Below are 67478 nucleotides of genomic sequence, written 5' to 3'. Positions count from 1 at the left end.
TAAAGACTCGTCCATGTTTTTCTAGTTATTGCTGATACCGAGTTGGTACCACCCCCGCATAATGAATAGGGAAATTACGAAGATGATTTACTGGTTTTTTATTAACTGATATGTAAAGGTCTTGGCCTAGTATGGTATTTTGAGGAGGCGACCGACAGCTGAGGTCATTTGCGCCATGAGAGGAAAGTAGGGAGGGAAGATGGAGAGAAACCCGGCGTTGGCTTTAGCCCGCTCTTAACGAAAGCCTCCAATGGGACTACGATTTAACGTCCCATCCGACGGGCGGAGGTCATGAGGACCCCTCCACAAATCAATCAAGCAGGGTAATCTCTGCCACCGCCGGAATTTGAACCCAGACCGATTGGGGGGGGGGGGGAGGGGTGGCCAGAACTTTAACACCTAACAACTAATCACCAACAACTCGACCAGATCGCGGAAGTTTTTCCTTTTAATGTAATAACGCCGACATAAAAGGAATATTTTCGGTCATGAATCTATCTCTGCAATTATATTAAATAATTTCTCGCCATTGTATGCAGATATCGTATTCATCTTTTATTGCAAGAGTTAATGTTGAAATAATCTTATATTTGATGCATATCTTCCGAAATATGCAATTTAAGTCACGTATAAATTTCTCAAATAATCTTTTATTAATAATATTGGAAACACTTAAAGGTGTATTTAAGCTTTTTTTTTTAAATAGAAGTCTAAGCCCATAATGAAAGTCTTAAACCATTTGTATATTCCTATGTATGGTCTCATTAAGGTGATTTTTTTTGGGGTGGTGTGTTGTTGGTTCTTTCACTTGTTGCACCTTTCCGTGCGCCTTAAATGTATGCAGTGGCGGATACATATGGGGGGGCCCCCCATGCGGGGCCGCGCTCATGGCCTAACATCCTGAACCTCAATTGTAACTTTTTTTATATCATAGTAATATGGCATTGCCATGTATAGGCGTATCATCAGTTTATATAAAACCCTCTTAAACTTTGCATGTGACTTAATTATTTGTCAAAGGCAGCTCAAGATATATTTTGCGTCCCCCCTTGAGTTTTTCCTGTATCCGCTACTGAATGTGAGCGAGGAGGATTGTTGATTGAACCCCATGGTATAACAATGGCCAAACCACAGAAGACCCCACTGTACATTGAACGCATGAAATGAAAGTGTGGAAAACCGTTTTTATGGTTAACATACGTAAATTTTCTGCGGATTTTGGAGGACGGATTATTTCTGACGTCCCATCCTACTTCTCCTCTGCCTGCCGCCGTTTTTAGAACGTCTTTTGATATAAGTCTGGCTCATGTATTTTTGTTGGGGGAACGAGAGAAATACATGTTTATTTGTATCGATAAAATATGAATGTCCATAGAATTTCATATCTAAAGTTTTATGGACATCATTCGACTACGGAAAAAATTTCGGCCGATTGTGAGACGGAGTATTTGTGAAAAGCTATTTAATTCATTTTTAGTGTTGAAATCATACCCATATTAATGGCTCTTATCTATTTAGCTTGTATTCATTGTTTTAAACGAAGGTAGTGTAAAAATGAGCCAAAAGTCCTCTGTAAATTTAGGCAAAAACTTGAAAAATACATCGCGCGCTGTAAACGTAATATTTTTCTCAAAACAATGATATGATGCATAATTAGAGGCTATTATATTTCCGCAAAAAACTTTGGTGTTGGTCTGACACCCAATTGGGCTATTTTTTATTCATTCGAGATGCGAATGACCCATATATTGTCACCTTACCCAACTACCATGAAAATCGTCATGCTTGAGCAATTCACTTGTGAATTTTAAGTATCGATATTGGTCATCGTTTTTTGATAAATCGCAGGGAATTTAGTTATGTCTTTCCATGCATTGAGTGATAAAGGAGAATAGATTTGACATTGGTTTAAAAAATGTCAGCATTGAAAGTTACAAAAACGGCAACCAACAAGCTACTAGTTTTCATAAATGAATTACCTACGCAGAATGTCATCTTAAATTGGCCACAAACAATAACAAATGAAGAGCTTATGAAGCGAGAAAATGAAAATCCTAGTGGTGGGGTCATCAAGAAGAGAAAAATTGCTTGGATAGGTCACACTCTGGGAAACCAAACAACCGTATCTGTCATCAAGCTTAGACTGGAACTACCATGGAAAGGGAAGAAGAGGGAGACCAAAGATAAATTTTAGGAGCTCCCCCGTAAAATAAATCAAGAAAAAAGGCAAAATCTGGGGAGAAATAAAGCAGATGGCCTAGAATCGTGAAGATCCTTTGTTGCGGCCATACGTCCCCTAAGGGAATAAAGGAATTCAGTGAATGTTGTTATGTTGTAAGTTTGTAACAAATTCAAAACATCAGTTATGGCGGTATCTATCGCCTGCTCATTGCGTCACTCCTATAATTTCACTTTAATAGATATTATTGTCCTTTCTGCGGCTTGCGTATCGGTTCCTTTTTGCTTTTGTAATTTTTATCATATTATCTCAGGATTCCCCTTTTATCTTGGATTTGAGATGGAAATTTTGACTTTGCGGTGGTATCAGGTGTTTTTTTTTTTCCTTTTCTGCGTCTTTTCTTTTTTTGGTTCTCTTTATTCATTTGAGGGAAAAAATTATGGTCGCTTTTCCAATTTTTATCAAGTTCGCCGAGGAAAAAAATGACGAATCTCCGTTGCCTTGAGGAACGGTATTAAGTGGCAATTAAAAGATAATGTTATCGCCAAGCATCAACTCAACCTCTTGGAGCATCTTTTTTCCGTAAATAGTGTGCCATTATTTGATTCATAACGACCCGATATCAGTGTAATTTAATCAATTTTCCGAAATTACTTTAACATCAGGCAAATTGTCGCCCAAATTCAATTTTGAATATATTATGCATCAAATGAAATTGGATATTTGCATGGCAAGTTTGTTTTAAAAGTTTGAGAGAATGTGTATCTCTTTCGAAAAATAGTGATCAAGTATTCGGAGTGACGTCACTAAAACCGAAGTCCGGACATGTGTGTTCTCATTCGTTTATTTTAAGGAATTTGTGCTGACGTTTAAATTTGGAGTAGTCGTTTGAAAGATAGGAAGAATCTGGGTTTCCACCTTTGGAAATTTTCGCCGACAACCAGGCTTGCAGCCAGAAATTTTCTTCGGGGTGCTTGGGAGACATGCGGGTTGTGTTTACTAATATTTTATTGTCTACTCGTTGTCATTAGAAAACCATAAATTTCATTAGGTTGGCTCTATATTTCCTTTTCATGATGTTGATACTTAAAGTCATAATTTTTATTGGTAGACATTGACAGAAATTTAACTGTACTGAAAGATGGGGTCAGTGGGCAGCTCCCACTGGGTTGCGGTCTGCCCATTTCATGTAGCGCGGGTGGTTGGTCGCTGGGAGGAAAAAAATTCTGAGGGGGGCTGAAGCCCCCCTGACTACGTACCTTCATACGACAATGTTTTTCATGTCAATAAGAGTCTTTTGGTTTTGTGCAGTTTTCAGCATGAATCCATTGTTATTTGAGTAGCATCAAGCACTATTTATAGTTTCAAGTCTCTCATCGCCGCTGTATAAAGATATAATAAATTAATTATTTTCTTGGATCGTATCGATTTTATTAAATGTTCATGATAATACGGAATGTTATGAGGTCATTCTCAGTGAGGCTAATTAAAGTTCTACCTTCCAATCACTTATTAAAATTCAGTTATACTCCTACAAAGCGTGGATATGACAGAGTTATTTCTCAAGCATTTAGATTTATAATCATTTCTTCAGTACTGCACCCTTATAAATGAATTAATGGCATATTCGTATTGTATTTGTGAGCTGCTATCCTCTTCCGCTGGGACGGTGGGTTGACGCTATTCCTTGACCTATCATGAAGTAACGAGCCTTCGTCATCAAATGGAAATTTTGTCAGCTCACGGTCTCGTATCACTCGAGCTGTTTACGCTATCATAAAACATTGCGAACATGTGTGCTTGAGGGAATCAAAGATGCTATAAATCCGTTCGAATTTATCGTTGGGCTGGACGTGATTAATTAGCTCCACCAATGTAGAGGGGAAATCAAGTCGCCTTGGAAATGGCCTTTTACGTCACATGTTTACTCTTCCGAATTATTCTTCCGGAATCCAGAAATCATTCGGTGAAGTGAGTATCGATATCAGTGAGTTTAGAATTGTCTGTAAGGATTTTGTACTTATTTTCTCTTATTCGGCTTCTATTAGCATGCTGCATGCCTATCATTTCGTAGTAGTTCGAGCCCCCCATTATACCTGAAAGGTATATGGTTTTCAAGGTCTTTACCGAGGGAAGTTTAATGGGGCCACATCGCGAACATGGAAACGAATGGAATCACACGAGAAGCAAATTTGAAAACGTAGAAACGAGTGGAGCCATCATCGTCTGACCGCCGCGGGTATAGCGGTATGTGATATAGATATCCCCGAAGTTTCTAAGTTTCCACCGCATGTTGCTAGCCTTTGACACTGGTGTTCCAACATGTCTCATTGGCGCATCTGACCGGAAGAAACCTGTGTAAAAGCATACTCATGCTCCTCTCCTAATAAGAAGATTACGCCATATCGTGACTGTGGGCGTAAATAGGCATGGAAACTTTGGCCTACTTTTGCATGTATCTGTTGTCAGTGTTGTTTGCAGCTATTTGGCACGGCATTACTCCCTGGATGGTGGATACCTACTGCAAATAGGTGTATTCCTGATTTTGCTACTCACGCACGTAGGCTAACATGCCGAATAAATTGACATGCAATTTTCTCATGGCGCAACTGGCGATTAAAATATTAAAAACACCACTTGTTTAACCACTGCTTTAAGTGAGGGAATTTCATTATTAATCGCAAACGTTAGTTCAGAAAAAAAGCTATACGTAGAGTTTACCGACTTCAAGTTTCCGCGAATGCTTAAAAACCTAATCAGATGGGTAGTTCATGGACGAATTTGTAGTATTGGTGTTTATGTAGACATCGAAATAGTGTTGCCGCAATACTCGATTTGACACAGTCGGCGAGTTTCGAATTTCTGGATCAGGATTACTCGTGAGGGTGCATCGGTCAAATGTGATAACATTGCTTTAGCATTTAATAACCCTAATTAAACCAATTATAACCCAATGTTGCTTCTAAGTAACATCAAAAATGCAAACATTTTCAATTGTATTCAGGAAAGATATTAACTGCGTGTTATTCTGTGCAATGAAGTTTAATTGCGAAAATTGTAGCCACAACAAATATTATGAATGAGCAGAAAATTTTCGCATTTTTAAAATGAGAAATCTTGAAATTTAATTCTCTCTGAAGCAGCTACGGGTTAGAAAGGGTTAATCACACGAATAAATCGGTTTACAATTCGCCTCAGCCAATGGGGTTATGAACTAAAATTTGTATAGCAAAGTAATCGTGTTAGCTTATGGTAAAGGAAGTATTAAAAACTTAAAAATTCAGCGTATAAAATTAAGCATTTAGTCACTTTATTACATCAACTTGATGAAAATCTGTAGAAAATCTTCAGTGCCAACAAACGCATTTTCTTTGGGCAGAAGACTGATGACGTCACTTGTCATATCTCGGCTTGCTGCTGAAGCCACTGCACACAACCCATGTATTGTCGGCGAATGCTGTCACACAGTTGATTTTTACTGAGTTCACGCGAGATATATTTTTTCAGAATGAATCACAAAGATTTTGTTAAAAGCGATTCCAATAATGTATCTACATTGAAAATTTTTACCCTTCACAACTTTTAAGAGACGATAGATGCCACATTGACGAGGTTAGAGGAGTGAAAACGAAATGGTCTTAATGAACTAAATTAAGATTGGATAATGATATTCATATTGCTTTAATCATGGTTTTCTCACTGTGATATTATGATATGCATATTGTTAAGCGTATTTATTGATTATGTTGCGGAGGTAGCGGCCTTTGACAATACAGCAGACTCCCGATTATCCAGCTGCGGTATATCCGTGCACAATTTTCACAATAGCTCAATATTTTCCGCGATCTTTATAAAAAAATAAAATTGGACGAAAATTCATCGGAATTACTGCATTAATTCTTGGATGAACCGGGCTTATTATTTCCGTTAGCATTCCCTTCGTAAAACGGAAGCGATCGCGCGCTAGCTGCATTCACGGAGCACCGTGTGCCTATTTTCAAGCCTCGCAGCGCGCGACCGCGCTCCGTGATTACGGACACACGTCCCGCAGCAGATGCATCCCGGGCAACCTATGCGAGAGGCGACTACGTGACGTAGTGCCTGTGTAGTTTCCGACGTCGAGCTGTGGTTTTGAAGCATTTGTGCAAACCACTTTCTGTATCCGTGATCACGAAGCCACGGATGTGTGGTTTTCGTAACCAGGCCTTACATGGAGCATAAATAATATGAGTACAACCATGTTTTCTCCGCTATAAAGATCGCGAACTGGCGAAGAAAGCTCTCAATGAGTCCGGGAAGCACTCTAAAATAACAGAATAACTGTATAAATGATAATATATTGTTTGTTTTACGTAAATTATGAACATTACAAGACGTATAGGTAAAAATTTGGGTTATCCGTGTTTTTCGATTATTCGTGCTTCTCTCCCACGTCATTAGCCCGGGTAATCGGGAGTGTGCTGTATTTACTTAACAAGAACCAAGTCATAACAGTCTAACACTATTGTGATTATAAATCTTCTGAGAAATATTACAGATCATATCCATATGTATATCTGTAGAGATATCTTGCTTGATAAAGCAATGCATATAAAAGTTGAAGTAATCAGAGCAAAAAAAAGAATTATAAAAAAATAGTATTTTTATGATTTACATGCCACTTGCAAGATTTTTAGCATGCATAAATATGTTGAAACAACATAGTTTTACTCTATTCAAGAACATTCTAATGATGTAAATATGGGCCATTATTCTTTGAAGTGCTTTGTGGAGGTGTTGTTAGTGGGAAACCAGCACAGTTGGCCCCTTTGTACAAACTGTAGATTGAAAAACCAGAATGGAAGAAAATTTCATGGTGGTGATACCAGTATCAAATTATGAAGCGGATATAAGTTGATAATTTGTATTACTGAAATTCGCAGGCCTGGAATATGGTACATGATAATATAGAAGTGGTTTCCTAACTGTTGATTGCCATGGCATAAAAAGTAATCAGTCAAATAACTATGGAAAATGGGAGGGGGCATCTTAAGCTCGGGGCCCTTGGCGATCGCCGACCAGCCGACCTGGCCAGACTGCCCATTTGTATGCACACAACTCATTTTAAGCGATATGTGCCAGGTTTATTGAGTAGAGTTAGAAAACCTTCATCCATGTTGATTACTTATATGATCACTCCATCTCTTAGGTTTCCAACCAGTTTTTAAAAATCATTATTGTTGAAATGAAACACACAAAATGTAGATTTTTGAATTCCCACATTTATACAATAATTAGATGTACAGGGAACAATTTATGTTAAAACTCATAATGAGTCACAAGGACATAAATTCTTTCAAACTTGATGAAAATTAACCCTTCCACATTAAGCGGTATATAATAATAACAACAACAATGACATGGATAATATTTGCATTGGAACCAGTCTTCCTCAATGACAATACACAGAAAATACAGTTGAATGATAACAAATATGAAATGTTTTCAAAAGATGAATATCTATAGTGGTGCTGGTTTCACATCAGTCTAATAATAAAAATAGCTCATTGCCTAATGATGCTTTTCATGACCAATGTATTTCACAAATTTCAAATACCAAACAATAAAGGCAACACCATATGGCATGTTTCCCAGAAACAAATAAAAGAAATAATTTTCAGTAGCCCAATTCTAAAAAGAAGACCTGCAAATGCTTTATAGTTAGAAGACAAACAACAATCACCACTTTTAACAATTACAAAACTAGTCAAGTGATGCTGCAATGAAAGACAAATGGTTTTTGTGTGTCTACATTAAAGTTTCCTTCACCGGTACATTTTCGATATATTACCCCACAATATTTAGTACCATGTATAAAATCACAATATATTAAATCACAAAGAGCTCTCTAGATGATTGGAAAATTTTTGCCTATTCCTTTGTTAAATTTTCTTGTTCACACGGGTGATAAATTTACTAAGGAGATAAAAGCTCTTAAACTGACCCATTTCCCCATCTATAATCACTGACAAGAGCATTGACATACGTAGTAACATCTGAATGGGTCACCCCAAGGAGGTTGAAATATGAGTGTAAAATACCTATGTCCAAGAATTTTGCAAAATGAACATATAAAAGGGCATTTGAAAGCCTTCTGAGCCTTGAAATTTCCCAGGTGATTGCATGTTCTGAGTCAAAGTTTTGACTAATACTGCTAATGTTTTAATTGGTGAGAATGTGAAGAAAGGTTGCCATCTTCAAAAACCCCTCCATGGAACACCTTAAGAAATGGACTATTTTCAGTATGCTTCCATTGAACTTCTCGCAAACTTACAAAAAAATTAATGGGAAGCCAATTGCTACTAAAAAGGTTTCTCATGTAGAAATACCCATATTCAGTAGTTAACCTATCAACACATGTTATCATAATAACATGGTAGAAGTGTAGTCAATTAAGGTGTCATTGCAGCATCATTATTATTATTTGCAATGCATAAATTCACTCATTCACACAAAACAGCCTATGTTCTTGAATAGCCCATTCAAAAACTATCTACACGAGTAATTTATCTGCATCACACCATACCTTAACAGAGAAAATTAATTACAGCAATGGACTGTGTTAAATGACCGCATCACTTAGAAAGAAAGACAAATTATTTTGAGTTCTTTTTTGAATCGTGGAAGTATATAAAAAAAATAACAATTTGATTTATAGGAATCGGCAATAATCATAAAAACATTAAAAAATAAGTACATGGCCAAATCATTATACTAGTCAGCAAACATTGAGTATCTAGGTACACCATTACAATACAACATACCAATAGTAATGAGTGCCAAACAATGAATCAGTGCTATACAGTTCCGAAAAATCATACAAAATACTCATACTACTCTGAATTGTTCAGGATATAAAAATAAAGCATGTGAATAATAATGACTTCCACAACTCAGCACATTAATAACAAAGTTGCTAAAGTGAATACAACTTGCAAATTTAGTGTCCCTTCACATCAGGCCACATTTCTGAGCAGTGACATTAATAGCCGAGGCTTGTTATAATTAACCATCCCACTGGATATTCCTTGGCCTCCTGATCTGCAACATCACACTAAGCACCTTAGTGAGGTGGTGCAGCACCCTTGGAAGTGCCAGCAAGTGGCCTTATGTGAAAGGGTCATTAATCTAAGATTGCATAAAATCAAAAATTATTTCTTAAAGCTCACACTTCCAAAATTATTTGCATAAATATGTACAAAAGCGAGACCTTCACACCATTGAATAATTACTAATATCTAAAAGCAAAGAATAATGTTCTATCTCTACACTCATTTAACAATAATTTAATTATTCCTAATCACACTTATTATTTGGCAATACAATTTTGCCTTGCAAAAATGTAAAAAAATATACATCTTTTTTTTTAACACTTTGGCCACTGGCCATAATGGGCTGGTATTTTGTTAAACCAGTTATGTCACAAAATAAATCCCTGTATGCTGACTTGTATTTTACACCAAGAACACTTTTTAACACAGAAATTACATTTATCTTATATCGGATCAATTGAACAACAAGTCATATCTACTTTTGAAGGGGATAAAGCAACATTAAACAGAAAGACGTGCTATTGGGATGATTTTAGGGAATTGGGAGGAGAAATTTGGGTGAGTGAGCTTGTGCATAATCATGACATGAAACTTTTTCCATAAACTGTAGCCTATCAAAAAGTTTCCCATGAACTTGTCGAGCACCATAGTTAACAAGCTACTGAATAGCCACACAGCTTGATGATTCTTCACCAAAAGGTGCATGCTTCAGAATTCAGGTGAAACAACTCATGTATGCAAAACCTTATTAAGTAACATTTTGCATTGCAGCCACCTGTTAGGAGGTCACTCACGGCAATTTAACTCACAAGGATCATCCCATGAACAGCTCTTTCAAAACAGTATTAATTCCAGTTTATAACTCATCTTTACTTTCCATGGCTGCTTTCTTTATAAAATTCACAAATGCTCTTGCTGACCTATCACCATTATAATTTAGAGCAAATTTTGATCTTTTGAAGAGTTGAAAAACAGGAAATGATTCCAACTGCTGTTGAGAGCAAAGAGAATTTTCCTGTTGGCAGTTAACAGTTGCAACTGCTATGCCAGCAACACCACTAGCTGCCAACTCTTGAGAAGCATCCTTTATCTCGGATAACAACTCCTGACAGTTTGTGCAACCTAAAATAAATAGAAAGAATAAATTATATCAAATAACTGGAGCAATTTAAAACACTAACATATTGGACTCTGTGATTAAGTTGAAGGGGCCAATGATTTTTTGTGATGGTTTTCTAGTCTCAATTAATGATGTGGAATGGCTACAACTTCTTCAAAAGGAAGCAATGGGTGGGTTATAATGAACAGATTCCACTGCATTCATTAAATCAGTGTAATGATAGAATACGAGGATGGGGTGGCTTTGTTTAAACCCATCCTAAGTCTAAAATTTGATTCAGAATCATTATCAAAATAATTTGTCGGAGTTTCCAACGGAAAAATATTTTTAGGAGATAATTTACATTACATACTTTAAATAGGATGATGCTGTTGAATCAATCACTGGAGAGATAACTTGACATGTTATTTTTGGCAGTTTTCGTAATAACTTAGTGTAAATCTTAGCTTTTGAAAATAAAGCATTGAAAATAAAATTGATTGAAAACCAGAATCGAGAACCAGGGACCAAGAACAAATGCTAGGAATCTAAAATGATTAGAAATGATAAAAAAGTGCAATCCAAACATCCTAATTATAAATAAAAATAAAAACATAATGCGATGTAAAGCAAACTGATGAGAATGAAGTTAATAAGCAGTCAAATTAAATCACTTCTAAAAAATAAAAATTCCAGTCAAAAGTGCATTGAAAATATAGTACATATTTATTTAAATCTTATAAAATATGAAACCTATGTAATACAAGCAGATAATCTTACCAGGCTTGTAGAACATTACAAAAACCACATGGTTTGAGCTCAATGTTGACTGAAATGAGCCTTTTGTCAACTCCAGAGGACCACTCTTCAATGGTTGTTGCTGAACAGCTGGCTCAGCATTACTAGAAGACAGCATGCGACGCTCATCAATAAATCTGATGAAGTCCTTCGCCTAGAAAACAGAGAATTAAATCATTTCAGAAGTGGTGGGGTTCAATTCTGCTAATCACGCTGGAGGTTGTGGATCAACTCCCACCTGGGTAGTTTTTCCCTGACATAATACGGTTGTTTTTAATTGCATATTGTTCATCATTTCTAAAACTTTCAAAGCCTTCTACTTATCATATTTACTCGTGTAAGCTGCGCATCCCCATTTTTGGGCCAGCTCGTGAGGAAAAAAAACTTCCTAATGCTTTTTGAGTACGGTCTAACACAGGAACTTGTGATTCGTTGCTAAATCGATAAATTTACATTTCCATGATTAACCTTTTCCCTACTAAAGACATGAATATGCATCTGGACGTTTCTTGACCCGGGAGACGAAAGCCATATATTTTTGTTGGAGATTTTCCTATGCAAGTGAACGAGTACCGAATATATATAAGTTTTCTAGCTCTCCCCATTTTATGACGGTAGCGGGTGTGCGATGTCTTTGTTTCGGGACCCAACACTGCAGGGCTTAGGCCGTACCCTCAAAATCCGGGAGCAGGTACCCGGAAACCCTCATCTTATATTACCCCTCTTAGGTGCAAGGGACCGCAGTCAGACAATTGTTTATCCAGTCATTTTGCGAAATAAATATTTGTTCCTTTCTCAACAAGTATAAACTAACAATTGAATTGTCTTTTGAGCAGCGTTTACAATTTTTAAATGAAATTCTACGATAAATATTAACTTATATCTCGATTTCAGTATAAACATCAACATGGAAATTGTTGCTGCATTAAATGCGTTAATATTGACGGCAGAGCTTCGTTCAAAATTTGACAATTCTCAGAATAAAACGAGGAATTCAATTCGAAGTCTGCAATTTACGTTCAAGCAACAATTATCCATATAGCTAATTCATATATGCAAAGCATGATTGACCGCGAACCAATGCTGCTGGTAGGGTTGTAAACTCTGAAAGGTGGGAGCCCAACTACCCTTGGAGTCCGAGATAATACGGAGTCCACACAAGGAAGGGTCGAAAAAGGTTGGTGCTGAGAGTGTGTGATTATTCACGACACCCTTCTTCACGAATGTCCTGCAAAAATTCTCTGTACGGAGGGGACAGAAGAATCTCTCGGAGCTCAGTACAGCAGTCACACAAGGCGAGAACTTCACCGTCTCGAAAGGGTTAATAAGGTTAGAAATACCTGTGCAGTTTTCCCAGTCTCAATGCTAAACTCTGGAGAAATAAACGATAAGAATTTGAAAACATTTGGAAAATGGAATGCAGCTTACATTAAAATTTTGAGGATTTGTATAAGCCGCTCACCAATTTTTTCACTGGCGTTTCCGGATAAAAGGTGCGCGGCTACTATGGGTAAATATGGTAAGTACTATTATAAGAGAAGGTGAGGCTAATGTAAATAAATCTTTGGGACGTATATCATTACTTTGGTAAGAATTACATTGTAAGAATTCTATTAAATATAGCTGAAACTCACAATTGAAACATTTCCCCTTAAAAAAATGAGCATTTGATGTCACAAATGCCTGTGGTCCAGACAGAATAGTTGTTGTACAATAACTATAAAAGATACCCATTTCCTAATAGATAAAGTTTCACCTTCATCGATAAAAAATATGTTATTTAAATTTTTTCTTAAATTTTAGCTGTGAAATTAAAGTGAGATAAATGTGCCTTTTATTTTTTTATATTCAATACTCATTGAAACATTTAAGTACTCATAATGAATAAGTAACATTCATTATAGAATTAAGAGAAAATCCAATTCCCATTCAGAAATTGTGATTCTGCAGGATAAGAGTAAATATTTTGGAATATCAAATAAACAAACTCCGTTATGTAAATTAACACAGCAGACAAAGCATAGAATTATATATAACCTACGAGCATCCAAGCCAGTGATTTGAGCAAATCAGGCGGTTGTGTTCTTCACAAAAAATATTTTATTTCTAGAGGATGTCGAGAGAATGCTTTTTCAGACATAAAAAGCAGCAAATTTTCCCCCATAGGACTTTATGTTTCACCACCAGAAAAGATAAATTTATCTCTTTTTGAAACAATTAATTGACATCACATTTTGGCCTCATGCGCAACTAAGTGCTAACCCATCAACCTCATTTTTTATGACATCCAATTTTATCCATATGGACCATTTTTAAAAGGTTATAGTAAAATATCTAGGGAAAACAAATAAAAATGAGCCACACCTCATTCTAAAGAGTGAATCTTGATCTTCCAACACATTAGCACAAACTGACTAATATTAACAAAAAGAGTGTACCTTTGGAAGACAGGATAATGTAAAACCTTTAGATACACCAAAATTTTAGAAGTTAAACTTACCGTACGATCACCAGAATAAGGCAAGGGTTCTTCCTTGTTGTAATAGTGAAAGTGCTTGATTGTAGGATATCCAGAGACATTCACTGTATTGCAAAGAGCAGTATAAACTGTACAGTCAACAGCAGCAAATTCCACCTTTGAATCATCCTTAAAATGTTCAGCAGCTGCCTTAAACTCTGGCTTGGCTTTCTTGCAATGACCACACCCTTTAAAACAAAAAAAGAAGCAAAATAAGGTGAAAAAGACTGAAAACTTCATCGGGAAAAATAAGTTTTAGAACAGAATCCAAAAGATAGACACAGGATACAGTTTTCTGTTTTTAATTACCATATTTACTCGTGCAAGCCACACCCTCGTGTATCCTACGCACCCCCATTTTTGGGCTGGCTCGTGAGGAAAACACTTCTTAGTGCTTTGTTGGGTGCAGTCTTATATAGGAACTCATGATTTATTGGTGAATCGATAAATTTAAGTTACGATACCATGATTATTAAAGTTAAATAATGTCAGAAATGTACTTCCTGCGAAAGTTCCCATGAGGATGTTCATGATGACAGCAGTTATGATATGAAAATGTGGAGGGTTCATGTAAGCCTCACAACCCCCTTTTTTTCACCGGCATATCCGGAAAAAAGGTGTGCAGCTTCTACAAGTAAAAATGGTAATACTAGGGAAAATCTATCCATTTGCTTTAACAAGTATAGCTCTTGCTAAAGATCGTATCGCTGCTCAGTGAGCAAGCCTAAGGGTTTCGGCAATGGAACTCTCAAGATGCTCGTGAATGGGAGGGGAAGGTTGTTTCGTGTGGAGCATTAATCACAAACCCTTCATAATTGCTACCAACACTCCCGCTATGAGCAAGGGGTGACTCACCACTACCTGCCTTCTAGCTCTGTTGTATGGCACACAGCCTGAAATTCTTCCTCAGTTTTAAGGTTAGGTCTTGGCATGGATGATTTCCTCACTTATCTACCTGCCTCGTACGTGCATGCTTTATGCCTCAGTCTTGGGTGCTTTGATGTGTCTTTGGGTCCATTTGTATTTAGTTCACAACAATCATTAAGGAATTTCAACTTTTTTCTTAAGTAGTTTGGTACCCCTGCCATTTCCTCACACTCTACCTCACTTTCTTCTTCTCCAGTCGTGCAGCGAGGGGGAGTTTTGGGGGATAAACCCCCCTACCCCAGAGCTCAGAGAAATTTTTTTTTATAAAAATATTTTAATGTGACCAATTTTGTAATTTACATCAGGGGGGCAGATGACTCACTAACAAAAAATTAAACTATCCACACAGCCATAAAACTCACTATTATGAACCATTTATCTTAAAAATTTTCTCGGGGAGGGCCCCCGCATCCCCGCTTACCCCAGCGGGTATTCCAGCCCCCCCCCCCTTCCAGACCCTTCAGAATTAGTTGCACCTAAAATCCGCCCTTACTTGATTCCAAGCTGTGGCCCTGTTCCCCTCCAACCTTTCCATTAACTCCCTTTCACCACTACCTACACACCCTCGGGTGAAGGGCTGCATCAGGTTCTCAGGGGTGATGACATCCCACTCAGGGGAAATTCAGTTATTACATTAGCTGCATGTAATAATGGCACTAAATGTTTTAGCAGGAAAATAAAGAAAATGAAACATGAGCAAGCAAGGATTTTGTTCCTTAAATTCATGCAGACTCTTGTGAAATATTTTCCTTTTTTGTTCCCCCCCACAACTTTTAACTCTCATTGTGCTATTAGTTTGCTAAGGGTACACTCAGGGATTTTGACATATATGAAAACTTACATGGGGCATAAAACATAACAAGCACGTGCTTCTTCTTTCTTAGGAACTGTTTGAAAGTTTCGTCTTTAAGATGAAAAACATTGTTTCCATCACCAACAGGCTCATCACTCCATGGGGCTTCAGGTGGTGGGGGAGGAGGTGGTTCCTTTGGGTTGCGCATGAACTCGATGATGGCATCAGAGGTACGGATATTGCCAGCATCAAATGCCAATTCTCCATCTTTAAAGTATTTCACAGTAGGATATCCCCTAACGTCATGTGATCGCCCGAGTTCGGTATGCTTCGTGGCATCCACAGCAGCTAATATGCCTGGTATCTAGAACAAACGGAGAGAATAGATGAAAATCCAACATGATAACTTCTAACTATAATAATTTAAGGACATGCAGAAGATACTATAGCTTTCACAAAAACATTGCTAAGGTCCAATATTTATTTTAGACATCTATTTATTTAAGCATCTCCAATATTTATTTAAGATAAGCCATGCCATTTAATTTCATCTTAAACTTGGAGTCATTTATGTCAAATTCATTCATGAAAGTAACAATGTTTATGCTTTCACTACATAAAGGGACTGTTTAAAATGAAGATTCAAGGAATTTTGTGAAACAGAGTAAGCCTTACCCCTTTATCTTTCATCACAGATGCTGCTTTTTCATATTCTGGCTTCATCTTTTTACAATGTCCACACCACGGTGCATAAAACATTACTAGCACAGATGCATGTTCCTATTGAAAATTAACAGCAATAATCAAAGAAAAGAAAAATAATGTAAAAATATTAATGTTTAAATAATAAATGCCACAATATCTACAAAACCTTATCTAATTGGCAAAATACATGTACTTTTAAGCATTCAATTAATGCAAAATTTCTTACTTTAAGTGTACTGTGAAAGTTGCTCTCCCCTAAATGCACCACATCACTCTCTGTTTCTGACCATTCAACATCTTTCTGCTTCACCGGTGGCTCCTTGGGATTCTTCATGAATTTGACAATCGCATCTTTTTTATTGTCACCTTCATAGTTATATTTAAGCTTCCCGTTTCTGAAAAAAATTAGGGACGTATACTAAATAGAAGTGATATAAAGAAGCATCTATTTAGTATCAAAATTAAAAACTTATGGGCTGTGCACCCCATAAAAATCCAGGAATGCGGACTGTAAGGTGGATGCAAAGGAAAATACAGGGCAACTCTAACTCTCATAAGATGATTTTAATATTTTTACATTAGTGATCACCAGCTTATCCAACTAGTAGTTCATTTCAAATATTACTCCATAAAATAGTGTTGTTTACACATCTCAAAATTGGCAGATTCACTTACAAGTCACTATAAATGAAGCTAACATTTAAGATGAAATGATGAAAGCTGAGAAAATCTTATTTCAAACTACAAGGAACCAACTTTTGAGTAAGATGGTAGCCAGAAAACTTTTTGAGCTTATCGAATGGGCTCATTTGGATGGGGAGTGCTTTGGTGGATAGGGGTAAGGGGGATGAGATACCCTTAGAGGTAGTGCATGTAAGACTGATAACTCCTAGGTGCTCTGGGAGTTTTTGAACTCCTTAACCCTCCCTCTCCCCCTAAATGCCAAGTTTTAAGGCCTCGTTAAACGGCACATTAGGGGTGCAGTCCAGGGAATGTTATAAAAGCTCCAGAGTACTCCCAAGCAGTTCGTTAATTGCTCCTGGGTGCGTATGAGTGCCACGACTTCAGTAATGATGTCATGTGTAATATCATTGTGCTTGTTCCTGTCACGCTTCTAATGCTTCAATAAAATCTAGGCTCGGCTAAAGGTGTAATGAAGGCATACTGATGCACAACATTCAAAATTTGACAAATGTGATGAAAGTGTACAGTGCAAAGTATTCTATTTTTAAAATGCTTTCAAAATTTTATCCCTTATTATAACTTACTTGGAATACCTAATTAAGAATTACTTTTCCAGCATAGTTTCCTTGATACTAAGTATGAAGTTACGCACAATCAAAATAAACTAGTTCTTTTTGGTTTTGGTAGGCTTCCATTTTTTAAATGAACATTTGTTTTCTTAACTTGCAATTCCAATCAAACTCATTGAATAATTTTTGTGCTCTTGGATGCAATTGTCAGCACAGAAACAATTACATAAAATGTAACGTTCAAAATGGTTAGAAATCCTGATTCTTGTATTTATTGGGTCACTGAAATAACCCAGAAAATAACTTATTTTAAGCTTATGAAAAATAAAATCAAAATCCAATTGCCAATCACCTCAATCCTCTACATGTAATTGACCAAAAAATAGCAAGGCCAGAACTAATTGTTACATTCAGATATGGAAGTCACAAAAACAGTTTTCCACACACTTGTGAAGGTGGAAACCAGCTATGGAAGGCCTCGAAGGAGATGTGTAAAATGAAAGATTAAGAATGTAAAAAAGACGACTAGATCAAAATGAAGGTATTATCAGTGCATACAAAACTAAATATTGCAGGCAGAAAATATATGCTCGCACTGCAACGGAAAATAAACACATTATAGGAATTAGAGCCGCATTGCAGTGAGGTGCCCAACAATATCCATTATAAACTCATCTCCATTCATTTACTAATAAATAGAACCAACAACATTAAGCCTCTTATTTCATTTTAATTCAGCACTCATCTCACTGTATACAAGCTGCCATGAAATCTCACTGCAAACACTCCAAAAACTGGTTCAAAAGCATATGGTTTACTTGCTGCTTACAATTTCGTTAACAACTGCTCATCAATGGGGGATGAGGATGTGAGATGTCACTTATCAGCATAGGAATCATGCCTTTGGCACGTTCTAAATTTTTCTGGATTTGAGAGAGCATTGCATCTTCAATGAAGAAGATAATATTTTATGGAGTATATACTCTCTTTCAGTGCTAGACCCTTTTATACATGTCCAATAAATATCTATGAATAAATAAATAGTGAACAAAACTCCATTCAAATTAACTATGGTTTTTTTCGTGAAAATGGAGTCAGGTTTAAAATTTAATTACAACCTCAGCAAGTAATATTCAATTTAATCTTAGAATTCTAGAGCAGTTTTTTTTGTGTACGATAGACATCACTTCTTGCACAAAACGTCAAGAATGAATTCATTAAAGATATAAGTGAGAACACTTACTCAAAATAGAGCAGAGTGGGGAAGCCAGTGATGTTGTACTGCTGCCGTAGCACTGCATTTTCCGGGCGATTGACATCAATAGCTGCTAAAATTGAGTGCCCTTTTAGATCTTTAGCTGCGGCAACATACTCTGGTTTAAGCTGTTTACAGAACCCACACCAAGGTGCATAAAACATTACCATAGTAGGCTTGCTCTCTTTCTTCAGATACTTAGCCAGAGCCTAAAATCAAATTCAATCACATAAAATTATGAAGCACACTAAATAAATCCGAACGATACAAACTCTCTCGACATATTGGAATCGACAAAATACATGAAAATTACAGTGACGTCAGATGCAAAAATTGAGCCAGTCCTCTATACATTGGATAATATTTTAAACACCCAAGTCCACCACCTCTGTGCTTTCGGATATCTGACTTGAGCTAGCATTTTATGTGAATTATGATAAGCACTAATACTAATGATATAAGAACTATAACACATCATTTGGCAAATAAACTAATATAAACTCACCTCTGCATCCTGAAAGTGAACAACGTCGGTTACGCTCTCCTCCTCCCAAGGGATGTCACCTGTTGGATCACGCATGAAATTCGTCATTGATTGCACTGTTTCTCGTCGGTCATAGTCCTTGTGAAAATCTCCGTCCTTGTAATGCTTTAATACGAAAGTCTGTGGCTTAACTTTGTAATTTTTGCATATTTTTTTGCCATCCCTGCAATGAAGTTCAAGTTAAAAATGAAACGTGGTAAATTAGAAAATAACTTCTAAGCAAGAAACTTACGTTCGTCACGAAAGAGTAACTTACCCTGAGCAATCAACGATGATCATCGTTCCTTGCCCTTTGATTGTTTCCCCTACTTCTCTGAATATCTTTAGAATTTGGGAGTTCTGCTTCATCGAGTTCACGAAGCAGACTAGGACGTTGTTCTTCGTTCTCAAAATTTTCTTAAATTCCTTCATATCTGAGATTTCTTCTGTAGCTTGCTTATGCGTGTATGTTTTATTTTGGACTGTGTTGGCCGGAGGTAACGCCGCCTGAAATAATATAAAGGTACGTTCTCATAGACAAATATTTCGGTGAAAACACCTGTTTGTAAACATAACACACCAACGTTTTAATAGTGCGTATTTAAAATGAATTTCTCATTAATGAACTATTAAATACCAAAAAATAAACGGTCAGCGTAAAACAAAGAACTATCCTAAGAAGCATTTTGCAGATTTCACACTATCTTCTTCTCATTAACCGGCTTATCTTTTACACGTCTTTAAATTTAGTTGTATCGGAACGTGAAGATAGCGCACGCATCGCAATCGCAACTATCGATATCAGTGCGCACGGTCGACGCTGTCGTGCTATCGTGTTGTCGATAGGAACAATGAACAGAATGGAACGTTATTTGAAATATTTGAAATCATGGCCCTTCCTAACTCTGAGTTTGAAATCGTGGAAGTCAACTTTCCCACTATTAATCAAGGACCTAGTACAATAGACAAGTAAAAGATGCTGAAATCGAGACATTTTGGTAGTGAATGCAGTCTAAATTATTTTACGGCTGTTTATTTATTGCTGTGAGGTTCCTGCTGCGGTTATTTAATTTTTTATTGTGTTTATTTTTTTATTTAATTTAATTCTGTTGTTTTAATTTTTTAATGTCATTATGCTATTCGAATTCACCGAATAAAACCCCATTGAGAAAAGCTGAGTTGATTGATTGGCCAAAAAACCTAACATTTGCAAACATGAGAGACACACCGGTGATTGACGCTTCCAACGTGCGATTTTTTTCCGCCCCTCCTCGGGAGTTGAGTTTTTCTCAAAATATAATCTTATCTTTAAGTTTTCCGTGATGAACGGTTTGAAAATAAGATTTTTGAAATCGATGAAGGACCAAATTTTAAGTAAAAATTGTAACATGACGTTTTTTCGATAAGTTAAATACATTTTTTAGTGCTTCACGATTGACAATATAGAATTTGTGTGGAAAAAAACGTTTTCGTTATCGAACGGTTATTCACGAATGACTAAGAATGAGGAATAACTATCACAGAAAGTTAACAAAGAAAATGTTGCTAAATAAAAATCAAAGAGAGACGTTTTTTTCGGAATGATCTAAGAGAATACTTGACGAGATATGGTTGGTGATAGGGAACTTTTATATGGTGAATACTCGGAGTTATGTAATCGACGCCATAAAACGGTAAAGTAGGACTGATTTCCTGGCAAAAGGGCACCTATATTTTCATAGGGCTCGATACCTTTCAAATGAGCACCGATAAAAGTCCATTAAAAGAATATTGAAGGAGTTATGAAAAATGTTTTATCGGTCCAAAAAATACATGTTTTTTTCAATCATAAAGGAGATACGAGTGAACCCGGAGGACATTCTCGTCAGTTTTGACTTCACGTCACTTTTCGCGAATATACCTGGAGAAGAGGCGGTCCAACTAATAGAAGAAAAGTGCGACAAGAGCATCGCTACTCTGACATCAATTTGCCTGCACAGCACTTTCTTCCGATGGCGAAACAATTTTTACGAACAAGTTTCAGGGGCGGTGATGGGATCTCCCATCTCTCCAGTAGTGGCGAATATTATATGGAACACTTGGAAACAGTGGAAATCAAAAATGCAGCGCATAAACCCAAAATTTGGCTACGGTGCATAGACGACACTTTCATCATTTGGACGCATGGTCGACAGAAGTTAGAAGAATTTTTTTAATATTTAAATACCCTTTACAGCAATACTAAATTCACTATGGAGATAGAAGAATCGGGAAAACTGCCATTTCTCGACTTCTTGGTGAAGAAGAATGACAACGGAAGCCTAGGCCACGCCGTGTATAGAAAACCGACATCAACAAATCGGTATCTCCACGCCAGTTCTCATAACCACCCTGCTCAATTAAACGCTGTGATGACCTCTCTAATGGAACGTTCGATCCGGCTGAGTGACCCGAAGAATCTATCTTCAGAAATTATTAAGCTGAAATCCATCCTACGTCTTAATGGTTCCGACAACGGAGCTATATCCCGTAATTTTAAAAAGATTATCAACAAGGACAACAGGAACAATTCCCAAGACGCAGAAGACATCATTAACCAAAAGAAAGCCTTTCTCCCCTACGTGAAAGGAACGACGGATAAGATCGGTAACATCCTCCGGAAATTTGACATTAAAGCCATTTTTAAACCACACGCCCAAGTACGACACCTCTTAGGAAATGCCAAGGATAGGACGCCACTTCAAATTGAAGGAGTATACGAAATCCCCTGCCGATCGTGCGAGAAGAAACACATCGGGGATACGGGACGAACAGTCAAAACTCGGATAGAAGAACACAAGCGGGCCATTTGACTAGGTTACTCTTCAAAGTCAGCCGTAGCGGAGCACGAAGCCACCGGACATGGCGATCGACTTCGAAAAATCAAGAGTCATCGCGAGGATACCCGACTCATCTGCGAGGCCATAGAAATAAAGAAGAACAAGAACAACTACAATAGAGATACCGGATTAAGAATCAGCAATACTTGGAACCCAGTCATCCGCAACATTTCGTTATCTTCCCCCTCCAGTCCTAACTCCTCACACCCTCCGCCCACCTGAAATTTAAAAGGCAGCAAAAACCAATCCCAGCATTATTCACTTGAAAAAGTCACCAGCAGTCGGTCGCGAAACGTCGGGGCAATCTCCTTTACGACACGCGGCACACACCCGTATGTGAGTTATTTTTACTCATCTCTCTTGTATGATTTTTTGACAAAGGGTACCGTGGGAATCAGTGCCAAGTAGTTCTCGACTGGAAGTAGGGAAGAAAGCGTTGTTGGAGGGGGGAAGCTGCGCGCGCACACAAACATTCTCAATTTTTCCTCACACATCACACAGATCGCGGAATCCTTAGTACACCTTGGTAGTTCAGTGAATGCTGGTTTGGTTAGTGAGACAGTTTCATCTTCTTTGAAGTGTTAATTTGAAACGTGTTTACAGAAGCGGTGCGCAGAAAAGAAATGAGGAGAAATGAAACTCTTTTATGTTAATAATATTTCAAAAACTTCAGTGATTGGCTGAACAAGAACAGTGGTTCCTGTATCGATTTACTACACAATGAGAGTTTAAATACAGATTCAGGTACGTTGGGATATTCGTATTTTAATTTCAATAGTTAAAAAAATACCGTCTTGTGACGCGCATCGAGTGAACTTTCCGTGCGGTTCTTTCTTCTCTCCATAATTGCGTTTATTTTTTTAGTTAGTTTTGTACGTGTATTTTAATTTTTTGTGCGCATAGTTTGTATTTTCAATATACGTATTGCGCCAAACGCAAACAAAGGAAAGAAACTATCTATTATTTCACAACCTACAGTGATACGCCTGATATAAAAGGCGGATTTAACTTTGGACCAAAGGGCGGGGGACCGGGGGTCTGGGGAATTCCCCCCCGCTTATTTGGGATTATTAAGACTCAAAAACGGTAGTTTTTGGCAAATTATTTGATAAATAAAGACACTACCGTGCACATGTAGTAGGCCGTTTTGTTAGTAAAAGTTTTATGGTGGTAATCTACATCTGAATGCTACCCCGCAAGCTGCCTCTATAGGCGTGTGGCGGGGGATGTTAGGACACCCGCCGTATTCATATGTAAATGAAATGTTCTAACGAAATTATGCCTGGCATTTATTGAAGTTCTTTGTAGTGCATGGGAGATAACGAGTTCCCGCACCTATCCGTTCGCCTAAATATCTACTTTTTTATTGTTTTTGTCGTACCTGGAAATTTAGTGGGGTGCTAATATGATTTCCGTGTCGCTCTTGAAGATATTCATGCTCAATTACTCAAGCTATCTAAGCCTAGCGCGCAGCCTCCGAGTCTCCAGCGGCTCCCAACCCAATTCGTTTTATATCTATGTAAACCTTTCTGTACGCCCGTAGCAGCTGTTGACTAGTCGCGAATCTGATAGTTAGAAGGGTTTGAGCCCTTCAAGAGGATGGACTCCACGGGAACCTCTACTGTCTATCATAAATATATCTCTGAAATAAAATGATCCAAAAAAGTTAGGAAATTGGTCTCCTGAAGCATTTTTCTGGATTTTCTGCGGGCGCGTTGCTTCTGTTTATTTGACGTATGCATGTTCTCCATGTTGATATTTCAAATCCCAGCTCATCATCCACTCGAAGCGAGTTTTTGGATAGACTGTCGCATTCAAGTTTAGCTTCGCGTCAAATATCAGCAATATTTAAAGAATGTCAATTGTGTAGAGTTGGCCATAATTGCTAATTTTTATTTCTTTCCTTAAAGGCCTGTTTACACGATACATTAACACGTACGAGTTAATATACGTTTGCGTGAATGCTTTTTGTGGACCGGAACGGAAAATGTACGAATGCATGAACCAAATTAGAACAGGTTCTATTTTCTGTGCATGCATTCGCACAAGTTGGGTGGTTACACGGTGCATTTTGGTGTTCATTCTCGCGTTCATACATATAGACATTAACCCGTACGTGTGTAAACAGACCTTAAGAGTATAGAAGTTGGTTGTATTAATACAGTTGTAATTATTTATAAAGTCTGTATTTTTAACGAGTCCCTGAACACATAATGACTTAGAAGGAAAGCACAAAAATAATTCGGTTCCATTAATTACTTGACAGCGACTGATAAAAATACTTTTTTTAAATTAACTTTTCTAATATAAATATCAAAATAAGTTAAAATATTAAAAATGTACTAATATGCTACCTGTTGTTTTTTTCTCTACCCGACAGTTTAAATTGCCCTGCTGAATTATATGGACGAAACAAATCGTTAAACATCATCCTTAAAAAAATAGTTTGAGATATGTTTGTTAAATCAGGCTTAAAATTTTCTACAAAATTAGTAAATCAATTTTTGCACAAGTTGTTATCTAGACTTTAAAACAATAGCCAACGAGTATGGATAAAAGCGACATACTTGTGACTACATCTATACGTCATGAAAAAATTAATTAGACACAGTTAACGCATAACAACCAAAAGTCTTTATATGGCCCCAAAATGTGCTTCGTAATATTTTACATTTTTACTTTTGCTCTTTAAAGCGTTATTCGAAAAGGTTATTTTAGAGGTTCTTTAATTTCAGGGCATTTTCAAGGAGCAAATTCAGCAAATAGATAATAGAACCATAAAACGCAATTAAATTTTATATTAAGCTGTGAGGTTCCTACTTTTCATTATATTTTTTCTTCTAAAATTTTATCTTGTTTTTAGAGCCAGAATAGCGTTAAAATCCATTTCCGGTCATGCAAAATCCAAAAATATTTCGGAGGGGGGGGGGGGGTGAATCTTCCGCTGAGGGGGGGGCCCCATCATGAGCGCCAGCAGAGGGCCCCCAATCACCCCAGACCGCCTCTACATGTCATTACATTCGTACCTAATGGAAAGAAAACGCCATAATGAGTGGCGTATGAAGTTATTTAGCAGACTAATGAATTCCGCAGTCCTAAATTCACATGTTATTCACTGGGAAAACACGAATAAAAAATTGGCCCTTTTATCACTTCACGTGTAGCTAGTTGAGGTTATATTTCTTTTTAAATTTGCAACTCCATACGGACAGTTTGGACGTGGCCGTCACTCCTTTGACAATTTAGTATCAAGACTCACCGAATGACATTTGATAAGGAGAATTCCTGCTGCTGGGAACAGGGGCGCAGCTAGGAATTAAGGATGGGGGGGGGGGGGTTTAGGTGCGACTATAGTATGCCATACCTTCACAAACACCGGTATTAATACCGGTGTTTGTGAAGGTATGGCATACTATAGTCCAGGATAAACGGTAGGTGCGAGATTAATAAATTGCGGAATTTTAAGATAAACGTTCAAAATGGTGAATTTTACGGCTTTCTGAGGGATACTTTATTAATCCTTACGCTTTCTATTGGTAATATCAATCCAAATAAGAAAATGGATTAAACTTAAAAATTTCTCTCAACTCTTGGGGGGGTTTTAACCCCCAAAACCCCCCCTCGCTGCGCCACTGGCTGGGAAGGAAACCCCTAAAGGAGGTGTGCAGTTTGTGCCAATCATGGGAAAAATAATAGAAAGCGTGTACTGGTGTGAACAATGTGCAGTGAGTTTATGCATTAATTTCTTCCATTCATGTCATATAAAGCAGAATTACTTAGGCAAAGGCATTTGAAAATTTATGTATTTCTGGGTGTTTTATTGTATTAACATCCTTTACTAAATAATTTATGATAAAATTATCATTAAACAAGTAATAACAATATAAAAATTCCAAATTAGTCTTTTTGGGTTGCCTTTATTTCAGGGATGCCGACTTACAAAAAATATTGGGGGGGCCAAACCGGGGATCTTACCCCGGGAAATTTTATAAGGAGTGAGTTTTAAGTTTTCTTAAGCATTTTAGAAGAGTCATTAGATCAACATTAGAACCCTGATAACTCGAATCTTGATATTTGGACACTCCGGGGAAAATAGACAAGCTTGGCACATTTTTTCCTCACACCCATGACGAATTTTTGAGGGGGCTCGGCCCCCCTCAGGCCCCATGGAGTCGGCGCCACTGCTTTATTTGATAATATTTATTTTTTCTTTTTGAAGAAAAGCTTTTTGAAGAAAAAAATTTTCCTTCCCAAAAAAGCAATGTCCGCGGACATACATGAAATGGGGGGAATTATTCATACGAGGTGGTGGCAGCCCTGAACAACCAGTGTGTTGAGAAGGAGATTGTCTGCTGTATTGGGTTGTTTGAGTTTATACTTGGTTTAGTGAATGTTTTAATGCTGGAAGAAAAAGTTTAGCTCAGTTTTTTGAAAGAGATAATTATAATGGCTGCATGATGTTAAGAATATGTCTTTTTAAAAATGAATAATGTATGATTAATTCGGACTCGATTCCTCCCAGGTTTCGGCAACAATACCCGCGCACTGTATGAACTTACTCGGCTACGGAGCTAGGTATCTGGAAGAGGTAAACGGTGAATTCAAATATGAATCTAAATATAGGAAAAACCTCGCCACCGACCCCGAAAGAAAACACTACGACGAATGTCAGAATAATCCTTAAAAAATTACCTGATTAGAAGTGAGTGAAATAAATATTTTAATATTGGGATATAAGTCAGGGTTTTCCTTAGATTCTTGAATTAATTCGTAGAATGGTTTACAAATTTTCACCAACTTTATTATAGTGGCTGCAAGTATACCGATTAAACAACGAAAATCAGGCAGAACTAAATTCTGACAATGCCTACTTAAAGATTTCTTTCGCATTCGCTGAGATAAAGCTCCGGAAGTAAATATAACTGATGTGATAAAGATTTCCACTTGGTGTGAGAGTTACTGTCAATAAGTTCTCCGGTACTCTTCAGGAACTATGGAAAATTTTCCTATGAATAGTATAAGGGGTTTTTTTAGATTTTTTAAATAATGCGCAGAAATGTTCTCAAATTTTTGCAAATGGTAATGCAGTTACCATATGGGTAATCCAATACTTATTCGATTTAAATAGTAATGAAGCAACCGAAGCAATACCTTATGATCGTGCTACCTATATATTTATAGGAAACTAATCACTGTAGCGATCACCGCCAATAATGTAGACTGAGGAGTATTTATTATTAAAGTTACACTAGCTGACCCGGCAAACGTTGTTTTGCCGTATAAATTATTTCTAGTAAATATTTTGGTGGTCAAATAAAAATAAATAACTAACTTATCGTAAGTGTGTGGGGATGTGGTATATAACTGAAAGAGGAAGATGCTGTGAACGATGTTTACCTATACAAAACAGTAAACATTCATTATTTTAGTACATTGTACTTTTATTATCTTTTATATATATAAAATAGGATGTCTGTTGGTCTACCAAAGTTAGTTCGTAGGTGCATTTCATGCTCCCTAATCACGTAGTGCTACTTATGGTTTTGTCCGACGCGTCCTTAGCGCCCTTATTTCATTACCATTAGTTGCATCACGTCATTCAACTTCTGTGGTTGCTAATCCTACTGGGTAGACAAAACCCTTGTCAAGGTCTGGTAAAACATAGTTAAAAGGATTCTACTTTTACCTATTAATATAATCTTGGTGCAAAACTTTTTTCTGGGGTGTGCGTAAGTTCATCCCGTGCGCGATATACATAAATCATTCTTTCCATTGTTTGCAGTTATATATGTATACCATCATCAGACCTGCCTTGTTTCTTTTACCTAAAAATCCTGCCCTGTGAGCATGAATTCCCACTTCCAAGTTTCCCACTTCTATGGGTACTTTACTTCCCGAGCAACACCGGGTGGCTTGCTTAAAATCAATAAATTTCAAATGAAATCTCTATCACAATGAGTATTAAAAAACATTAAAAGCCTCTTAGTTCAATGGAGTGATTGGGCGTACCCATGGGCTTCTAGGGTGGGGGGGGGGGGGGGGGGAGGGAACTACCCTCCACTATACGCAAAAATAAATTAAGGTCAAAACGAAAGTTATGAACAAATTTTCCTTTTGAAGAAAAATGATATTAGTGTAAGATATTGAACTGAAATAGTTCATTACTGCTGGGAAATCATTAGCGTTCTTAGCTCCCAAATATTTCTTTCTTGGAAGAATAATAGCATTTTCCATTCCGTAATACGTTGAAATAAGTCAAAATCTGAACTTTTATAATACACGAAAACAGAATTAAGCAGAAACGAAGATGAGCGACGCAAGGGCGTACCCAGGATCATAACTAACTCATAACATAACTAATACATATCATTTTTCGTGGGTTTAAAGAGAATTTGTTGCATACATTCGTTTCAATACAGTACTGATTTTGCTAAAAGAATTTTGCGATTTTTGCTTCTAGGGGGGGCAGCTTCCCCCCCCCCCTCGCTGGGTACGCCAATGTAGCGACGGTCATGACGAATCATCGAAATGGAAATGCCCCGATAGGCCCCTGAGTATAAAATTGACCTCACCTGAGGACCTATTTCCAAACCCTCACCGAGTGCAAGTTTGAAAGTGATAGGATGAACGTTTCCCGTACATTCATACAACGTACGAATTAGGATATTAAACTAATGACAGATCCTTCAAATTATAAGGGAACAAAAACGCTATCACTTAGACCATTTAAGTAAGTAGACCTGCCATTCGGGCGGAACGCTGTGGCCAGCATCGCACGGCGTGGAAGTGAGTGGGATGAGGGAGCGTGACGTCACGGTTGGGACTGCAGACGATATTCCATATGCGCGCTTGAGATATTTTAACGCTCATCCGCTGCAAAGTCGCTGAAAAGCGACGATATTGGGCACGCCAAATGATTATGCACTTAATAAATATATTTTTACGATGAACTAAGGCATTTTATAGCCTTGACTGTGCGCAAAAAGCTAAATAAATCAAGATAAAGCGAGAAGCGATCGTATTAAATAAATTGATTAAGAATGTCATATGTAAATATGGGCGTACCCAGCGAAGGGCAGGGGGAGCAGCTGTCCCCCTAGAAGCAAAAATCGCAAAATTCTTTAAGCAAAATCAGTACTGAATTGAAACGAAAGTATTCAACAAATTTTCTTCAAACCAACGAAAAATGATATGTATTAATATAAGTTAAGTAACTGCAATAAAACTATTTTTTCAATGAAATAATCTCATAAACTAATAAAGCGCTGTTATAATGTTGGTTTCATTCATCTTTTCCATGCTAAAATGTCACAACTTGGCTTGCCCCCCCCCCTCCTAGATCATGGCTTCCCCCCCTATACCATGGCTTTCCTCCCCCTAGACCTCGGCTTCACCCCCTCTAGGTAAAAAGAAGGGGTTCTGGAAAAGATCACGTAATTTTTTCCGCAAAAACCAGTTTATTGCGATCTCGGTAATCTTCAATAAAAATAATTAAACAAATCGTTTTATTTATGAGCCCAACACAATTAAGCCTAGATTAACGTATTTACACTGAAAATACGCATTTTGAAAAATCCTACGTGAGATTAGAAAGAAGGCGTGGAGCAAAATCCCACGATATCTCACATGGGATGAAGGGAGGGGTCCATAAAAAGGCAAAATTATTTTAGAAATATTACTTATTACTAGTAGATTAACCTAACGGTGACATTCCTAGAAAATGAATATTAAGACTGTCCCAACGGTCGTGTGTCATTTTTAACCCGTAATTTTAGTAACTTTGCATCGAGCAATATTCATGAAAATTGGCACACTTACCTATATGGGGAAAGGTCCTAAGTTTTGTTGAGTTTAAGCAACATTTTCAATTTTGACCTTTTGACCTCACAATGTGGGTCCAAACAAAATATTTTAATTTGCCTTATGTGGTTTTAATGTAAAAAATCGAGATTGAAAATGTCTGAATTTCATTGACCAAAATGTCAATTCTTGGGTTTTCGGACACAAGAAACCCGAAAAAAACACTTTCATTTACGAAAAGTCAACCGTTGACCCAGTAAGGTCACCGTCAAGGTCATAAGGGTGGCAAAAAGAATAGCATACCAACAGGTGTCGATCCATGGATTTTAAGGGGCACCCAAGTCATTGGTATTGTCCAAATACCCGTATTATTCACTAATTGACCTACAAGGTTAATACGGAGGTCAAAGGCCATAGACGTAAACGTCCGGCCATCGTGACACCCAGGTTTCGAACCATATGTTTTGAAGGGTGCCAAAGTCGATTTTTCAGTTAATAGATCCGTATTGTTGATTTTTTGACCACCGAGGTCTCACTGGGGGTCAAAGGTCATAGAGTTAAATGTCTGGCCATCATGACAACCAACGTGTCAAACTATAGGTTTTGAAGGGTGCCAAAGTCGGTTACGCAGGTCATTCATCCGTACAACAATTTATTTTGACCTCCGAAAGTCATAATGGGGGTCAAAGTCATAGAGATTTTAGTCGATCGCTTTGACTTTCTGACCGCTTTTGATTCAGATGTTTTAAACTTCATTCGCTACTTCGATTATCAAAATTTTATCACCCTCAATAACTTCAATAGCATTTTAAAAAAAGGTGATTGATTGTTTTTAAACTCTAGCTAAATTTGAGGATTCTTTTTCAAAACTCTCTTCTACAATTCTAGGACATTAAGCCTGATATAGAAAGTAGGAATTCATGGTGTGGTATAATTTAAAAATTCTATCTACAGCTGACGAAAGAGGTAACTAGCGCGTTTTACAGTAACCAAGTATTTTCTTATACATGCGACTTCCGCAGTTTCACAAAATTCTTTCAGCATTTGAAGACGCACAGTGTGATGTAGAAATAGAAATATATATTTTAATGACGAAATTTTCCACATCTGTGGGCAACAAAACAGCAGCTGTTTGTACGGCGTTGTGTATCATGTGCGCTGCAAAACCGATTTGATAACTTGTGATGTACAGGCCTTAGATTTGAAGGAATGACTATGAAAAATGGCATGGAAAGACATCCTTCTGCTGATGCAAGTTTCTTTTCTTCGTTTTTATTATAAATTTCTGTATTTTGGAGGAAGATGCAGAAGTATTTAAATATCTTTTATGCTCTTGCGTCTCCAAGTGCTTCGAAATATCATTCCTAATGCCGTGAAAAATAGAAAATAACCCGTTACATTTCACACATTAGACAAAGTAATCGCTCCTGGATTTTTTTAATAAAATGAGATTCACTTCTTAGACGATATTTGAATTTGTATCCTGTTTTGTTTCGCATTATGACAAAAATCTAAAAAATAAAATCATGTCATAAGTAGTTTAAAAAAATTTCATTGAAAACTCGGTAAGTACATACGTACAAAATTACAAGAATATATTTATTAAATTATTCAATGAATTAAATATAATTGATTGTTTTAAAGCAAATTTATCTTTAAAATTATTTTAATCCAATCCCCTCTTTCTTTCTAATTATAAATATGTTAACAGGTATTATTTAGTCCCAGAATTTTCCTTAGCGTACGTAAATCGTAGGTGTCACTTGCAAAGCCGGCGCTAGACCTTTTTCCACCATCGCAAAATATAAATAACACGAGAGCTGTCTGCTAAGTAAAAAACTATGCATTTATGAAATAACTAAATTACTTGCCTAAATAATATGAATTCTGATTTGTTGACATCCCTTTGACAGCGCGCAGTTCAATTTGCATCGCATAATTGACCGTTTAAAAATTACTATATGCGAAGGCGTTGCCGCGTTACTTCGTGGACGACCCGCAAATTCTTTACACCATGACCCTTTTCCTCTCTAAAATTCCCCCCGTTTACAACTTTTGTGCAAGATTTCATGTTTTTATAACGATGTTCCGAATAATGCTAGATCGCTAACGAGATAAGAAAAAAATCTGCGGAAGTTTACAAAGGGCTTTGTCTTCCTTTTACTGCCGCAATATTTTTTCGTCGCTGCCAATGCCGAAAAATGCCCCTGTTCATTAATTTTAAGTTCACCAATCCAACCATGGCTGAGAGAATACTTCTCGTACATAACGCAATAAATATTAGTACTTTTAATTGAAAAATCGCGAAGAAAATGGTCAGAATACCGCAGTGATACAGTGAATCCCCATTCGTAGCCATGCGCTACGATGATGAGCGTCCCAACCGTGACGTCACGTCGCTTTAAAAGTGGGTGGGGAAGGAAGGGAGCGGAGGGGAGATGTTGGCCACACGGCGAGACATGGGTAAGGGTGGGGAATGGCGGGTCTAGTTCTTATATGGTCTAAGCGCTATCATACACATCGAAACGTCAGTCATGAAGACATTTTGCTAATGAATTCAATTTCAGTTTTATTAATGGAACGAAAAATAAGGAGGCGGTTATTTTATATGAAGTTGAATGGACAATATTTTGGAAGATGGTCGGAGTGCAGGAAAAGATTACATCATGACAGCTGCTGCATCATTTAATACCGCACGTGTGCTTTTTTTTGGAACGTTCAAACTCTCTTTTTCTTAATATTGCAAAATAACTGAAATATTTTTAAGGCCTTAGATTAGGATTTTTTTTGCTAAGGAAAGAATTATTTTGAAAGTTAATAGGTTTTTAGCGGGCACTTTCAGTTTCAGTAAGTCCAAACGAACTCCCTTTTCTGAAATACAATCCTTTTTGTCCTTCAATTCAGGCTGGCAGTATTTCAACCGACATAAATAATTATTTTGAATGAATAAATACTGAAGACGAAATACACTAATGTCTCTCTTACCATAAATAAGCTTGAAGGATCCTGATACGTTGCGTTTTGTATTTAAAAGTGGCGCTAAAAAGTACCGCAGAGGGAACGCGGATTATGAACTTCCAATAGAATTGCATTGATATAAATCGACACGATCGATATATGTGTAGTCGCGTAGACGTCGATATGTGGGCCGGTACGACAGCAGGTGGTCTGAAATTTGAGTGTTGGAGGCAGCGAAATGGGAATTTGAAATGTGGGATGTTGTTGTTGCTAGTGGATGGGATCAACTCTGTTATTTATACTGTACTCCTCAGAGAGAGATGCATATTTATGTGAAGGATGAGGTGCAATATACGATGTGAAACTATGAAATTTCCAAAGCAGGATGAAGTTTCGTCGCAAATACACTATTACTTCGTTAATAGTATTCATGATTTTTTTCCTGTCGGCGAACTTATATTTTGTGCAAATTCTCTTTAATGACAAGCGGATTGATTCTGATGAAAGCACTAAGCCTGAGGTGAGTTCTCTTTTATGAATGTGCAGTGATTGTCGTAATGAACTAGATCCAAGTTGGGTTTTATGCTGCATTGTTTTTGTAGATCGTATTGTGAATAGAGACAATTTTTTTCCTCGTAGTGATGAAGGTTGGAATGATTTTATGTATATATTCCCCAATTTGTTATTATTACTGTTGCCAAAAGACTCCGCATTGTAAAATATCCTTGTGTTCAGGTAAAGAAAACTTCGATCGCTCAACCTGCTGTTGCCACCAGTCATATTAAGTTTGCAACCATATATGCCACGAAAAAGATAAAAGAGAAGTTAAATTTTCTTTCGTCGAAGTACTACAAACGCAATAAGATTTCGTATTCTGTTTTGAAACATCTCTTCGATGATCTCAATGAGACACTGCCCTTGTCAAGTGGTCTGTTTTCAATAGCTGATAAGGTGAGGTTAATATTTATGGTTATCTGAGGCTACCTTAAGTATAATCAGTGCCCTTTAATATGATAATTCAGATGTATAATTCTGATTTCATATTCCTTAAGTGGGCTACACCTGAGAAACTGGTGCCAACTCCTGCCCCTGCCTTAGGAAGCCTTCTGCGTTCACTTTGCACTTCTCGAATTGTGAAAGCTGAGATATCTGGGAAAGGCACTCAGTTAAAGTTGATGCTAACACTTGAAGGTGGAAAGTTTGGCCTTTTCAAGCCTCAATGGTATGTATTTATCTTAATGGTTAGTTTGCTTTATCCCTCTGCATCCATTATATACTTATATTTACCGTGAACACTCAGTTATTTTTTATGAATCACGATGAGAAAGAAATTGTAAGAATGTAATTACAGGGCTGTTTTTATGTGCTTATCAAGGGCGTACCGAGGATTATAACTAGGGGAGGGACAAGCTACGGTCTAGCGTGGGTGCAGCCATGGTTTAGGGGGGGGGGCAAGCCAAGTTGTGACATTTTAGCATGGAAAAGGTGAATGAAACCAATATTTTAAGAAAATTATAACAGCGCTTTTTTAGTTTATGAGATTATTTCCTTGAAAAAATAGTTTAATTTTTGTGACTTACCATATACTAATACATATCATTTTTCGTGGGTTTAAAGAGAATTTGTTGCATACATTCGTTTCAATACAGTATTGATTTTGCTTAAAGACTTATGTGATTTTTGCTTCTAGGGTAGGGGGGGCAGCTGCTTCTCGCTGCCCCTTGCTGTCTATGCCCATGGTGCTTATGTATACTCAGTGCTGAGAATTTTTTATGGCTTGGTATTGAGAATAGGGTAGAAATATTTTTTATTGACATTAACAGTTGCCAAACAGTGATGTTTATTTTTTTGCACTATTCTAAATGAAAATAACGAAAAGATGTAGTATTGGATTGCTTAATAGGTTGAACCCAATTCCAAGTATACATTCTAAAGTGGGTAACTACTTTCTTAGCTTTTTTTGTCATTCACCAGTCAGTGTTTTGTTCATTTCATTGTTTTACAAGTCATAAACCCTTAAATCCTATTCATAACAACTTAACTTGGCGTAACAATGGGGTAGAGCACTTGAGAAAAGGAGTGTTGCTTAAATTGGAATGGTCATTTGTTCAAAAAATGATCAAATATCTTTTGGAAATATCTTGTTGCTAGGAAAATAATATTATGAAATAATAATATTAAAAAAATCTATCAATTTGCCTTTCCTAAATAACATTCAAAAGGTGTCTTTCAGCACTCAAACATTATTTCTACATTCCCGTAAATCATTGAGGCCATGGTTGGCACTTACATAGCATTAATCCTTTTCGACAAAATCTTTCTAAATTCCCATGTATAATTGAGGCCATTGTTGGCACTTCCTTGGCAATAATCCTTCACAACAAAATTGATGAAAAAATTCATGAAAGGCAAAAGCAGTAATTCTGCTTTATTTTTTGCACAATTTAACCTTGAATGTCACTTTCTTAATGCTTGAGTTGGTATTGGAATGTAATAGGTACTATCATTTGCAAAAGTCTTGCAACAAATCGAGCGGCGCCACTTTCGCTCCATGGTCGATTTCTGGCCACCATTAAGATTGAATGATCACTATCTAGGTATGAATCTTCATGGTAGCTCGGGAACGACTCACGAACGGGTCATCGTGACACGGGAGTGAGACGTAGGAAATCATTACGATGTTCAGTTGAGTAAACGAGCGTAGATTGTATTAAGTCGTCGCGGCGTTTGAGATTATTTTTGTACCCGTAGTTGACTGGAGTAGATAATTGAAAATATTTACCCGTTAAAAGAGTGGTGAGAGTTACCTATGACATCTGGCTTCCAATGTAAACCCCAAAAGGCCGACTTGGGGCACGATTTCGCCATTAGGAACACGGAAATCAACTCGCTCGTTACCCTTTTTTTAGGGATTCAACGTCGTTCAGGAGACTTTATATTAAGTTGTTGAAATATTTGTTCGATATAGAAGAATTAATAAATGAAAAAAATTAACTGGCGATTTTCCGAAAAAAAAACACGAATCTGTCGTCTCCACCCTATTTAATTGATTGGCATTAAATAGTTCTTTACGTCAGCTAATAGGTCCTGCACCTCGTCTTGCCCTACATCTTTATCCCAACTTTATCAGCCAGGGATGAGGAAGTAGGTTACCTGGAGTAAAACTTGCAGGCCGTAAGTGATTCTCACGTACTTCCAAAATAGTGAAAATAGGGCCAATTTGTAGCCCTATCATATATACATATTGATGCCACAATTTGCTTGAAGAAAATACGCACTAGAAAAATAGTTGATAAACACCTCATGATAAGCCTTTCCTATATTTAAAAATAAGGGCCGTGGTGCGTGCACGATTAAGGATTACCATTACATAGGTTATTCCTAGGATTGTACTTAGTTAGTAGATCAGCTGGTCTCACATTCTGTCCCTTTCCAACAAAATTACTGTATTAAAAAAACACTGATTGTAGAATACTGAAGCCTAAAGTTTAAAAGTAAAATTCTTCACTTAATTTATATCTTTTTCTATCTCTAAGAAAAGTTTCCGTCACTGCTCATTTACGAAACGAAAAAGGGTAAAATTGTTCTGAAAAACTTTACTGGAGAAATTAACTTGGTAGGAAATGGCGACAACTTGATGACAAATAGGCAGCATACAACATAGGCGGGCAGCATAATCGCTGCAAAATATCATTCATAATTTTCTTTTTAATCAGATAAAATTGATCTATTTAAGAAATTACGTATATGGAACCTTAGATTATTACGATAGTTCTCATTCCAAAGGTTAATAATGTTGAGCAGTTACGGACCTGTAAAGGAAACCATATAGCACTAGGAATTACATTCACCAGTGATTCTGATTGGAGTTCCTACCGCGCTAACTACGCATGATTCCCGTCGCACGGTCATTTAAATTAGAAATTGTTGCAAAAAAAATGCTCAAATTCAACAGCTGGTACCTCTTAACATAAATTTCAAAAATAAAAAAACTTTAAAAGAAAAAACGGCTTTGCGGAGGATAAAAAATTTCGGCCACGGGATGGACTTGAACGCGGGCGCCTCCTGTCATCAGCCCGACTGTTTATCAACTGAGCTATTACTAGCTCAAGGTCACGGAGTGGTAATTTTGTGTTTTTGTTATTATTGTAACACTGAGCTCCTTCATGTGCTTCTCCTACGGCTTCTCACTTGAACGAATTTGATCAAAATAATCACTTTCTCGGTATATTAGTCTTTTATTCGTTTACGTGATTATAACTTGAGCACGGAGGCTTTCGCTTACTCTATGTTTCGGCTGGTTAGTATATACAATAGGAATATAATGATGTTGTCGCCTGCGACTTCGGTATGGTGTCGTCTTTTTAAGTTATTATTATTTGTTATTATGTTTCAAACTCGGTACTTGTATTTCTAATGAAGCAAGCGTATACATTCATTACAAACAGAAATTCTGTTAGGATTTGCTTACGTCCTTCTTACTCGACTTGAAAGGTTTTATGACATGATCTGCAGTTCCACTGATGCCTTAAACATAAAACGTATGGCCAACAAACACATTTCCTAATACAATGTAACCTATTTAATGCAAGTAGATAATTCAATTAATAATGCTAAGTAAGTATCCTACATTATCCCGAATTCATCAGTGTATATGTAAATGATTGCATCTAAATAGGATAACTTAATCACCAACGCCATAGCAGCTTAGAGTTATTATTCGCATTCACACTAATTCAGAGGTAGAACATATTATCAAACAATACCTGTTGAAATCCGACAATCATTAAAAATGGGACTTTAAGCTGGAATTAAGTTTTCCTCGTCATACTTTGAATAAGTGGAAAGGAATACATCTTTACCGTTTGGCGGACGTCGGAGAACTCTGTTATTACTTACGCAACGATTAATGCCGATCAGCTTAACTAATTCATATTTTACGTGTTTGCTCAGATATTTATACGATGAAACACTGGGAATTTCAAAGCTGCCTCGTATCATATGTCGTAGATATTGTATTAAAACATCAACCCGAGTCGATAGATGTAAACAAAAGTCTGCCATGTTCACAGTGAACGACTCGTGATTTCCAGCTCTCTGAAAAGAGCTGAGATCACTCAAAAAGAGCCAAGCAACCAACTTTTTAAAATCTCTCCGAGGAATTACCTTCGATCTATCCTACTGCATTAAATGCTACAATGTGTTCGGGGGAATATCATGAACATTAATTTCACTTTAATGGAAGCGGTCAAATCCCGAGACTGAAAAGGATGACAAAATACCTCACCCACCCAATGACCCGTTCTCCATGCATTGAACCATGAAGACTAGTATTGGGTTGTTGCATACACCCGAAAACCATACAATTTCCGGGCACAATCTTTGTGGAGCGAAAGTGGCGCCGCTCGATTTGTTGCAAGACTTTTGCAAATGATAGTACTTTTGCGTCTTTCTAAATCAAATGTTACATTTAAAGATACCCAAACTTCAAGTGCAATGGTAACCCAAGGGCCCCAGCCCGCATCGTGATCAAATGGCCCCAAGGGGTAAAAAGAGTATTAAGCGATGAAGCACACAGTGTTAGACTTAAAACATGAGAACATAAAGGAAAAGTAGCGAGATGGAGCCCCCACCCCCAATGTATTTTGATAATTACAGTATGAGAGTGTTGACGAGTGCGAGAATAGAGATAGACAAGCCATAGCCATTGCAGGGGTCTTGCATAAGCTTCCATTCTACAGTTCACATACTTGTAGGTTATGAAAATGGAGGTTGCTGAAAGAGCTCAGAGCTTACCAAGGCCATCCCTAGGCCTTCTGCCATGACCATTCCATTTTTAAAGAGTTGTTACTGCATGCAAGTTAAATCATGAAAAGAAGGGACCCTGTAAACAGACAAATTGCAATGCCTTAATGAAGTACTATGTGAGCGATGACTATTCTCTGTTCATTTATCTTTGCGGGTGAGCTGGTGTGGCTAAATCAAGTAGAGGTGAGGGGAGGCAAAGTTTCTCGACATGTGACTTTCCCTTTACCAATCAGCAGAAGTGGCCTCGGTCAGTGCTCTCAGACCTCTGTCGAGTTAACATCATGAATCTTCTTGTGGAGCAGTGTTGCCAAACCTCACGCATTCTCCCTGTATATTTTTAACCCTCGAGCAGGTGAGCTGGCATATAAAGTACGCCAATCTTCGAAAACCAAGGATTTCAACATTGTACCTACATTCTGATATAAAATGGCCTCGTGTATTCGTACAATGCACTTTGGCTGTCTATAGTGCGAGTTTTCAGAGCTCGAAGTGTTGTAGCTAATTTATTTTTAGAGTGGCAACGTTGAGTTTGCTTCTCTCTCTCAGTACTACCCTCACCCCATTAGCCTTCCGAGAGTGTCTAGGCTCTCACGAAATCTCACTTGCAAAAATAAAGTGAATAGATTATAAGTTTGAAAGTCACTTCGCCACTGATTGTTGAGAATCAATGCTGAACCGTAAATAAATTGATCTGGATGAGCATGCAGACATAGCATGAAATTTTTAGTAGTATTAAAAATGAAGTGAAGCTAATCATACTAAATGCAACATTTTAATGCTACAGGTATGAAAGGAATGAAGTTCTTTGGGGACCTTCATTTGGTGGCAAAGATCGTCATAATGGAGAAGTTGCTGCATTCCACTTGTCCCTTTTGCTGGGACTTCCACGTGTCCCCATAACAGTTGGAAGGCGTCTTCATCTTCCCCTTGAAATTGTCCCTGTAGCCACCAATGCTCTTGGAAAGACATTCATTAACAATGGTATTAAATTTAACTATAGCAACCATTCCTTGTACTTTACCGTATAAAAATGCATGTATTCATTGTGTATTTCTCAAAAAATTAAAGGTATAATTACAAATTAGTCTTACTGGTCTGTCAACATTAATGATAGTTTTTTTAATAATATACCAATCTTGCATATGAAAGATTCTCTAGATTTCAGTCCATTTGTGAGAAACCTTAATTTTTACTGTTAATTGTAAAGGAGAGACAGAGGTCATGCATAGAAAGCACGACCTCCGTCTCTCCTTTTCCATAATGTGGACTTTAGGCATCAACACCTTGTCGGGTTAAACCCAGTCTGAGATTTGTCTTGGAATATGATGGCTTGGTAGTGAAACTGGTAGTATACCTGACCAGCAATTGGGAGAAGCAAGTTTGAATCCTGGCTAACACAAAAGATATTTTCATGGAGAATTTCATCCTTGGCATATATACCTAGCTCAATTATAAAATTGAAAGTAGATACATGTATTGCATTTTTTTCAAGTACATGCCTACTTTCTGAGCATGTAAATCACTTCAAACATGGCCATAAGTGCCTTCTTCTTATCTTCAAGTATGTTATTAGTAAGGACAAAGATAATATTTTACATGCATTAGTGGTTGATTTTGCTAAATTAACAGAATTATCTTTTTCAGGTAGTGCTACATGCTTTTATGGGGTCTGTCTGTATTGTACTCCAAAGGAGCCAGTTTGTGGGAAGACCCTGGATCATTTAGGAGGAGGGCCCTATCTGGAGGGAGCTTTGTCTTTATGGCTGCCTCCAAACCTATTACCTTTGCAAAGACACCGTAGTCCATGGCAGAGGACCTATCAACCTGGAAAGTTGGCTAGGTAAAATAGCTTTAAGGGAATAGTTTGTATACAATTATTTTGAATAATTATGCAATCAGTAGTGGGATATTTTAATCCTTTCCATGAATGTACTCTTTGCAGAGGAGACTTATTCTTGTTTATAATTGAGCATTTAAATAGTCTATCATGTGTGTCTCTCGTAAGTGTTCCTGGGAGATGCCTTGATGAATACCTCGATCGACACATCTAATACATCATAGGCATTCTATTTTGTGTTCAATTTTTACCCAGTCGCTTACTCCTTTACTCTCATAAAAGTCATATCATCTTTAATTTTGCTGTTCACATAAAATTTCTTTCAACTGTAGGATCAATGCAAGGTGTGTCTCCTTGGTGGAACTATGGATGAATCAGGCATTTCTTCCAGAACATTTTCTATCGGCCAGAATAACATCATGTCACAAATTCTGTAACCAAGCATTGTGCACTTAAGAGCAAGGGTACTTAACTTATTGTGAGTCATTTCTGTGGTAGAAGACCATAGTGAGGATGGCATATTACAAGTACAGTGTAACCTCGATATAACGACACCCCACGGTGCACTAATGAACACTCGCTATAGCGAATTGTCGCTTTACCGGAGGTGGAGCAAATAATAGCCAATATACCTGTTGCAAACAGATATACAGGAACAGGAGTGGTGCGGCGACAGATAAACATCTATCCGATAAACGTAAGCATAAATCCAGACGAAAGGCGATGTTTTTTTGCATCACTAAATTTCCTTACTCAAATAACGACTAACTATTCAAACAATTTATAAGCGCCGCACTGAATGAAAATCATGCAAAGCATTGTTTCGTCATCATTATATTTATCGAACGACAGTTTACCACATAAATTTGAGACTGAGCACTCCATTAACTTCATTTCTAACAGATCGCTAGCAATTACAGAGGTTTAGGAGTCTTCATGAAAGTCTTCCGGCGGTAAAACCCTCGCTATGGCGAGAGCCAGCACCGAAAGGGTCTCGTAAAAACGAATTCTTTAACACGCTTATTATAGGGTCAATTGACAGTGCATCGGCTATCTCTCGTAATAGCGGGGGTGTCGCTATAGCCCGTACTCGCTTTAACGAGGTTCCACTGTATCACATAATTAAAATTATATAGTTTTGGGCATGACTTATGGTATTCACCAATCATTATGAAATGATAAGAATAGTTTTGTTTTTCCAAATATATTTATTGCAAAACTTCACTGCACTTGGTTAGGATGAGGATCTTCATCATCAGGCATGATTGAATAGTCCCCAATTTTTTCCAAAGCATTCTTAATTTTTTCTCATTGGTTATTTTGGCCAGTGCTAAATAACAGTGCCATTATGTATTACATTACGTAGACCTCAGACCCATAGTCTGAATAAAAACTTATCATTCAAGCAGTAGCATTGAGCTACTTCTGTGTCACTACTGTGAATAAGTAAGCAGGTAAAAGAATCAATTTTGTTTGAAGGTAAGGTGTTTAACTATTAGTCTTTGATTTGTACGGGGTTATTTTCTGACAATCCATTTTTAAATGTTTAAGGTGGGAAGTTAATAAGGACTACTGTCTTCGCATCCGTGAAGGCCAGCATCTGTCTGCTGGAAAGCTTTTCTCTGGTAGTGGCAGGAAGGTCCAGGATCGTCTACTTGACCTGGTTGATGCCTCAATATTTGATTTCTTGATTGGGAATGGTGACCGCCATCATGTTGAAACTTTTCAGCGTTTCTCAAACTCTATGGTCTTACTGATTGACAATGGAAAAAGGTGAGGTTATTGGGTATAGTGTGCTGGTGATTTTTGTGAAAATTCTATAAAGTCTGAGTAAAAACTTCATTTGCTAACGGTGAAAATTTGCTCAGTGTGTAGAAAGAAGTAAGCCCTCCACTAAGTATTTTTGAATTTTGAGAAAACAACAATGGATGGAAGGCTGTGAAGTATCGTTAGTCCCTTTAATGTGAACATGAAGTTCATATAATTTACCGAGGAAAAATAATTTGTCTAGACCTGGATTTGGTACTAGCAGTTACCAGAGTATTTTGTGTATAGGAGCTGGAAGGGAGCGTATAAATTGTGTTGTCATCATTGGGCTGTTATTGAGGTAGAATAAGGTTTGAATGAATGATGTTGATTGAGTTTTACTGTTTGCAAGGGACCCTTGTGAAGGATAGGGATGTTTTGCTTAGCCGATGAACACGATAATCTTGTTGCTCATCCTGAGTGTTTATGCTTATCTTTGTGTCATATACGTCGTGCACTAGTGCATAAACTGCAGGGTAGTAGTAAATAACCATTCGTAATTATTGTTGGGCAATACTTCAGATTTTGATTGGGTGATTTCCTTAGTTGTAATGGTATTTTTTAAAAATTAATTGACCATTTAGTATTCATTGAATCCCATTACTTTATATATGTCAGCTATTTTTCCTATTTAACTGAAAAGTAAATAATTTGAATGGAATGAAAACAGGCAGCAAGCTGTCAATCAATTTTCAGTGTTAGCAAGGGCATACTGAAAACTGATACTTTATATCATAACAGAAATAAATAGGATAACTGTTTTCCTGGGGATACATTTATTCTTGTAGCTTAATTTGCCTTTTTGAACTAAGAATGAAAGAAACTAAATAATTTTTGCTGAACTGGGGTCTATTCCGAGAAATATAATTTGTTTTCAAATAATAAATCGTTTCTTTAATTTTTCAAATAATCTATGTCCCTCTATGCATAGGAATTGGTGTTTAAATGTTTAATATTTTATTTTTCAGTTTTGAATGTATATATATATAACCAAATATTGGTTAAGAAATTTAGTTAAATTTCAGAAAAATAATTTTTTTGAATTCAGAAATTATTTATGTTTTCCCCTTTCTGTTCTTCAGCTTTGGGAATCCTTATGACGATCACCTAGACATATTGGCTCCTCTGTACCAGTGCTGCATGTAAGTTTTTATATGATACGATTAAGGTTATTTTTGGTGTAGTGTCTTTGAGGATACATACATTATTTTAATTTATAGGTCTGCTGCTAACTTGTATAGTAAGTTTTATTTTGTGTGAAGTAAGCCTTAATGTAATTAATAACAAGTGTTATCCCAATTTTTATTATAATTCAGGGTTACTTTCCGTCAGAATTGGGGTTTCAGACAATCATTTGTATTTCTTGACTAATTATATTATTGTTTGTGTTTTTAGTACATAGTTTCAATGCATAATATATTTTAGATACTATATGCCAGATGAAGCACTGGCCAATCTTTGGTTTAAGATGAGTTGAAATTGGAGGAAATTCAATAAAACTACGGTGTTAGCAAAATATTCCCCCAGTTTAGCAAATATATGTGAAGCAAAAGGTAATCGTGATTGGATAATATTTAATTGCTCTTACTCCAAATTCATTGGAGATGAGTTATTACTGGGCACCCAGAAAGGTGGTAAATAAACTTGAGAAAGCCCCAATAGTGCAAAAATCAGAACATTCATGCTCTGGCTATGAAAAAACATATTAAGGCATGTACACTAGGGCAGATCGGAAAAATCGATTCTTTTCAAATCCATCTAGCCCAATGAAAAAAAGTTGTGGGACCAATCAATAATGAGGCCTGAAAAATTTGAGACCTCTAGGTGAACCCCTGACCCTCACTCAAATGCAATTTAGGGGGGGAGGGTCAAAATTCTAAAAATATAATATTTTATGGTCATTCTTTATAGATTTTACCAAGTTACTATCCTTTTAGGCAGGGCAAAAATTTTGTGCATTTTGACGTATCTGCCACCGTTTAGCCACAATATGACTAATTTGAGTCCGCATCTGCGAAGAAAATATTCCAAGGCCCACGCAGCGTCGCGGATGCAAGAGCGGCAGGCCGATCCCGTCCCCTCCCCGCTTGCTTCTCCCCCTCCCACGCCTCAAATACACGAAAATTCATCCTGCGTGTGCTGCTAGGAGGGCATTCATCTTTGATAATATAAATCAGAAGACGGTAGAAGGTGAAATAGGATGCGTAGTGAGAAGACTTATCTCTTATTTGGCACCTCGTCGGCGTTAAACAAATTGATGTTACCAACTTTTAGAGAAGTGATGAAATTTTTAAGATCCGAGAACGCAGGAAAGGAGCCTACATTCTATCAAAAGGCCTCTCCAGTGGCTATAAAGGTGTGCGAACTTTGTATATGTGCTTCTATTCCGGTATTGTCTGACAGCAGTGACTAAATATATTTTTAGCGAAGGCCGCTCGCGTCCCCACCCCGCTCGCCTCTCCCACTCCCCAAAGGCACCAAAATTCACACCAAGTGCGTCTTACTCCGTAAGTCTAACTAATATTTGATGTTTCAGCATCATCTGTGGAGGAACAATCACGAAAGAATTATTCAATTTTCTGCTTTCCAGTCTGTATTTCTTATGTCAGTGTTATTCCTCGTCTTTCACTGCTGTCAACAAAGTTTTGGTGAATTCTTTCACGAATCTCTCGTCTGCATGTATAATAAAAGGAATAATTTAATTCAAATTTTCAACGTTCATCAATAGATTTTCGAATATCCACAGCGCTAAGGTCAGTTATAACCGCTCTAAATTGCAATACTGTGATAAATATTTATCATTTATGAATGTATTGTCCTAAGTAAGGTATTAAATGATACCCATTGCGTTATATTAAAGTTGAAAAAGCCACTTAGGCACATAATGAATTTTTGTGAGAAATTTTTAAAAAATTTTAACGTATTACAAATCGGCATGCAAAATGAATGTTATCACTGTATTTCTTGTCCAGATATAGCAAAAACTGACATCTTGGTTGACGAAATCTATGAAAACTGAACATAAGCATCACCACAAGAATTCACCATAGTAGAAAATGGATGTAATTTTGAATCCTAAGAGACAGAACTAGAGGTGCTGTGAGGCAATCGCTTAGATTGATGTCCTGGAGATTCCTACTGCCTGGCATGCTTCAAGCATCATCTGAAGTATTTTACTTATATATTGGCCCAAAACAACATATTATGATGACCTAAGAGAGTTTCTGCATATGTTTAGAAAATAATACTTGTTCTTGGAAATTCCTCTCTTGCCAAAAAGATGAAAACGAGGTGGTACATTCTGTAAAAGAATCAATGGGGGCTATTGAAAAGAAAGACCCCTGTGGAGTATGGTGTAATAAAGTAACAATGTTGAATTGAAAAAGATGCCTTTCCTGTCTGGTAATATTTAATTGCTATTAATGGAAAACCTGTTTTTACCCCGGGTCCAGGGATCCTTGGAAAGACTTAAAAATGGTATGTTTGAAGCTGTCGTTGGCACAGTGATTTTCTTTCATTATGTTACATTCAATGAACTTAGTAGGCCAAAGAGGGCAAAAAAAACTGCAAAGCAATGCAAAGCAGAATTTTGACTACGTTGATGTATTTGTACTGATGACAAAACATTACTTGAATTTTTTTTTTGCAATGCTGTCTCAAGACATCACTGAACGTAATATATTTCCATAATATATTTATTGTGATCAAAATTTATGAATTCTGCTATTTCTTTGCATAAAGAAGGATCCATCCCTTTAAACTTTTTACTCCTATTTTACTCAGGGGTGGGCTTATCCCTTCATGTGTTTTCTTTGAAAACTAAATAGCATACCTTTAGTGTCTAATGTAGGTTTTTTTACTTAAATACATACACCCTTGTTGGTTGTTTGCTGAATGCAGAGGTAATAGGTTGGCATTTGATTAACATGCGTTATGTTGTCATTAAAATTACTCCAATTTCAGGGTAAAATATTTAACACCACTTTTGCATGTCTCTAGTCTTAGGTTTTTATGTGTCATGTCTTGTGGAGTGTCAGGTGTATCTAGAGATGGAAGTGTGGCTCCACTCTCAGCTTGCGCTTAACCGGTATTTGCGCAATGAGCTACGATAGCACAATTGGTTCATGCTTTTATATGCTAATACTGGAAACATCTATCATCGAGACACATATTTTGATTTATCCTAGTTAAGTTAATTGTGGTTTTGCTGTAAGGGTAAATTGTATATCTCGCAATAATTGTAATTACAGTTTTTATTGTTTTTAGTGGTCTTTAGAAAGTTTGCAAAGCCAAGGTATTGCAATTCAGTGAGCTACCAGAATTTTTTAAAATATTTTTTCAATTGACTGGGTGAATGTACTTGAACTCATGTATTAATTTTTGTACTCACTATTTCTTGTTTTTCTTATCCTCAGATTACGGCACAAGACTTGGGAAAGATTGCTTCTTCTCTCAGGTGGTGTTTTGGGAGAAGCATTGGAACGTCTGTTACGTCCCAGTCATTTGGCCCCTCTCCTTAGTCCACCACATTATGTTGCCCTTAACCGAAGACTCTTACATGTGTATGCTGCAGTGGAAACGTGCCTTGATAACAAGACAATGGAAAGTGTGATTATTGATTCATAATCAGTTTTCTCTCAAGAAAGTACTGCATTTCTTCATTTATGCATGCTAGATAGAATCAGTAAAATAATGATACGAGGAAACTTATTTGAAGGTATGCATTGGTATTTGCCTGATTGGTATTATTTGAATACTGGATCAATTTATCTCTCCCTCTCACAACCCATAATTTATTGAATCAGTAATGGTCATTCTTTTTATAAATTTTTAATCAAGGTGCAATTTTACGTATTTTATTGAGGAGTAATAGTGAAGAGCAGCGATGTGGCATCTTTTGCATTTATTGTCATTTATTTTATTTTATGATCAAATGGTGAAAGTTGGTTGTATTTATCCATTACAATTAGATCGAACCTTTGGTCATGTGCATTCATGGCCACTTGTGGTCACCTCTTGTTAGGCCACTATTGACTATAAGTGGTCTCTGTCAGCTTCTAGTCGCAGCCTCCATTGGTAGCCACTAGCTGCACAATCCATCCACTAGTGGCTGCCACTTTTTTAACTGCCTTTTTTTAAAAGACACATGAAAAATTCTACTTTGTAGTAAAAATGTCATCTGCGGTCAATCTCATTGGTTTTGGCCTATATCCATCATTTTATAGATATTGAAGGGTGAATTAAGCGCACAAAGGGGCACCAGCTCTGCCCTCACCCCTTATGAGAGCATAACAGCTCCAATCAAAACAACTTCACTGCTGTTACATCATCACAAATCTTATTAAATCTCTGGAGTCCATTCTTGGGAAAGATTGCTTCTTCTCTCAGGCGGTGTTTTCTGAGAAGCATTGGAATTTGTTACATCCAAGTCATTTGGCACCTCTCATAAATCTACCACATAATGTTGCCCTTAACCGAAGACTCTTTGATGTGTATGCTGCAGTGTTGGTTTTGGAGAAGGGTTGTTCTAAACTTTGTTTAGTTAGATTTATCTTACGAAATTTTTTCTACATTTCATCTTAATTTGAATTGAAAATTGAGTCGTACGAACAAAAGCAATCAGCAGTTGTTATCTCAGGAAATTACTAATGTGTGATAAAATATGAATAGGTACAGTTGTGTACAAAATTTTGCTGAAATGTAACATTTTATTTACATTATTTTATTCTTACGTCTGGGGTTATTTCCTTTGTTGGTATTGTGGAGCAACTTAATAGTTTTTATCCTGCTTGCGTTTCATCACCTAATTCCTCTCTCTTTGTAGTTATTTACCATGGCTAGCATATTTTGACATGTGAGAAACAAGCATTCCTTGCCATCTGTTGACTTGTTGGTCTCAATAACTTAATTGGAGTGTACACCTGTGTAAGTGAGGCTCCTCTCTTTTACATTTTGATGTTTGAATTTGTTTTTTTCATAATCCTATATTGAGATTTTGGGTGTCTTAGCTAATAAATGTGTCACAGACACAAACCATAGCAGTTCGTATATTGTGGAAATACTGCAGGCTTTCTGAGGATTTTGTCAGTAATTTACGTAGGTAAACGTATAGGTCGAACAGTGGGCAACCTCTACTTGAAAGGGTTTGACAGAGGTAAAGGGATTCTCCTTCAAAGTATTCCAAGTCTGAGAGTGCTCTGAATAGCTGCCCAAAAATGATACTGCGCTGAGTATCATTCATCAATAAGGCCAAGCCTATCAACCAATAAGTCCAACGGTATGTGTCATTCATTCTCTGTTCCTCTTGAGATGACTGAGGAGCGTCCATAACCCAGAAAGTACACATGAGGGGCTTGAGGTGAAGATGCAGTAGCTGAATCATTTTTCCCAGCTCTAGTACTGTGGCATCCCACCCCCGACTCGCCCGGATACACAACCGGGGGGAGACGTCGCACAAAAATAAAAAAAATACAAATCCGCGAAGATCCCTCCCGCATGGGACCTACGGGACAAAACTATGCCACTCACTTCTCGTAATTCACATAAAATAAAAAAAATATTCCCCTTCTGTGAAGATGATTGCGGGTGGGGGTTCCCGATTCAAACTGATGGGTGACGTTCGGGCGCTGATGCACTCGTCCAACACGCATTTACGGGAAGGAAATCAGATGGGGCGAAAGGAAGGACGAAGGATATTTTCAATGGGGTGACCCGTGGAGGAATCAGAACAAAAACACTCTCTCAAACACTCTCAATTAAACAAAATATAATTCACACAAATAAGGTTGCATATGACAAAAAAACAAAAGGAACCCTCTTATACGCTAATGAAATATGAATTGGTGAAAGCCACTTATGAAACATCGATGATAAATTAAAATAAAAACAATATAACTTGGTTTCTAGATGAAAATCAATATAGAAAATGATGATAACAAAGTAAAGTTCGGTGGTGAACACGTAAATATGATACAAATTCAATGGTTTCTTGACTGGGGAGGTAAATGATAGTCCATCCCGTCGAATGTAAATTTGGGGTGCGAACGTTAATTGTACTTGGTGACTGATTTCACTTTCACTAATGTAACGGGTGCGTTCCGTGACTGTTTGTCTTAACTTGGCTTGGCAGGAGACACAAGGGGGCTTTGGGGGGGGGAATAGCTGCAATCTTACTTTATCGTAGTCCGAGTCTGGACCAGGTTGGATCCAACACTCTCTCGTTCCATTTACTGCACTCCTTTCTCCCTTGTTGGAGGAAGCTGCATCCGGAACGGAGATAATGCATCCTCTTCAGCTGGTCCTTTGCTCCTTCGGACGGGGGGGGGATTCTTCTTCCAGATCAATCTTTCTGAAAATACTTGGGCCCCTTGTCTCCTCCTGCCGTGCGTCGCACTGATTTTGGGCATAGGCTCCGCCCGACAGTCACTTAGGAATTCTCTCGGTTCTCTTACGCGCACCACCTTTTATCATACCTCAACTTGGGGTGGGGGGTAATGCACAATGAAGAGAGGGAGGAGTAATACGCCACTCACTCAGGGAAAACCCGAGCTCCCCTCCTCCCACACACACACACTCACACACAACCATACAAAAATCGGCGAAAACACATTCATCCCCTCTTACTCATCCACGCCTTCCTCCACGGGCCATGGTCTGGGGGTGGGGTTTTGGGAGAGGTCGTGGAACGAGCGGGTAAACTGGTAAGGAAGAAATGCGCCGAGTAGAAATGCATTGTAATGGGGCTTGAACCATTACAGTACCATGGCAGAGTTTGTGTGTAAGCAAAATATGGTGCAGTTTTTCATAATGTACGCATGTAATAAGAGTCAGAATGCTAAAAGAAGGAATATTCCTGGTAATTTAGGAGTATTCCTGGAATATTTTTACCCCTATACTTCAAAATATTGATAATTTATAGGCTCTGGCTAAAACTGCCATTAAGGCTTCCCTTGTGTACCAATCTTATCAGTGATCCAGTCATTCCTTGTGCTTAAAATAAGCAGTAACACAAGTAGGTGTTAGCCTTATCGGATAATTAAAATAGATACCAAAATCAGGGTACTGTGTCTGTGCTTCTTCTCTTGTTTAAGTGCACTAGCCATCTTCATTAAGGGGAAGACTTCTCAGTCACCAGGATACTATTAATGATGCACTGCTAAATTTAGTGGGTAATATTGCTGTCTGAGCGAGGGGTCAGATTTCCTTCTGAATCAAATTTTGTGATTGTGCCAATTTGAATGACAAATGATACGTTGTGTGATTTTCCCAATGCACATTGGAATGCATTTTAGGTTTTATTTGTTGTAATTTCTAAAGGCTTGTTTACATGGTACATTAACCCATACGAGTTAATGTCTTAATGTATGAACCCGTGAATGAACAAGAAAATGCACTGTGTAACCTCTCAACTTGTCGAATGCATGTAAAGAAAATAGAACCTGTTCTAATTTGGTTCATGCATTTGTACATGTTCTATTCCAGTTCACAAAAATCAATAATGAAAACATAATTTAACTCATACATGTTAATGTATAATTTAACTAGGTCTTAAGGGCCTTAAATCTACTATGGTCATAAGTTAATTAACGGTAGAAGGACATTAAAAATCATGTAAAAATATGAAGTTTTGACTACGTTTACTTGAAAAATGTAATGATTGTTCAATATTTCTGAAAAATGAATGTTTGTAACATTGCGAAAAGTTTGTGAATACGGACCTCCAAATTTTTGGTGCTGTGAACTTGGTAATAAGAAAAGTCTATTATACCTATGTATTTTAATTGTATTCATTTGTCTTGCTGAAACTGTAGCTGGCAGCCTCTAGTGGCCTGGTGTGCACTTGGCCTTGGAGTAAAAAAAAATTGATTTTTGATTTTATCATGACTGTAGAGTTGCCATACCTCATCATTTTTGTGGTGAAATGTCTTCATTTTTAGATCTTTAACGACTGCCTGTCAAACATTGAAATGGTTCAGCAAACTGAATACATTAATGCTAAGCTCAATTATGCTATTCCAATTGATATCCCTCCCAGGAAATATCTTTTTTAAAGAAAGAATAGTGGTATCCATATATTTAATCATATCATTGAATTTTTGTGAACTTAGTAGATCTCATAACCTCTCATTTTTCACTCATTTATCCTTAATTTTTGGGAAACAATAGGGTAGTCTCCTTCATCAAAGAAAACGAAAGGCATTGATTGCGATTCGTTACCCACCATTAGTGAATTCATAATGTACAATTTATTTGGTTTTAGAAATCCCAGTTTAGACGAATGTTAATGGTCAATTTTAAATGCATTTGAAAAAGGCCAGATTGGCACCCATGCGATGCCACTCCACGTGACGTCACAGGGACCTAGATGCTATACGAGTACATACATAGATAGGAGTTTTACATCGTCTGAGATTACAAACGCATGCATGAGGCACAGAGCTAAGGGAAACATCTCTTAATAATCACCTATTAAAATTACATAAGGTCAGAAAGTTTCCTTTCGTTTGATAGGGCCTTAATAATCCTTATTTAAACCAAGCGTTATCTGCTAACAGCGTACTCTACGCTACGGCCATGCTCGGCAGCAAGCAGCCTGCATCGTAGCGGCATTCATAGCCTCGCACCCAGGTGGCCTCACACAGCAGCAGCCAGATGTCACATGGGCTTTTCTCAGCATTCATACTTCGCCATAGCGTTTTCGTGCGATTAAAAATTTTCACTTTTCATTTAATTGCAAAAAATAGATATCATCATTTAAAAATCTAAAAGCATAAAATATGTACTCCCAGAGTAATAATCTTTCGATTTATACAGTGCAAAAATGAAAGGAAGCCATCCTATTTTGACAGCCGTGCATGAAAGTGCCATTTTTATATTTACCAGATTAGAAAATTTCAATTCATTAGCTTTTATTCTTAGTTTTGGCATGCGAAGAAATAAAAGATAAAAACTTTTGGAAAGGAAGTGATTTTCATTTTAATGAGCCATTCTTTTTGTATGATTCCGACGGAGCTATAAAAATTAGGCTTTCTGTGTCAGATTATTTTTGAAATGTTTAAATACATCTTAGCACACCCTGTATAGTCAATGTTACTTTTTGAAGATGAATTGTTTTTTCCTCCTTTGGAGTTTTTCTGCTCATTTTCTCTTGTTGGTAATACTTGAATGTTTGCTTTAGAAAATGGCTTTCTTAAGAGAGTTTGAAGTTGATTTTTTACTCCAAATCGATGGTGTGAGTGATGAAAAATACTATTGTAAAAGTCTATTGCTCTGAAATATTTTAATTTTCCATCAGAATGAGATGTTTCCCTCTCCAATGTCAGAATGAGATGTTGAATCACTTGTTTTTAAGTATCATCATCGTTATATCTCACCAGGAATGAAAGATGTGACTTTTGATAAGTGTCTCTAGTATGGGACTACCAAAAAATAATGCTAATATCTGTGATAAATACCTGAATGTAAAGTTTGTCTCTACTTGTGTGGCTATACACTACGTGCAAACTTTTAATCTCTTCTCACTGCATTTCCCAAATGTTGGGCCTTCTATTTAATAATAAAGAAGTCGGAGGATATACGGTTCTTTTTGTGTACAGAAGTAAAGTTTTATGTAGTCATAGGTGTTGGAGTTAATTGTTGTATTTTATGTAAGTAAAATGTGCATGACCTTTAAATTCAATCAACATGTTTTTATTACTGTAACAATATTCCTATATGAAATGTTTCCTTGCTTTGTGTTGAGTATCTGGAGTGTTAATCACAATTTTTTGTGTGCCTATCTGTACAGTGTGTTTATTGTCTCGGGAAAAATAATGTAATTATGAGTGGAATTATTGATTTTCTGTTGAGAGAGTGGATACTTTCTTGGACATCTGGAAGTTTCTGTGATGACTTGTGAAAAGTATCAATATACATAATCACTTGTTTTTAAGTATTTTGATTTTATTTGACTGCAATTCAACTAAATTTTATTTTTATATTACACATTAAAATTGAAAGAATTTATAAACTGTATTTATAAAAGTCAATGTATGTGGGTATGTATGTACCACATCTCCTAATAACTACTGGACTAGTTTCAATAAATTTGAGAACATGTTCATAATTGGTGGACAACGTAGACTGCAGGTTTCAAAAACATAATCCTTTGTTTAGGATGACAAGCACAAAATTATGCAAATTTTACTATCAAAGGTGCATGGAAGACCAGGGTGGAGATATAGAGCTTGGTCTTTTTATATATTCGAGCAGGAAGGAGGGGAAGTTGAGGTGGTTAGATTGGATTGGGAAGTTTTCCCATGGCTGGAGATGGGCTTGGAAGGGAGAATGGATCATAGGGGATTGAATTTTCTATTGATGATTTTTAGCTGGCTATGTCATCTGTGCTTGACCTTCACAGGTTTGTCATTCAGGTGGGTGTGGAGGAATTCCATTAAGCTCCTAGTTGTCATCACTGGTCCCTGGCGATCCAAATGGGCCTCACCTTCTCCAGGAAGACCCCAAGATAGGGAAGGCTGGCTTTTGGGTGGAGTGCCCAGTGCCTGTCATTGACCTGCCTCTCATTGTAGGAGGTTACTCCAAAGTGTTGAAGGGGACGGAGGTATGGGGAAGGAGGTGGGTGGAGTGCTTTCCATAGTAGTTTATCCCAGCGAGTCAAATGGAATGGAGAGGAATTGGAAGGGAGATTGTGTTTGCTAACAGGGGAGGCCTTTATCCACATTTGCTGGATGAATTGAAGCACTTTGAGTGTATCCAATCTTAGTTGCTTTTATAATATAATAATTATAATAATAATTTATTCTTCCATGCATACATATTTTTTACAGATTATTACATCCATTCAAGGAAATAAGGAAGCCTGTAAGGCAATAAGCCTGTGTTTAGGCTAACTTCAAATTTCATAAATTGCTGAAATGATAACACATAGAACCAAAATACACAATATCTTGAGAAAAAAAACATTATGTGCGTAATAATATCATAACAGAGCTGACCGTAAGATGAGATACAACTTTTAATGTACAACACATATGATGCCTAGGGTATTTTCTGCAATATACCGACCCTTTACCATATAATTTTTCGATGTCTTCAAAAGTCATTATCCAGTTCTTTATCAACCTTTTGTATTTACCAGAAAAATTTGTCTCTTTAATTGTATTTGGTAGCATATTATACAATTTTGGTTCCATATACAAAAAACTCCTTTTATACATCGTTAAATTAGGCTTGTGCATAGGGATCGAGAAACCTCTGCGAAAATTAAACAACACATTGCTCCCAAAAAATTTTGGACTGTATCCACTACGCAAAAAAACATTTTTAACACTTTATAACAATACATATATCTTAATGGGAGTATGTTAAGTTCAATGAATAAAGGACGGGAATGTTCGTAATGCTTTTTAAGTAATAATAGTCTAACAATTTTTTTCTGCACGAAGTAGGCTGATTTTAAGGTGTTAAAATATGCTTTTCCTTTAAATGTAGGATTTTTCGGAGAAATCACTGCTATGCCCACTCTCGGGGTGGTGCCATGTAACTAGGGTCTTTTCCCAATTCAAAGCATGTCTCGTATGTTTTGTGATATAAAAAAGTAACAATTGTGTTTCTGCAAAGTCCGGCAATGTGGGAGGCTTCGCAAGGGGGGGGGTACACTCCCTGCACCTCTCATGTGTATCTGCCACTGCACATGGTTAGTATGCATTCAGTCCTCCTTATATATCACAAAGGGCAGTTGTCATATTTTAATCAATACATTAATAATGAAAAACACTTTGTTACTCCCACAAAATTCACAGTTTCTATTTTATTACCGGTTTCGGCTATTACACCATTTTCAAATACATCGTATTGTATATAGATGTATTTGTAAATGGTGTAATAGCCGAAACCGGTAATAAAATAGAAACTCTGTGAATTTTGTGGAAGTAGTGAAGTGTTTTTCATTATTAATAGGGAGCCCTTCCACCACGTAAAAGCTTCAAGTTTCGATTTAATCAATACACACAACTTTTTTACTCACCGCAGACTTTGTCTTTGGAGTTATTCAGATGGTTGCCAACTGTGGCAAGTATACAATGCGGTCTTGTGTTACTGTAGTTTTTGAAAACTGTGTGTGAAATATCAGCACAAAAGGACACATTTTCCCATATTTGTTGGTTTTTTTACTCAAGGTGTGGCTGGAAGCAAACATCCTCTGCACAACTCTCTGTGAGCAAAGCTTTTCTGAAATTTAGAACCAACAGAGGGTAACCCAGATAGCTCAGTGGTCTGGATATCTGCATTTAAATTGGAAGGATGGTGGTTCAATTCTGGTCTTGGTGAAAGTTTTCCTATGAGATTTTTTCTTGTTTGACTTAGAGTGCCCTGAAACACATTTGGTTATCTCTCTCTCTTTATGTGGGTTACTCTATGACTTACTGTGTCGTTGACTGGAACATAGCCCCAAAGCCATCTCTTGGATGAATTTACAGGTTGCACCTGGGGGGGGGGGGGGGGGGGTTGATTGGTTTCAATTACCTCCAGCCAAAACTCTAGTCATTAAAGCAGCTTCGATACCTTGGTGTTTTGGGACATCCTCGCTGAAGTTGAAGGTCTGGGTGAAATTTTTATTTAATACCAGAAATGGAGAGTTGGTAACTGAGGAAAAGTACCGAGTTTATTTCAAGTTATTGTTACTTTTAAATTAATGTTTACTTGGAATAGTTCCATCACCAAAGAGGTTACTGTTGCTAGTAACTCCTCATATTTTCCTGAAAGTTACCAGTAGTTTGCTAATATTCCTTGAATCCTAAACTACAAATATGTATCATGAGGACATGGAATATTAACAGGGGTGGTCTGGGGTGATTTTGATGCTTTTATATTAAAATATGAATTAAATATAATTCAATTTCGTAAGAAAAAATACTATGAAAAGTGAACTCTTTAAATGGCCACTATATACGGTGAATGATCATGCGAATAAAATCATTCGCCATGTGTAATGGAAAAATCGGCAAATGAACCGCCATGTGCATGATCTTTCAGTGAAAATTAGAACATCATCTATTTTGCTCGTATGATCCAGTGAATGATCACGTTATCATTGAGCATGATCATTCGCATAATCATTCACCGTGAATAGCGGCCCTAACAGCTTGTAAAATTTAATTACATACACTATATTATGGTTCTATAATCTATTTAGTGAATTAGTTCCCTGAAAATGCCCTCAAATTTAATAAACCTCTAAATAACCTTTTCGAATAACCCTTTCCAAAAGCAAAAATAAAAATTAAGGATAGCTGTCGTGGATTTTTCAATGCAGACGACTGGACATCGGCTCTGGCCGACGTGAGGGTAGGGAAGTGACCGCTGAGGTAGCAATTGTCCGATGCATTCAGGCCTGGCCTGAGACCCAGCTAAGCGAGTCCTAAGGGCCACCCTAAGCAATAAAGCCTGAACCTCTCACTCATTTATGACCATCCTCACCGCAGGAATCCGTTGCATAGTAGTTAGGTATTTTTCAATAGCTTTTTCAGTGATATTTTTTATTGCATACTACAGTAGATTACTGTAGTAGACGGTTAATTGGGACACATATAGGGACTTGTGCACTTTGCCCCAATTAAGCGGCTGCCCCAAGTAGGCGAACTCTCTCGTATATGTGGCCGGCCTCGGTGGCGCCGGGGTAAAGTCCCCGACTGCTAACCTAGAGGTCGCGGGTTCGAATCCCGCCTGGGTGGTTTGACCACCATCCAGGGCATGGATGTATGTGATTGTCAAACAAGTTAATTGTAAGAGAGGACTATGTATGTAGTCCTAAATTCGCTTGTGAAATAAAGACGACATTATTATTATTATAAAAAATTTTGAAATGGTAGAAAGAAGACTAAAGAATGTTTATAATGCAACATAAGTTTATTTAACTATTAATTTGATTAATAAATCGGCGAGTTTAGTTAATTTATTATCATTTTTAAGAATTATAACAATTTAGTTGAAATATTTTTCACAGCCTCAGGCGACGCTGAATGAATGTCTTTTACTAAGTCCTATTAAAGAAAAGTCCTATCCTCTTGCGGATAGTATAAAAACAAGAGATTTCAAAATAGGGCAAGAATAGGAACATTTGTGAAAAATAAAGAGTAAATCAAAGGAGGAAAATATAAAAAAAATAGTGTTCTGAAAACAAAAATATTTAATCTCGTCGCCAGTATAGAGCCTATGTCGCCGACTCATGGCCCAATAAAGCGGCATGCTGTCCCAATTAAGCGGAGCATACTTTGGGATATTCTTCTATTGGGCTTTGTTCTTCAAGATCTGCCCCAATTAAGTGGCTGCCGGTGGACCCATTGAACGGAATCTACTGTACTATGTATTTATACTTTGAAATGAATTCTTTGTTTTGTTCTGTGGCCAAGCAATTTTTAAACGGAATTTTAGCGTTAAAAATAATGGACTTCCGGACTTGTAGTCATGTTGCCTTATATTTACTAACTTTGTTGTCATTAACGCTGGAAACCCGTTTGAAATTCCACAATGCTTAAAAAAATGTTAGTAATTCTTTTAGAAGATTAAATAATTTAAAATCAACTACAATGTTTGGTTGAAAAAAACACTGGTAACGCAATAAGTTGACCGTGGATCGGTGCTATGATAGGGTTAGAGGGTGAAGTCCAGTGGCCGGGATAAGGGGCGGGTGCCCCGTTGAGCTGGGCCCCAAATCTGAGGGTTGAAAATGCCCCGGCAACTCACCTTAGAGGTTTAAAATATTCTTATGCTACTCGTAGCACGAAAACGTTTTTCTATTGTAGGCACAGGCAGGAAAGAGTTAATAGGTACCTACTCTAACTTGTTGCAAATTTAATGAACTTAAGCAATGGCTAGTTACTTATTCAACTACATAACCCCTCTATGATCATGGGTGTACCCAGCGAGGGGCAGAGGGGGTCAGCTGCTGCCCCCTAGAAGCAAAAATCGCAGAAGTCTTTAGGCAAAATCAGTACTGGATTAAAACGAAAGTATTCAACAAATTTTCTTTAAACTCACGAAAAATGATATGTAATAGTATAAGACATGTAACTAAAATTAAAATATTTTTTCAAGGAAATAATTTCATAAACTAATAAAGCGCTGTTATAATTTTCTTAAAATGTTACTTTCATTCACCTTTTCCATGCTAAAATGTCACAACTTGGCTTGCCCCCACCTTTACCATGGGATGCCCCCCCCCCCCCTAGTTATGATCCTGGGCACGTCCTTGTCTGTGATTGTTATTTTGTTGGCACTCATGTTCATTCAACTCATTCCCTATAGGGTCCCGATTATTTTTCTTTTTAAAAGTAGGCCAATTATAGGCTATAGTAACTGAGTAAGCTGTCTCATAGCATCTCACTGAGTTAAATTTGTATTCTCATGATAGAGGCAAATGGCAGGGAACATGTTCAAAGGTTATGTAAAGAATATTTTGGCATCATATCTCATATTTATTCCTTCTTCACGTGAAAAAAAAGCTGAGGCTAAGGAGCCAAAAATGATGTATTTCAAAAATTTTTTGAGGTTTAACATTTTATATCATAATTAGGAAATTGAATATGCTTTACCTCTCTTTTATATGGGCTTTAATAAATAAATGTTTTAAGGATATAATGTGTGTCAAAATAAATGATTTGCTCATTCATTTTACATCATATTTCAAGAGCTATGGTATTGGGTGGACATCAACAGCAATAGATTCTATTCCACATTCATTAGTTCCTTTTCGAATTAAGAAATATCCATCCAAGCCCCAATTTTCACCCCAGCTGTTCTTCACTATCCAGTACTTGAGTCCAGTCTCTTGTTCTACTCCATACCCAACAATTAGGACAGCGTGGTTGGTTTCCTGCGTGGACAGAGAAGAATTGATATGATTGATTCAATATTTTTAAGCTTCAGATATAGGTAATTTCATAGTTTTTCCACGGTCTTTGTGAGAAAACAAGTCAGCTGTAATTATGCACACTGAAAAATGGAAATGGTAACAAAATTTTGTGCTGTTTTCCACTAATTTCCTTTCGATTACAAATGATGTCTTTTTTTCTATCCTAGTATATCATCCTAGGGGATCTGTATTTGAATTCGGTCAGATGGACTTCTCTTGGTTTGTCAAGTGGTATATACTACTATTAGTGATTCATGCTTAAGTTTTCTAAATATAATTTAAACATTAGCATTCAGTCTTCTATAATTTCTGGCTGAAATATCCTTGGGCCGTTCAAAAACATGTGGTGGAGAGTTATTTGTAATATGTATTTTTAAATTTATGGTTAAAACTGGAAAAAAAACTGGAAGTTATGATGCCAAGACCACTAATAATGAAATCAGTTGTATACAGAAGATGCATTCTAATATTCTTTTGTAATGGTCGACCACAAACACTTGATCAGGTTCGTTGTTTTGTCAATGCAGTGCATGTTGGAGAGGTTTTTGCAATGGAATGTAACTTGAGTAAGGTGTCAGTGATGTGTCAACTATTCATCCATAGTTAGATCCACGAGTTTTAAAGGGAAAAAGGGAAATTTATTCACACAACCAAAGAATTATTCAAACTCAGCATACCTCCTAGTTTTGGGCTCAACTTCTCTGAGTGTCATGTTAGGAAAATTAACTAGCTAATTAAATATACACTTACGTAGAAGGGATTGAAACGGCTTGTCAGACCAGTATGTTGATAAACTCCTCCAGCATAGTTGTGAAAATCTGGGTACACCATGTATCCAATGACTAGTGGTCCATTATTTACTAATGCCAGCATCATATTTTCTTCGTTTGTTGCTCCATAGTAGCCTGTAAAAACCATTGCATTTTAATGTCTCATAATACAGTTTCTGTCTCCCATATTTGTATGGGATGCATTTTTCATAAAATTGACATAAGCCTTTACATTTGATTGAAACAACCCATGGAGATTTCTTCTCCCTCATTAGAAAAAAAAAAAAACAAAAAGTCTCTGAGGAGACCTAATAGTGACTCTTAGGGGGGCATCCATTAATTAGGTGAGGCATTTAGGAGGGGGGGGGGGAAGGGAAGAGGGAGTCAAGCCAATTCTCACCCAATCTCCTGTGGGAGAAATCCTGGCAAGTATCACGTAATTTTTTTTTTGTAAGAAACAGTGTAAAATTGCAATCTTAGTAATCTTAAATACTAGTCTTTACTGATTTTAAATAAAAATAATGAAACAAATTGTTTTCTTTTTATAAATCAAATGCAATGAATCATAGGTTAACATATTTACCCTGAAAATAGGTATTTTGAACTACCTCATATGATATTAGAGGGATAGGGTCGAGCCAAATCTCAGGATATCTCACTGAAGGGCCAAAAAAAGGGCCTTAAAAAAACAAAAAGTTGAAATCACCAAAATCACCTCACGTAATAAATGGATGCCCCATTATATTGTCCATCACATCAATGATAGGGGGAGGGCATCAGTTTGTGCATTATTTTCATACCTCCAACATATCCATATTCTGCCACATAATGTCGAGGTGCATCAGCTGGAGTGGTGCATTGTGTATCAATGCCTTGATATTGATTATACTCTTCCTCTACCATTCCAAAGTCCTGGAAAAGGGGAAGTCTTATAACTATCACACTGTTATGTTAACAGTTGAATGTTAAGCGGATATTAGGGTTTTACTTATTTCCCATTTTAAGCTCCTATCCCCACTTTTGTTACAATGCCTGTGAAAACATTCTTATACAAAATATTACTGAGATTGGTATATTCCTAATGATGCAGATTTGAACAAAATGTTACCGCGAAAAAATTCTCATGCTGAATCATACTTGGGCCAGGTGGTACCGGCAGGGATGGCAAGTGAAAGGAAACGAAAATGTTTCGTTTCGACCCGGAGGGAATCAAAAATATGTGGCCTGGGTTTAGATTCGTTTCAGCATGAAATTAAAATCACCAAGGAGTTTATTTTGACCCGGGGCGAAACTTTACTCCCGGAAACAAAACTAAATAAATCGAAACCCATCCTGCTCATGGTTAAGTTTTGATCGCAGAAGTTGAGTGGAGGTGGAAAAGAGTGAATAGTTTCAACCCATTTCATGACAGAATGTACGGAGGTTAAAATATTTAGCTTTGTCATATTGCGACTGAATACTGCAATGTGCATTATGAGTGGAAAAGTGCCCCATGCTTCTAGAGGTAGTTGGGTGAACCTCTACTCCATTCAACCATACTTCGTACTCGGTATGAGGGTCGAAACTAAACTGCTCAAAGGTGGAGCACGTTGTCCCTCCGGTGAAAAACATAATCTGTGTTTGGTTTCGTCCCGAAATAGTTTTGACTCTGATTTCGTTTGTACCCTGAGCTTAGTTCCCTGGGTTTTATTCATTTTCGTTTTATTTCTTCATTTTGCTTCTGGAAACAAAACTATTGAAATTTTACTGGTTTTGACTTTCGTTTAGTTCCTATTGCCATCCCTGGGTACTGGTAGGTCATGTTGAGGTTAGTTCCTCAGTATTTCACAGTTGTGTCTTGTGTATATTGAAGTAGCTACTTCTGTATACATTAATATGAAGTGTCTCAAGGAATGCACAGTTCACTGAAAGGTCAGTTAAGAATCCAAAGAACAAGGAAAAAGTTGTGGAAGGGATGGAATTATTATTTTGTGCAATGAGGGAAATAAAACTTGTGGCTAAAATACTTGTTTTGTAATTTTCGAGAAATTATCATCTTTTGGTTAAACAAACTTGTCTACTATATCCTTGCCACGGAAAATAATTGATACAAAGTTTGTCCGAAGAAAACTATTATAGAGGAAATTCAGAAGAGATCCTAAATAATGGTGGTCTCTTTAGCAAGGGAAAAAATTGAACATTGCATCATGCTAGTTTTTTAATAACAAGGAAATGTGTACATATAGGAATATAGCTAATCCTCAATAGATATAGATGGGCTGGGAAAAGAAAATTCCAACTAGAGAAAATTTCAGCTAGATATTGAATTCTAAATTGTGTTTATTCTATGTTTTCAGATGAAACTTCCATGATGATAAAATTTACTATTCAAGTTTTGGCATTAGTATCATGAAGATTCTTATGCCAAATTTAACAAAAAATATTTTTCAATAACTTAAACATACGTACCACAATACTTTTGATACAAGTTATGAGGGGTTGGATAGAAGAAGGGAATTTCTAGCCCCAATCTTACCCATTGACACATTGTTATTATTATTATTATTATGAAGATATATCATTAATGCAATGCAATTATCATACCTGGGCATATTTTCCAGCAATCAGATATGGGAAACCGCCTTCACAGCCCTGTGCATATTTGGTGCAGCTCACTATGTCTTGTGGTGAGAAAACAGGTTGCTTCTCGTTGTTTGTGAGTATCCTTATTCTGGATTCTAGCTGAGCAGCTGAAGCAAATGCAAAACAACTACCACACTGCTGTTGATTCCTAAGAATTAATTAAATGATAATATTTATGCTTATTATTTTATTTCCTTTAAAATCTTGCCAAGAAGAAACCTTAATGCTGATCAATATCCTCAGTTAATATGAGAAGAGTTCTAGGTCACATATTATTTTTTTCAAATTGGTTAATATCTGTAATAATTTTAGCTTCATAACTTCGAAATTGTGACTGATTATAATAAAACTCCCATTGATTATTTTGGCCATAGGGAATACGTTTGCAAATAAAGTCATGAGATAAAGTTCAATGAACATGAGAATATTTTGTAATAAATTTATCGGTTCTATAAGTACCTCTTTATTTTCAAATCAACAACTTCTCAGTTTTCTGATGCTGGTAGTTGTAATTTGGTTCTGATATCAGTTATCAATCTTCTGAAAAATAGTGGTTTTAGTTATTATCTGATAAGCATAATTACCTGACAGGTGACACATAATTCACTCCGCTAACGTTTCTCCAGTCGAAACTTTCTGGCAAATTGAGTGCTTTCCGTTTCACATCAGGTGTCACTGGTGCTGGTTTTGGTAGTGCAAATTGAGATCTGAAATGGCAATCAAATGCTGTTTTTACATTTGAAAGCATTTTTAATGTATAGTTATTTTTAAAGGACTAGAGTGTAACAAATATTTTTTTTTAATATAATCAACATCTGATTTAGATAGAGACATGGAAACTTTTAAGTATCTCTTGGAGCAAAATACATTTTTGACTTAATATTTTATTTTGTGGATCAAATCAAGAAGTTAATTGAGAAAAAAAAGAAACTTGCTCCTCTCCATTTTTATAGGTTTCCATTGTGTACTTTCAGGGGTAAATCCAGGATTTTTTTGGGGGGGCGGGGGCACAAGGGTCTGGAAGGTCATCTCATATTTGAGATTGAAAACAAAATACAACAATTATGGAAGGAAATATTCTCTTTATTTTGATATTAAATTTATTAATATTAAATTAAATGATTAAGGCTCCGTAATGCTCTCATTAAAACGAATGAAATGATAACCATATTAAAATCTTGTCTATTTTTGAAGCATTTGGGGGGGGGGGAGTCACATCCCCTCGTGCCCCTCCTAAATCTGCCCATGTTTACTTGGCGATATGCATCTGATTGTGTCAATCGATGGATTGGTAGAAGTAATACAAGTAAAGATACTAAAATAGAGAGTTTTGCTGTGAAAACATTTGACTTGATCAGAATATAAATGTGGATCACCTAAATTCTTGTTAGGCATACTATCAGTTTCTCAACCAAACCATAAGTCATTGTTTGAACCCTCTGAGGGGGCAAATCCAACATTATTACTTGCAAGTCCATGCTATATCACGGTTCTATAAGTGACCTAGATGTCGAAAATGTGCTTCCTGAGATACTGTAAGAGAAAATCCAGGACGAGAAAAAATTTTTATTGACTGTCTACTTCTTCTTTAAGCTGTCTTATTATTGAAAGTTTGAGTATGACTGTATAAAGTACAGTATCTTTGCAGTCTATGCAGTGCAATAATATACCCAGACAGCACAGAATCCTCCGTATCTAATTCTTATGCAGATAGTATCAATTGACGAAAAGCGACGGAGCGGTAGTCAATGGATACTATCTGCATACGAATTAGATACGGAGGATTCTATACCGTCTGGGTAGTTAGTAATAGATCATCAGGGGTGCTCTCAAGGTTTCCCATCTTCTCTGGGTTTTCCACTTTTTCTGAGTGGTTTTTCGTAATTTTTCAATGTTACGCTTGATTAATAAGATGATTTTCGATGGTGCCTTTAAGGTGATATTTGAATGTTGTTGGCAACCTCAGCCCTTGACTGCTTTTTTCTTTATTTTTGTAATAAATGATCAGATGAATGCATTTTTTCTGTCAGTGTCACAGAATTCATTTGGGGTTCTGTTGAGGTTGGTTACAGAGATGGGGATAGTCTTGCCAACTGTTTCATATTTTCTGTGAGCTCTTATTATCAAAAAATATTTCCTCAGTTTATCAGAAAAATGAGCAACTTTAAAAAAATATCAATTTAAACTAAGGTGTGTCTGCGCATGTATGTACTTTGATTTTATGATATGCTTGTATATGATACTTATATGGTTCTATTTTCTTTGAAGAGTATTTTTTCATTGAAACTGCACTGAAGTCTAAAAAAATGACCATTTCGAATAACCCTCTCAAAAAAGCATCAGTTTCCCTTTTATCTTCTAACACCATTATTTATTTATTTTATATAATATTTTAGCACTATGTTCCAAAAAGAGCAGCCAATGAAAACGTATAATTTTATAATTGCAAAAATAACGTAAGTTTAAGTAATCTTGCAAATTGCAAAAAACTAAAGTATTGTTTAAAAATACGGCCTGAGTTTTTTTTTCATTTCACCTCACGATAGCCGCACGCGTTGTGGGGGCCCCCTAAGCTCAGGGCTTGTGGCGATTGCCGATCAGCCGACCTGGCCAGACCGCCCCTGGTAGACACGATAACTGCTAACGTATTTTTTTTGAATTCCACCTCTTGAATCATCTGAAATCTTTGAAATAATCTTAGCCTACCGAAAGAGCAGAATTAACTTGAAATGCTCGCATCTTCATGCGTACGTCTCGCTATACCCCTATATATATTGGTATTAAAATAGTATTAATTGGTATTAACTACCTTCGTGCGCTTTTACGGATATTTTTATTGATTGATTTTTTAAAAATCTCGTCGTAAATTTGTTGACCCCTCGCCTTCCACTATTTCCTTAGCGCTCTGCACCCCGTCATCCCTCACAGCATACCCTATAACATAGCGATGAGGATACATTTGTCCTCCGATTAGCTTATATATCGATGTAAGTTTTTCATCTTGCAGTGTCGATAGGTAACCGTCGTCTCAATGCCGCAGTCAGCCTTATAGAGGTGTTCCCACGAAGAGGAGGTACAATTTAAGAAGGGGTCTACTCGAAGTATAATTCGCATACCCTATTTCATTTCATAGGGTTTTGCGTTTGATTTCTTGAATGATTATTCAACTTACGGCAAACCGCCCATTTTCCGCAGGAATTTCTCGAAGGGTATGCCATCGTCCTCGGTGTACACTTTAGCTTGCCACGTTGTACCAGCAGCGTTAATCCTGTGTACCAGGTCAGCATCTGCTCGGTATACTGCATTCTGTCGGAGATATGAAATTCATTTGCAAAAAGAGCGTGGTGCAAAGTTCACATGCGCATGTATTTTATGTACGCAACAACTTCGCCATTTTTACTGCATGTGTGGTAATGCATACGAATAAACGCCGAAAATTAATTACGAATCGAACCTCACCTTATAATCTGGGAAAGCGTTCAACCTGGAGGTCCTTGGGGCACTCTGCTGCTGCTTCACTCCGTAGTAGCAAGCCCAATTACGTGTCAAAACGTCATGTGACCACCCTACTGATGTCTTGTCACAATGGCTCACCGTGCTACCATCGATTTCCTGCAATAATTGATTAGAAGAGTGATCTTATTTCTGTTTCTTATGCAATGAGTTAAAGTCAAAAGCTAGCATAAATTGCCAACTCTTCCTGTGCAAAACTGGAGTACTCAATCAACCGCCATTAACCTTACCCTAGTCAGAATTCTTTGGCAAATGGGTACGTTACTTTCCGTTTAAAGACAGTGAAATATTTCCGTTGATAGCACTTCTAATTTGTATTGAATTAAATAAAAATTTGAAACACCGACGGCGATTTCATCGGCTGAGCGTCATGGTCACGGTTTTAAAAAAAATCATGTACCCATAATATCCGTGTATCTTATTGAAATAAATCTGTGAAATGTAAAAATTTATTCAATTCAATGTGAAGTATTCCTGAAAGGAACATCTGAAGAAGTTACTTTCAGTTGCGCTCATTTTATTTGATTACGTTAAAAGTGGGTATCGAAGCGCTTAATGTGATTTTCATAAAAATGTACTTACCTCGTAGGAAAAGAAAGCAAAATATTTGCGTCCGTTGACAATCACTTCAAATCCTTCATCATAGATGAGTGTCCAAGTGCCTTTATTGCCGTAACTGTCGATCGCGATGTTTGGCTCTTGTAAGTCGAACACAGCAAAGTTATTAGTTGTAACTGAAAGAAATGTATTATTTTACCGAAACGCATCGATTGAACTATACTAATTACACGAGAAAGGTTTAAAAATATGCCTGAAAGTCAAATTCAATATATCGTTTTTATTAGTTTGATCTGTCGTCTGATTTCCTTTTATTACTCATCCTTAAGAGATAAAAAATAGAGATGTTACACTAAAGGCACTGGCACTGGTGAAATTAGAGTTTTAATGTTTTTCAGTGTTTTCCCCGTAGGTATTAACCCATTAAAGATATAAATACTAATTTAAATTTTTAATATAGAGGAATTTTAAATAACTTATATCAAAATGCGGCTGATTCCACATTCAAGTCTCCTGTTGATACGTAAGTATGAGTCATCGTGTGCGCTTAACAGATGATAGTGTAATTACTTCCAATGTTGTGTTTAAAGAGGTCCTCTAACCTCAATTTGTAGATGAACATTCCAATTAAATTTGTACATAAGACCCTGCCTTTTTTTTCTACATTTTAAAATTAGAAACGCGCCTATCCCTCTGTGGACCTGCATTGAAAAGAGCGGGGGAAGCCCACTGGGAGCGGGCGCATCACGCTCGTTGAGTATTTACAAGCCCAGTTCCACTATCCGATAAATCAGCGCTCTAAGAGTAGGAATCTTTTTCCGGTAAAATTTCAGGGTTTCAGTTTCTCTCTCTCAAAATTATTTTCCATGTTAAATACAAACTTTACAAAAATTGAGAT

The 67478-nt window shown here is 37.0% G+C and overlaps 3 protein-coding genes across 3 annotated transcripts in view; 1 reads left to right on the top strand and 2 right to left on the bottom strand.

Annotated features, from left to right (window-relative positions):
* Positions 1-7420: 7420 nt before the first annotated feature.
* On the bottom strand, positions 7421-19925 carry LOC124159141 (protein disulfide-isomerase A5). The gene is made up of 10 exons (XM_046534726.1): positions 19779-19925; positions 19419-19648; positions 19124-19325; positions 18607-18827; positions 16337-16505; positions 16081-16185; positions 15454-15769; positions 13668-13873; positions 11150-11321; positions 7421-10392 (listed from the first exon to the last, which is right to left on the bottom strand). The coding sequence occupies exons 1-10, from the start codon at positions 19824-19826 to the stop codon at positions 10127-10129; spliced, it is 1935 nt and encodes a 644-aa protein (XP_046390682.1). The 5' UTR covers positions 19827-19925; the 3' UTR covers positions 7421-10126.
* A 13029-nt stretch (positions 19926-32954) lies between these two features.
* Positions 32955-48246, top strand: LOC124159134 (glycosaminoglycan xylosylkinase). Its single transcript, XM_046534715.1, has 8 exons — positions 32955-33277; positions 33493-33708; positions 33810-33979; positions 39350-39546; positions 40210-40405; positions 41954-42175; positions 43291-43350; positions 46624-48246. Exons 1-8 carry the CDS (start codon positions 33143-33145, stop codon positions 46832-46834), a joined length of 1407 nt encoding a protein of 468 aa, XP_046390671.1. The 5' UTR covers positions 32955-33142; the 3' UTR covers positions 46835-48246.
* Positions 48247-58802: 10556 nt separating this feature from the next.
* The window catches only part of LOC124159126 (dipeptidyl peptidase 1-like), a 9301-nt gene continuing 625 nt past the window's right edge, over positions 58803-67478 (bottom strand). The window contains exons 2-9 of the mRNA XM_046534703.1: positions 66605-66756; positions 65969-66121; positions 65682-65815; positions 63094-63216; positions 62471-62657; positions 60688-60799; positions 59868-60022; positions 58803-59078 (exon numbers count right to left, since the gene is read on the bottom strand). Coding sequence (XP_046390659.1) covers positions 58896-59078; positions 59868-60022; positions 60688-60799; positions 62471-62657; positions 63094-63216; positions 65682-65815; positions 65969-66121; positions 66605-66756 — 1199 coding nt within the window. The 3' untranslated portion in view covers positions 58803-58895. The remainder of the gene's footprint in view (positions 59079-59867; positions 60023-60687; positions 60800-62470; positions 62658-63093; positions 63217-65681; positions 65816-65968; positions 66122-66604; positions 66757-67478) is intronic.

The sequence above is a fragment of the Ischnura elegans genome, chromosome 1 (genome assembly GCF_921293095.1).
Source record: "Ischnura elegans chromosome 1, ioIscEleg1.1, whole genome shotgun sequence".
NCBI classification, from domain to species: domain Eukaryota; kingdom Metazoa; phylum Arthropoda; class Insecta; order Odonata; family Coenagrionidae; genus Ischnura; species Ischnura elegans.
Note: the sequence above shows the minus strand (reverse complement) of the source record. Positions and strands in the feature narration are given on the sequence as shown.

Bases quoted from the DNA above. Each gene is read 5' to 3' on its own strand.
- LOC124159141 (XM_046534726.1), bottom strand. From the start codon at position 19,826: ATGCTTCTTAGGATAGTTCTTTGTTTTACGCTGACCGTTTATTTTTTG. The intron at 18,828-19,123 runs GTGAGTTTATAT...ATTTGATTTTAG, and splicing joins TTCACTTTCAGGATGCAGAG to GCTCTGGCTAAGTATCTGAA. The intron at 16,506-18,606 runs GTAAGTGTTCTC...AATTTTTTTCAG, and splicing joins CCCACTCTGCTCTATTTTGA to AAACGGGAAGCTTAAATATA.
- LOC124159134 (XM_046534715.1), top strand. From the start codon at position 33,143: ATGAAGTTTCGTCGCAAATACACTATTACTTCGTTAATAGTATTCATG. The intron at 33,980-39,349 runs GTATGTATTTAT...TTAATGCTACAG, and splicing joins GGCCTTTTCAAGCCTCAATG to GTATGAAAGGAATGAAGTTC. The intron at 40,406-41,953 runs GTAAAATAGCTT...TAAATGTTTAAG, and splicing joins CAACCTGGAAAGTTGGCTAG to GTGGGAAGTTAATAAGGACT.